Source organism: Salmo salar, chromosome 09 (assembly GCF_965601325.2).
Source record: "Salmo salar chromosome 09, fSalSal1, whole genome shotgun sequence".
Lineage (NCBI taxonomy): Eukaryota > Metazoa > Chordata > Actinopteri > Salmoniformes > Salmonidae > Salmo > Salmo salar.
The window spans coordinates 63520900-63592988 of record NC_138299.1 but is presented as its reverse complement, the minus strand read 5'-3'; the positions used below and the strand labels follow the sequence as shown (position 1 = coordinate 63592988).

General features: G+C 42.7%; 4 protein-coding genes across 5 annotated transcripts; all 4 read right to left on the bottom strand.

The window, feature by feature from the left end:
* Positions 1-10046: 10046 nt before the first annotated feature.
* tmem271 (transmembrane protein 271) lies at positions 10047-11920 on the bottom strand. The gene has a single exon (XM_045723840.2). The coding sequence runs from the start codon at positions 11290-11292 to the stop codon at positions 10495-10497; it is 798 nt and encodes a 265-aa protein (XP_045579796.1). The 5' UTR covers positions 11293-11920; the 3' UTR covers positions 10047-10494.
* Positions 11921-34293: 22373 nt separating this feature from the next.
* On the bottom strand, positions 34294-49315 carry LOC106611536 (protein farnesyltransferase/geranylgeranyltransferase type-1 subunit alpha). The gene is made up of 9 exons (XM_014211829.3): positions 49083-49315; positions 48634-48719; positions 46730-46844; positions 46481-46585; positions 46076-46202; positions 44981-45129; positions 44536-44598; positions 36450-36621; positions 34294-34968 (listed from the first exon to the last, which is right to left on the bottom strand). The coding sequence occupies exons 1-9, from the start codon at positions 49289-49291 to the stop codon at positions 34789-34791; spliced, it is 1206 nt and encodes a 401-aa protein (XP_014067304.1). The 5' UTR covers positions 49292-49315; the 3' UTR covers positions 34294-34788.
* A 4881-nt stretch (positions 49316-54196) lies between these two features.
* On the bottom strand, positions 54197-57862 carry LOC106611535 (glutathione S-transferase P). Of its 2 annotated transcripts, none has more exons than XM_014211827.3 (7): positions 57746-57862; positions 56904-56939; positions 55800-55906; positions 55372-55459; positions 55141-55244; positions 54852-54953; positions 54197-54600 (listed from the first exon to the last, which is right to left on the bottom strand). In XM_014211827.3, coding segments are annotated over exons 1-7 (627 nt in total). In that variant the 5' UTR covers positions 57747-57862; the 3' UTR covers positions 54197-54411. The 2 variants fall into 2 exon arrangements, with proteins under 2 accessions (XP_014067302.1, XP_014067303.1); XM_014211828.3 differs by lacking the exon at positions 57746-57862 and adding an exon at positions 57536-57681.
* Positions 57863-68271: 10409 nt separating this feature from the next.
* On the bottom strand, positions 68272-71442 carry LOC106611534 (glutathione S-transferase P). The gene is made up of 7 exons (XM_014211826.3): positions 71319-71442; positions 71025-71057; positions 70304-70410; positions 69572-69659; positions 69377-69480; positions 68831-68932; positions 68272-68699 (listed from the first exon to the last, which is right to left on the bottom strand). Coding segments are annotated over exons 1-7 (624 nt in total). The 5' UTR covers positions 71320-71442; the 3' UTR covers positions 68272-68510.
* Between the last annotated feature and the right edge of the window lie 647 nt (positions 71443-72089).

Genomic DNA, 72089 nt, shown 5'->3' with positions numbered 1-72089 from the left:
GGAAATGGGAGAGAGGGCTTTTTGGAAAAGCTCTCAACCTTTACATCTTCACAGGCAAAGAGAAAAGCGGTGGGGTGATCACAGGAGGCCATTTCTTAAAACAAGCATCATTTTCCAGCAGCCTTGTCTCTATTACTCATGAACTGAGCTGAGGACATTTCGTGAATACAGCTCAGGGAGCCGGGAACATAAGGCTATGGGGATAAGCTGACAACTAACTTGTGTGGGATACAGGGGGCCCTGTTCACTGTCTTCCCTTGCAGAGAGAACGCATGTATAATTATTGGGAAATTCAGTTTCTTTATGTGTTAGATTGTAAACATTGCTCTGCTTAGAACAAACTGAAAGTGCATTCTTGCAGTGCAAGGAAGAGAATGTTTTTCCTTTATCACGAAACACCGGATTTTACTTATAAGGGTCTCCGATTTTTCCCAGGTTTTAGTTGGTCATGTACACTACATGACCAAAAGTATGTGGACACCTGCCCATCAAACATCTCATTCCAAAATCATGGGCATTAATATGGAATTGGTCCCCCCCTTTGCTGCTATAACAGCCTCCACTCTTCTGGGAAGGCTTCCCACTGGATGTTGGAACATTGCTGCGGTGACTTGCTTCCATTTAGCCACAAGAGCATTAGTAAGGTCGGGCACTGATGTTGGGCGATTAGGCCTGGCTCGCAGTCGGTGTTCCAATTCATCCCTAAGGTGTTCGATGGGGTTGAGGTCAGGGCTATGTGCAGGCCAGTCAAGTTCTTCCAAACCGATCTCGACAAAAGGGCCTTCACTGTTGCCACAAAGTTGGAAGTACAGAATTGTCTAGAATGTTATTGTATGCTGTTGCGTTAAGATTTCCCTTCACTGGAACTAAGGGGCCTAGCCACAAAACATGAAAAACAGCCCCAGACCATTATTCCTCCTCCACCTAACTTTACTGTTGGCACTATGCATTGGGCCAGGTACAGTAGCGCTCTCCTGACATCTGCCAAACCCAGATTTGTCCGTCAGACTGCCAGATGGTGAAACATGATTCATCACTCAAGAGAACCCGTTTCCACTGCTCCAGAGTCTAATGGCGGCAAGCTTTACGTCACTTCTGCCGACGCTTGGCACTACGCATGGTGATCTTAGGCTTGTGTGTGGCTGCTTAGCCATGGAAACCCCTTTCATGAAGCTCCAGAGGAACAGTTCTTGTGCTGACGTTACTTCCAGAGGCAGTTTGGAACTCGGTAGTGAGTAATGTAACTGAGGACAGCCAATTTTTACGCACTGGGCGCTTCAGCACTCGCCAGTCCCATTCTGTGAGCTTGTGTGACCTACCACTTCGCCGATGAACCGTTGTTGCTCCTAGACGTTTCCACTTCAAAATAACAGCACTTACAGTTGACCGGGGCGGCTCTAGCAGGGCAGCAATTTGACGAACTGACTTGTTGGAAGGGTGGCATCCTATGACGGTGCCACGTTGAAAGTCACTGAGCTCTTCAGTAAAGCCATTCTACTGCCAGTGTTTGTCTATGGAGATTGCATGGCTGTGTGCTCGATTTTATACCCCTATCAGCAACGGGTGTGGCTGAAATAACAGAATCCACTAATTTGAAGAGGTGTACAAATACTTTTGTATATACTGTATGGTGTATGTATTTTCTACTCAACTGATCGAATGAGGGAAAGAATAGCCTGCAATCTGTGTTTGATGCAGCCCACAGAATACTCCCCTGCCAAGATGGGAATTGGAGGTTTCTAAAGGCTGCGTGAGTCTGTGAGGTGCTTGTCTTCCTCATATTAAAAGAAGAACAATTTATTCAAAGAAGCATTTCTGTGTCTACAGAACGTATTGAAATTTGCTCATGATAAATTAAATAATGGAAAAGGCCAATAAATGAGGTTTGCTGTGTATTTTCTTTGGCTGACATTTCTGTTCGTCGTCTTATCAGCCAATTGCCAATAATTATTATCAACGTGAAATAGTGGAGGCAATTTGAAAGATAAACACCTTCTGTGGATTTATAGTTTTTGCATTTTTGGTATGAAAATGGCTTGTTTGGAACGTTGACCACACACATCCATGTTGAATTTGGTATATTTGATATAATAAATGAGACAGCATATTATTGCTATAATGCCATATTTCCAGAGAGGTTTGCAGATAAATCCAATCATGGTTTTAAGACACATTCCTAAATTCCGTTTGTCATTACAGCTCATGTTTATACATTTCGGTTTCAACATTTTCTGTCAAAATTCACATTTATGTAGGCACAGTGGAGGTTCAATTGTAATAACATGTGCAGTTATCTTTCTGATATTTTCCAGTGTTCAGGTCCTCAAACAGACAGTGTCAATTCTTGCTGCAACAAAACAAAAACAGTTGGCAGAAACGGGTGGTAATTTTTGTAGTTATTAATAAACCTCCATAAAATACATTTCTTTCACTGTGAAAGGAAATAACAAGGACTACTTTTTCCTCACTCCAGTCTGTAAAGGTCGGCTATTTTAATTCTCACTGAGTGGCCTAGTACATTCTCATGGGTTGTGTTAGATACAATCCAAAACCTCCTTTTTAACTTCTAAATAATGCTAATAAGGTGTAAAAGTTGATAGGGAAGTATACATGTACTGTATTTTAATGAAGACACCAGTTGGAGAGGTGAATACGGAGTGATATAGTTTTCAAGGTCTACCAATGTCCTAATTGCTCCTTATTCCCTACATAGTGCATTACACCCCTTTGGACCCTGGTCAAAAGGAATGCACTACATAGGGAATAGGATGCCATTTGGGTGGGACATAGGCTCACAGTCCTCTGATTTAGATGATCCACTTGGTGGTCGGCGAGAGGCAGTGTAGTAAATCAGCTTCATTACAGTGGAATTGCCCAGAAAGGCTAAGCAATAAAGCCAAATTGAATAAACAGGTTTCATTAAACACTTGATATGCATCAAATGAACGGGCTGTTTTAATGTAACGCGTCTCACTGGGTTTGAAGATTCCACCTGAGATTGATGAGGCTGAAAATAATTTGGTGCAATCTGGGATATTTACAGATGTCATAACCTGTCTTTGCAACCAAAAATGTGTCTGTCAATGTAAGACTTGGTACAGTTCTCCAGCCCAATCCTTCAGTGTAACCTTTTCCTGCAGTCAAATGACCTAGTGGTCACGGGTGGAATGCTATTCATATTTTTCATAATTTCATAATTAATCAACATTATTTCCAAAAACCTGCAGAAAATCTGGTGTTTCTATGTCTAACAGTTTTGTTATATTTCAGTCTTCTCTGTTGTATATAAAGTGTAATATTGGGATGTAAACTCAAAATGTAATACATTTCAACTCTATATCTGCCATGGTACAGGTGTCTTCTTTATTTTAAGCCCATAACCATGTGTCTGATGTTTACCCCCTTTTTCTCCACAATTTTGATCTTGTGTCATCGCTGCAACTACCCAACAGGCTCGGGAGGCGAAGGTCAAGTCATGCGCCCTCAGAAGCATGACCCGCCAAACCTCGCTTCTAAACACCCGCCCGCTTACAACCCAGAAACCAACCGTACTAATGTGTCAGAGGAATTGATGTGTATACTTTTGCTTCAAAGTAGTTTTGTTTAAGACTACTACGAAACACTCTGTGTAACCCTGATTTAGCCCACTGCAGTAAACGGTTAAGTGGTGGGACTGCCATTGGGCTGACACACAAATCCCAGATTGTAGCTTTTTTCAAACAACATTTGAAGAGAGACAAAAGGGCTGTGATTTTCACTTTGCCAGCTCTTTTTTGCTGAGTAGAAAGATTTAGGCCCTGTTTTTCACCCTCCCTTCCATCATTCCTCATTTCCTCTTCCTCCCTGTCAATTGAGTGAGTGCAGTAACCACAGTGCAGGTGTCAGGACCTTGTCTGGGGGCCAGCACTGACAGAGAAACACACAGAAACACTGCAGGAAAAAATACCTGCATCAGACACATTGTTTGCATCACAATACCAGGAGCTACGTTTCCTCTACACCAGGGTTCTGCAACTGGCTTGTCCGCGGCCTCCCAATTTAAAAAAACAAAAAACTAAATTGACATAAAACTGTAAAAAGATCGGCAAATCAGCTTTCAAGTGATTTTAATTTGGAAATGTGTTCCACAGTATTATCACGCATAATATAGAGATATATGTGATTGTATACAAATGTAAGCAAGGTTTGAAGTGATTATGTGTTAGTCATCTGTTTGGGCTTCTTGTGGTCAATTTGCCGTCTATAAATGACGTGTAATTATGTTCCCACCCCCCTGACTATCTGCTCAAGAAAAAAAATCAGCCCGCAAATTAATCTAGTTGATGATCCCTGCTCTACACAGAGGTGGCCAGTCTTATCTAGACGTGGACAGTGGGGATGCAGACATTTGTTCCAGTCGAGCAGTAGGATACACCCGATTTAACAAATCGAAAAGTTTATATTGAAGATTATGATTAGCTGATTAGTTGAATTATATGTGTTACTGCTTGGCTGGAACAAAAACATGCACCCACACCGGCCTTCGCAGAGTTAAATTGCCTACATCAGATTGCCTACCTACGTCATCATTCTAAGTCATCCCCTCCCTGAGCCATCGACTTAACCTCAATACTATAGCCAACTGCGATAACACCACAGTTCCTTATGAATTGCTATTTGAGAGTCAGAAAGAATATGGGTCATCTCTCCTTTCACTGCTTGCAGTCTTCTAAAGTGCATTAGCACTAATAAGACAGAAGCCCACATGATGTAAATCAGTGTAGTTAAAAAGCCTGTGAAACAGTGAGCCTAAAATACACTCCTGTATCACTGCTTTCAAAGACTCTACTGTACGTGATGAGATCACGCATCACATGAAAGTCATATTAGTCAAGACGTGTCAACGCATGTCCAGATACATGTAAATCTTAGTCCCTACCCTCTTTATCTCTCCGACAAATAAGCGATGAAATTTGAATTTACAACTGGGAAATCATTTTAATTAGCCTAATTAACAGCCCTGGGGCATGTGCCTTCTGAAACAGCCCTGGTTGTTATTTTCCTTGTCATTTGAATAATCACTAATTGGATGAGGTGAGCAGGAAAGAAGTGAGAAGATTGCATTAGATTGCAATAGATTACATTAAGCAAATTAAACAGCAGGGATTTTATCAACCAAGGATATCTTTAAAGTCACCTTTAAATTGACATGTTTTGATGTACAATAGACCTTTCAGAAAGACAGGATGCCAAGATGCCATCAATGTAACATTATAGACACGCCTTACATCATAGTGTCCTTGTAATAAAGTATGTCAAATTGCTTATAAACGACTTGCTAGGTTTGATACTGAAAGATCACTACTGAGCACTATATATTGTAACTGCAAGTACACACTGTACATATTTTGTGCTTGCTGATGACATTTCATTAGTATCAAAATAAAGTGTATTGAAGTATAGCTCCTGTAGGCAATAACTATACATGCGAGCATAATCATACAGGTAGCCTATTAGGCGGCAGGTAGCCTAGTGGCTAGAGCGTTGGGCCAGCAATCAAAAGGTTGCTGGATTGAATCACAGAGCTGACCAGTATCCAAAAGGTTCCTGAGCTAGCCAATAACCGAAAGGTTGCTGGATTGAATCCCTGAGCTGACAAAGTAAAAATCTGTCGTTCTGCCCCTGAGCAAGGCAGTTAACCCGCTGTGCGCCGTGAATGTCAATTATGGCAGCCCCCCGCACCTCTCTGATTCAGAGAGAGGTTGGGTTAAATGCGGAAGACACATTTCAATTGAAGGCATTCAGTTGTACAACTGACTAGGTATCCCCTTTCCCTTTATGCAAACTGTTCTGTAAAATATCCAAGGTAAAACAGACAGCAACAAGGCTTGTGGTCCCTAAGCAATTCAAGAAATCAGTTTCTCATTGAGATCTCCGATAGACCACAATGAACTGCAACAACTAGCAGACCCAGCAATATTCTAGGACCATATTTCACCATGGTTCACCAATATTTCACCTTTATGTCTTCGTACACTAAAATGAAAGTTCCCTATTTTCAAAAGCCCCCAATATGGGCACGAGACATGGTCCTTCACATCTTTTTTATCCGGCTCATTTAAAAAAAAAATACAGTATGTAAAAACACCACTGGAGATAAAACTCTCCACTATAACTCAGTCTATGCTTTAGACATTTTGTTTGCCTCCCAGTTGTGCTGTCTATCTGTCAGGATTCAGACAAACATTTCCCCCTGTTGTTACTGGTGTCACTAGTCCATGATTTGGTCGGACCCAAATCATATGTAATTATCTTATTAAGTAATTCATAGCGCTTTATTAGATGTATACTAAATAGATTACTGAAGTATTCAAGAAATGAGTTGTTTTATCTATCAAGTCCAAGCAGGAATGCATGACACAAGATATTTTGATGTGCAACCAAATCCAGTGATTGACATGAATTATGGGTTGACAATTAGACTACAGTTGCTATATTTTATTGTCAAAATAGGACTCCAGAATTTCCTGATTTTTTGTTTTGTTCACTAGAGATGAAACATACATATTTCTGTGCACTAATACCGTAGGCTAATTCATTTGCGGTTCAACACCTGAGGAAGTGGAAACTCAAAAAACATGAACTAGATTTCTAACTCTAAATATATTACCCTTTGCTAGTTTCCATGTATTCTTCCAACAGTAAATGCAATGCCCTAAAAAAACATTGCAGTTGTATACTACTACCCATGAGACCTACAGGCCTATACTCTCTCAATGGCCGATGCAATTATTATACGGAAGAAATGGCAGCAGTTTTATGGGCACCCAACCAATTGTGCTATTATGTGTTTATTTTCGCATTATTTGTAACTTATTTTGTACATAATGTTTCTGCCACCGTATCTTACAGCAAAAAAATAGCTTCTGGATATCAGGACAGCGATCACTCACCTCGGATTAGACAAAGATTTTATCTTCAACAAGGAGGACGCACAAGACATTCTCCAACCACCCCACAGGGCCGACATCCCCGTTATTTGCAAGAGGAAGCGACGCAGGTACAGAGGACAAAGAGCCGGATGCCTGGTCAGGGCCCGGAGAAGGCGAGAGGGGAAGCTGCCATTACCGTTAATACTACTCGCCAACGTGCAATCATTAGACAATAAGTTAGACGAGGTACGATCACGAATATCCTACCAACGGGACATCAAAAACTGTAATATCCTATGTTTCACGGAATCGTGGCTGAATGACGACATGGATATTCAGCTAGCGGGATATACGCTGCACCGGCAAGATAGAACAGCACACTCCGGTAAGACGAGGGGGGGCGGTCTGTGCATATTTGTAAACAACAGCTGGTGTACGAAATCTAAGGAAGTCTCTAGATTTTGCTCGCCTGAAGTACAGTATATTGTGATAAATTGCAGGCCACACTACTTGCCTAGAGAGTTTTCAGCTATACTTTTCGTGGCTGTTTATTTACCACCACAGACAGATGCTGGCACTAAGACTGCACTCAGACAGCTGTATAAGGAAATAAGCAAACAGGAAACCACTCACCCAGAGGCGGCGCTCCTAGTGGCCGGAGACTTTAATGTAGGGAAACTTAAATCAGTTCTACCAAATTTCTATCAACATGTTAAATGTGCAACCAGAGAGAAAACAATTCTAGATCACCTGTACTCCACACACAGAGACGCATACAAAGCTCTCCCTCGCACTCCATTTGGTAAATCCGACCACAACTCTATCCTCCTGATTCCTGCTTACAAGCAAACATTAAAGCAGGAAGCCCCAGTGACTCGGTCTATAAAAAAGTGGTCAGATGAAGCAGATGCTAAACTACAGAACTGTTTTAGTATCACAGAGTGGAATATGTTCCGGGATTCTTCCGATGGCATTGAGGAGTACACCACATCAGTCACTGGCTTCATCAATAAGTGCATCGAGGACGTCGTCCCCACAGTGACTGTACTCACATACCCCAACCAGAAGCCATGGATTACAGGCAACATTCGCACTGAGCTAAAGGGTAGAGCTGCCGCTATCAAGGTGCGGGACTCTAACCTGGAAGCTTACAAGAAATCCTGCTATGCCCTGCGACGAACCATCAAACAGGCAAAGTGTCATTACAGGGCTAAGATTGAATCATACTTCACCGGCTCTGACACTCGTCTTATGTGGCAGGGCTTAAACTATTACAGACTACAAAGGGAAGCACAGCCGCGAGCTGCCCGGTGACACGAGAAAAAAAAAATAAAAAAATCCAGAAAAACGCATGTCAAAAATGTTAGAAATTGGTTTGCATTTTAATGAGGGAAATGGGGGCCGTCCCCAGGTGGTGAGGGTTGGTAGCAACACATCTGCCACGCTGATCCTCAACACTGGAGCTCCCCAGGGGTGCATGCTCAGTCCCCTCCTGTACTCCCTGTTCACCCACGACTGCATGGCCAGGCACGACTCCAACACCATCATTAAGTTTGCAGACGACACAACAGTGGTAGGCCTGATCACCGACAACAACGAGACAGCCTATAGTCTGGAGGTCAGAGACCTGGCCGGGTGGTGCCATAATAACAACCTATCCCTCAACGTAACAAAGACTAAGGAGATGATTGTGGACTACAGGAAAAGGAGGACCGAGCACACCCCCATTCTCATTGACGGGGCTGTAGTGGAGCAGGTTGAGAGCTTCAAGTTCCTTGGCGTCCACATCAACAACAAACTAGAATGGTCCAAACACACCAAGACAGTCGTGAAGAGGGCACGACAAAGCCTATTCCCCCTCAGGAAACTAAAAAGATTTGACATGGGTCCTGAGATCCTCAAAAGGTTTTATAGCTGCAACATCGAGAGAATCCTGACTGGTTGCATCACTGCCTGGTACGGCAATTGCTCGGCCTCTGACCGCAAGGCATTACAGAGGGTAGTGCGTATGGTCCAGTACATCACTGGGGCTAAGCTGCCTGCCATCCTGGACTTCTACACCAGGCAGTGTCAGAGGAAGGCCCTAAAAATTGTCAAAGACCGCAGCCACCCCAGTCATTGACTGTTCTCTCTACTACCGCATGGCAAGCGGTACCAGAGTGCCAAGTCTTGGACAAAAAGGCTTCTCAACAGTTTTTACCTCCAAGCCATAAGACTCCTGAACAGGTAATCAAATGGCTACCCAGACTATTTGCATTGTGTGCCCCCCCAACCACTCTTTTTATGCTGCTGCTACTCTTTGTTTATCATATATGCATAGTCACTTTAACTATACATTCATGTACATACTACCTCAATTGGGCCGAACAACCAGTGCTCCCGCACATTGGCTAACCGGGCTATTTGCATTGTGTCCCGCCACCCGCCAACCCCTCTTTTACGCTACTCTCTGTTCATCATATATGCATAGCCACTTTAACTATATCTACATGTACATACTACCTCAATCAGCCTGACTAACCGGTGTCTGTATGTTGCCTCGCTACTGTATATAGCCTGTCTTTTTAATGTTGTTTTTATTTCTTTACCTACCTATTGTTCACCTATTGTTCACTCTATCAGAACTAATTTTGCATCGGGGGAGAGGAGAGTGTCTCGTTCATCACAGCAGCATGTCCCAGTTCCCTATAAAGTACATTACTTTTGACCAGAGACCTATGGCCCTGGTAAAAAAAAAAGTAGTGCATTATGTAGGGCAATAATGTGCCATTATTCAATGGTTTAGTGGCCATTTAGTGAAGCATGTGGGACAAATGCAGGCTACCCATTAGGTTATACTACAGTGAGAACAAGAGCAATTGGCCCGCTGCTAAGTGAGATAAAAGGTGGAAGGGGAATACATCTAATACATACAACTTTTTCATGACTTCTGTATTGCATGTATATGGTAAAGGGATTTCATTTTAGAGTTTAATGATGTGGGCCTGTCTATGATCTTGTTCTGTCAAGCACTCGCCTAATTTAATGGGCTACACCTGTTGGGTGTGCAAGACTCATTACAGGTCGTAGATGTTAAGAGTGTGAAGGTAAAATTGAGGTTGACTTTTAAATAGAACTTCTAACATCAGGTGAGAGTAAATACACTTTTATTCATATTTTAAAGGAAACAATAACAACAGCAAACTATATGGGCATATGATGTGTATACAATCTGTATTCAAAACACAAATGCTTATTTGATATCTGATCTCGTATGGTAGCATCTAATGGTTTATAGATCTGTTGTAAGTATATTTATTACCATGGAATTTTCACTATTTTGACCGATGGCAATAGGCGAGTTCATTGGCAGTATAATGGTAGATGTGCATATACTGCCAGTGTACCAGATGGAGGCTACCTTTGCTAAGAAAAATACGCATGAAGGCGATACCGTTTTCGGCTGTGAAAGTAAAACTGTTTAGGTAAGAATCTTTCCACGATTGTTTGTCTCAACACTAAATAGGCCGAAGGGGAAAATACAGTGATTGTCATTGCAGAATTTAGAGCCCATGTTGCAACTTTGTTTGTTCTGAGTGAGTTGCTATTTGTTACTTTCGTCTCCAGGGAAAATGTCTTCGTACGCGGGCGGTAGCTCGTTCGGGAGCGGGTAAGAAAAAGGGTAGGAATGGTTGAGCTCGGGATCCGTGGGTGAATAACCAGGGAGCTCGATAGACGGGTGGCCCCTGCATTGTACTTCCACACCTGCCTCGTCGAACACGTGAAATATCCCCAAGTTAATATAGGAAACCGGTTGGAATTCGGACACGGTGAAGTCTTGCTCCTCACTGCAAAGAATATCCCCCGCGCTCTGCCTATGTGATTGCCTCCGTCTGTAAAATTGCGCTGTTTTGTACCTTTTGATGATCACCAAGTTCATAAGCCCAAGAAGGCATTCCAAAGTGCTAAAAATGGTCGAGAGGACTAGACTTTTCTGATAATCCTTCAGTTGGTTGCAGATGGTGGTTAATTCCACAGAGTCTATGTCTAGGCAATAATGGGAATATTTGCGCTCCACAAGAGACACAGTGTCCCCGTCCACCACTGCGCCGGAGAAAGCGGTGAGAACTCCCAACAAAAACACCAGGATACCCATGAGAAAGAAATTCCGACACCCGGGCTTCCCTTTGCAACAAAGCAGCGCAAAGCCCAGCAGCGCCTGCCCTAGTCCGACCAGTATCCCCGAGTAGAAAGCCCCAGCCGCGGTCGACAGGTGAAAATGCACTTTTACTTTGGTGCCCAGCGAGATGCATTTGAATCCGACAACAACTTCGCTCACGGCGCAGACGAAGAGGAGGGTGCTGGACACGATGGTACACAGTCCTTTCCCACTCAACTTCATTATATTCCTCCTCTACCACTCCCGGTCCCTCTCCCTCCTTCATCCTCCTTTGTCCTCCTCGTCAGCCCGTCTCGAAGCACTGTCAGATTGTGACATGATACGCCGGTGACTGCAGTTCAAAACTTGGATCTCCTGAGCTGCGTGCTCTCTCCCGCTTTCCCGCTGCTTCAGGAATGGATTAATTATTGATAGGAAGAGCGCGTTCCTTCTGCGGTAGCGACCCCCGAAATCCAACTGAAAGGTAATGTTCACCCTCATGACCCTGCTCGCCCCCCCATCCACACTGTTATGCAAGCATCCACATCTCCAAACGCGGTTCGAAATGATTATGGAGGACGACTAGCTCAAACCGGTGGTTATTTCCACGTCGTGTGATTGCGATCATACAATGAGTGCTAAACAGCATGCGGCAGTGGAGTGGCGCTAGGAGCGCAGAATAACTATTCCGGGGGAAGACGGAGGGGAGAAGGACGCTTTTAAATTGCTCAGAATCCCACAGGCTTGTGGCACAAAAGCAAATGGCCATACTGGCTGCCCACTCTACACCATTACTCCTTTGGCTAAAGTCATATCCAACCTGACTCGTGAATAATTGGTACCAGACACACAATGGTGTGGTTTTGCTTTGAAAATAAAACAAATAGCCCCATGCTTTTTAGTCTGGGTCCATTTTAATTTCAACCTAGGCACGTAACATCATGTCTGTGATTTAAGGCATTACTGTCCACATAATGTCGTTCAGGCAGGCGCAGGTGTCCAATCATAATCAATTTCTAGACTGACACTGAGATGACGGGATTTGTTTTTGTTAGTGACAAGATTTAGTGCCATATTAGTTCCCATTTGTAGGCACCCAGAGTCTTGGGACAACTTTAGGGTGTTGGGAATTTAGCTGCAAGTTGGTGGAGAGCAACATTAAATTCAAACATTGTACAATTAACCTTGGATCTACTGATTCAAATAAGAAGTTCTTTATCAATGCATGTCAATATTTTATATTTTAGGCCTTCACTACACAGTGTAAAAAACATTAGGAACACCTTCCTAATATTGACTTGCACCCCCCCTTTGCCCTCAGAACAGCCTCAATTCGTCTTCGTCGGGTCGGGGGCATGGACTGACTACAAGGTGTCGAAAGCGTTCAACAGGGATGCTGGCCTATGTTGGTTGGCTCCAATGCTTCCCACAGTTGTGTCAAGTTGGCTTGATATCCTGTGGGTGGTGGACCATTCTTGATACACCAGGGAAACTTTTGAGTGTGAAAAACCCCGCAGCATTGCAGTTCTTGACACACTCAAACCGGTGCGCCTGGCATCTACTACCATACCCTGTTCAAAGGCACGTAAATATTTTGTCTTGCCCATTCACCTTCTGAATGGCACACATACACAATCCATGTCTGAATTGTCTCAAGGGTTAAAACCCCTTCTTTAACCTGTCTTTTTCCTTTCATCAACACTGATTGAAGTGGATTTAACAAGTGACATCAATAAGGGATCATAGCGTTCAGCTGGATTCACCTGGTCAGTCTGTCATGGAAAGAGAATGTGTTCCTAATGTTTGTACACAGCTGTGGAAATTGATAACGAAATGAATCGCCTAGACATATAAAACAGGGTTTTAGAGACTGAGATTATATTCTGTGTATTAGATCTTCTTGTAAAAGTAGAAAAAGGGATATTGTCAGCGGTCTGAGTGACAGTTTACTATACATTTTTCTGCACCTGTAATCCTGCATCTGAAAAGACTATCTAGAATTCAGACTAGAGAGCATCCCCACCTTTATCTACTCACTGGAAGTAAAACCATGTGGAGGTTGACAATAGTTTCTCCAAAAGGCACAGATTCATTTAGAACAATCAAAGTGTTTCCTTTCACATAATACATAGACAACCAAGGCACTCATCTCCACCATTGAAACCCTCCATTATCCCCTGCTAAACAAGTAATAACTGCAATTAACTACTTATCCCAACATCTGATTGATTTGCTATCTTAAAGAGAATACACCTGAACACTATCCAAACTGGGTAGTGTGTGTGTGTTTGTGTGTGTTAAACACACATATGCAGAGTTGAAGTTAGATATACAGTCGTGGCCAAAAGTTGAGAATGACACAAATATTAATTTTCAAAGTTTGCTGCCTCAGTTTGTATGATGGCAATTTGCATATACTCCAGAATGTTATGAAGAATGATCAGATGAATTGCAATTAATTGCAAAGTCCCTCTTTACCATGCAAATGAACTGAATCCCTAAAAAAAAAAACATTTCCACTGCATTTCAGCCCAGTCACAAAAGGACCAGCTGACATCATGTCAGTGATTCTCTCGTTAACACAGGTGTGAGTGTTGACGAGGACAAGGCTGGAGATCACTCTGTCATGCTGATTGAGTTTGAATAACAGACTGGAAGCTTCAAAAGGAGGGTGGTGCTTGGAATCATTGTTTTTTCTCATTCAACCATGGTTACCTGCAAGGAAACATGTGCTGTCATCATTCTTTGCACAAAAAGGCAAGGATATTGCTGCCAGTAAGATTGCACCTAAATCAACCATTTATCGGATCATCAAGAACTTCAAGGAGAGCGGTTCAATTGTTGTGAAGAAGGCTTCAGGGCGCCCAAGAAAGTCCAGCAAGCGCCAGGACCGTCTCCTAAAGTTGATTCAGCTGCAGGATCGGGGCACCACCAGTACAGAGCTTGCTCAGGAATGGCAGCAGGCAGGTGTGAGTGCATCTGCACGCACAGTGAGGCGAAGACTTTTGGAGGATGCCCTGGTGTCAAGAAGGGCAGCAAAGAAGCCACTTCTCTCTAGGAAAAACATTAGGGACAGACTGATTTTCTGCAAAAGGTACAGGGATTGGACTGCTGAGGACTGGGGTAAAGTCATTTTCTCTGATGAATCCCCTTTCCGATTGTTTGGGGCATCTGGGGAAAAAAGCTTGTCCAGAGAAGACAAGGTGAGCGCTACCATCAGTCCTGTGTCATGCCAACAGTAAAGCATCCTGAGACCATTCATGTGTGGGGTTGCTTCTCAGTCAAGGGAGTGGGCTTACTCACAATTTTGCCTAAGAACACAGCCATGAATAAAGAATGGTACCAACATATCCACCGAGAGCAACTTCTCCCAACCATCCAGGAACCGTTTGGTGACGAACAATGCCTTTTCCAGCATGATGGAGCACCTTGCCATAAGGCAAAAGTAATAACTAAGTGGCTCGGGGAACAAAACATCGATATTTTGGGTCCATGGCCAGGAAACTCCCCAGACCTTAATCCCATTGAGAACTTGTGGTCAATCCTCAAGAGGCGGGTGGACAAACAAAAACCCACAAATTCTGACAAACTCCAAGCATTGATTATGCAAGAATGGGCTGCCATCAGTCAGGATGTGGCCCAGAAGTTAATTGACAGCATGCCAGGGCGGATTGCAGAGGTCTTGAAAAAGAAGGGTCAACACTGCAAATATTGACTCTTTGCATCAACTTCATGTAATTGTCAATAAAAGCCTTTGACACTCATGAAATGCTTGTAATTATACTTCAGTATTCCATAGTAACATCTGACAAAAATATCTAAAGACACTGAAGCAGCAAACTTTGATTTGTTATTTTTGTTGGTCGTTTCAGTTTCCCATCACCACACTTTCTCTGAAGTTAGTACCTTCACACACAGTAATACAATAAGGCCATTAATGTCTTTGGAGCCGAGAGGCCCAAAGTGTATTGCCTGAGCTATCCATGGTGCTGAAAGGCCTATCTCTTGCATGGGCTGCAAATGGTATGTTCTGCACTGGCCATGGTGCTGAAACACCTCTAATTTGAACTCTACAACTGTATGTTTTGAGTTGTCAATGGTACTGAAACATACAGTCGTGGCCAAAAGTTTTGAGAATGGCACAAATATACACTGCTCAAAAAAATAAAGGGAACACTAAAATAACACATCCTAGATCTGAATGAATGAAATAATCTTATTAAATACTTTTTTCTTTACATAGTTGAATGTGCTGACAACAAAATCACACAAAAATAATCAATGGAAATCCAATTTATCAACCCATGGAGGTCTGGATTTGGAGTCACACTCAAAATTAAAGTGGAAAACCACACTACAGGCTGATCCAACTTTGATGTAATGTCCTTAAAACAAGTCAAAATGAGGCTCAGTAGTGTGTGTGGCCTCCACGTGCCTGTATGACCTCCCTACAATGCCTGGGCATGCTCCTGATGAGGTGGTGGATGGTCTCCTGAGGGATCTCCTCCCAGACCTGGACTAAAGCATTCGCCAACTCCTGGACAGTCTGTGGTACATTGTGGCGTTGGTGGATGGAGCGAGACATGATGTCCCAGATGTGCTCAATTGGATTCAGGTCTGGGGAACGGGCGGGCCAGTCCATAACATCAATGCCTTCCACTTGCAGGAACTGCTGACACACTCCAGCCACATGAGGTCTAGCATTGTCTTGCATTAGGAGAAACCCAGGGCCAACCGCACCAGCATATGGTCTCACAAGGGGTCTGAGGATCTCATCTCGGTACCTAATGGCAGTCAGGCTACCTCTGGCGAGCACATGGAGGGCTGTGCGGCCCCCCAAAGAAATGCCACCCCACACCATGACTGACCCACCGCCAAACCGGTCATGCTGGAGGATGTTGCAGGCAGCAGAACGTTCTCCATGGCGTCTCCAGACTCTGTCACGTCTGTCACATGTGCTCAGTGTGAACCTGCTTTCATCTGTGAAGAGCACAGGGCGCCAGTGGCGAATTTGCCAATCTTGGTGTTCTCTGGCAAATGCCAAACATCCTGCACGGTGTTGGGCTGTAAGCACAACCCCCACCTGTGGACGTCGGGCCCTCATACCACCCTCATGGAGTCTGTTTCTGACCGTTTGAGCAGACACATACACATTTGTGGCCTGCTGGAGGTCATTTTGCAGGGCTCTGGCAGTGCTCCTCCTGTTCCTCCTTGCACAAAGGCGGAGGTAGCGGTCCTGCTGCTGGATTGTTGCCTTCCTACGGCCTCCTCCACGTCTCCTGATGTACTGGCCTGTCTCCTGGTAGCGCCTCCATGCTCTGGACACTACGCTGACAGACACAGCAAACCTTCTTGCCACAGCTCGCATTGATGTGCCATCCTGGATGAGCTGCACTACCTGAGCCACTTGTGTGGGTTGTAGACTCCGTCTTATGCTACCACTAGAGTGAAAGCACCGCCAGCATTCAAAAGTGACCAAAACATCAGCCAGGAAGCATAGGAACTGAGAAGTGGTCTGTGGTTACCACCTGCAGAACCACTCCTTTATTGGGGGTGTCTTGCTAATTGCCTATAATTTCCACCTGTTGTCTATTCCATTTGCACAACAGCATGTGAAATTTATTGTCAATCAGTGTTGCTTCCTAAGTGGACAGTTTGATTTCACAGAAGTGTGATTGACTTGGAGTTACATTGTGTTGTTTAAGTGTTCCCTTTATTTTTTTGAGCAGTGTACATTTTTACAGTGGTTTTCAACCAAACACCTTTCATAAACTGGTGGCTTTTAGAAGAAGGTATCATAATAGCTGTTTCTAAGAGCCACCTGTTTATAATACATTATGGATGCATATCACCACATGGTGCAAGTATAAGACGTGCTATAAGCATTCATATCATTGATAGCTATTTTTAACACCCTTTGTAATTGTCTAAAGTCTACATTTCAATACTTAAAGGATTACTCACCTGGACATACACATTATAAAGCATAAGCATTCATAAAATTGACTGACAGCAGAAATATGGTCATATGCATTATAAAATATTACATAAGCAAAGCTCATGACTAAATGCTTAAATGCTTATGTGTTTATAATGCCTTACAAACCAGGTGGTTCATAGAAAGTGCTACCACAGGGGATAACTTAATTATACCATGGTTATGAATCCCTTCACACTGTTCTCATATAGCCAGCTTCGATATTATGCACATGCTTAGGTGTGTGTGCATGCCTTCCAGCATACATATGCATGAGCAAGATAATGCTTATGTATTTATTTTTTACTTGTACATGTGTTGATGCGAGACGTCTGTACGTGTCCTGTTTGACTGTGATGCCAGCTTTTTTGTTCATGCTTGCTTACTAGGTAAAATACAAATAAACGCACCTCAAGGACAGATGAGATTTCTATTTGTTTATACATTTTTTTCTCCCTTCATGTGTTTTCATCAACCCCACCGCTGCTCTGGTTGCCATGGCGTCAGGCAGCCATGGCGAGTGAGAGACAACGAAAAGCAAAGTTTCCCATTAAGGGCCCGATTCCGACTTATGAAATGAAGCCTTTCTTACACGTGCCTTTCCTACGCACTTCTCAGTAGTTGGTATTCAGACTAACCTTATGAAGGTCCTTAGCGGGCTTTGCAGGCGTTGTGTTATTTTCATATTTTTATTTGCGCTCGCTGAATAAATGTACACTGCTCAAAAAAATAAAGTGAACACTTAAACCACACAGTGTAACTCCAAGTCAATCACACTACAACCCACACAAGTGGCTCAGGTAGTGCAGCTCATCCAGGATGGCACATCAATGCAAGTTGTGGCAAGAAGGTTTGCTGTGTCTGTCAGCGTAGTGTCCAGAGCATGGTGGCACTACCAGGAGACAGGCCAGTACATCAGGAGACGTGGAGGAGGCCGTAGGAGGGTAACAACCCAGCAGCAGGACCGCTACCTCCGCCTTTGTGCAAGGAGGAGCAGGAGAAGCACTGCCAGAGCCCTGCAAAATGACCTCCAGCAGGCCACAAATGTGCATGTGTCACCACAGACTGTCCAGGAGTTGGCGGATGCTTTAGTCCAGGTCTGGGAGGAGACCCCTCAGGAGACCATCCGCCACCTCATCAGGAGCATGCCCAGGCATTGTAGGGAGGTCATACAGGCACGTGGAGGCCACACACACTACTGAGCCTCATTTTGACTTGTTTTAAGGACATTACATCAAAGTTGGATCAGCCTGTAGTGTGGTTTTCCACTTTAATTTTGAGCGTGACTCCAAATCCAGACCTCAATGGGTTGATAAATTGGATTTCCATTGATTATTTTTGTGTGATTTTGTTGTCAGCACATTCAACTATGTAAAGAAAAAAGTATTTAATAAGATTATTTCATTCATTCAGATCTAGGATGTGTTATTTTAGTGTTCCCTTTATTCTTTTGAGCAGTGTAACTCAACTATCTTGCTGGCCAACAGATTTTCTCGTGGAGATTTACATCAATAGAGTTTTCAGTATATTTATCTTAAGCTCTCCCTTTAAATACGGTGTACCTTTAATTAGAATTTTGTCGACAGGCTAGAATACATAGAGAGAACGGGTTCAGAAAGAGAGCCATCTAAATATATGCATATTTGTCTCTGTTTCAACACCAACTGGTAGATAGCAAGTACTCTGATCTTGTAGATTATTTAGGCACATTTTTGGGTTAGGAAATTATGTATGAATCATAAAAAAAAACTGTTTTGGCGAGCCTTTACGCAAAAGAATATATTGATGAGTCAAACATACAGTGGTTTGATGTTGGAAGATTAGTGTACATATAATTATAATATGGAGGATAGTTTACAATAGTCGGCTATACCCTCCTCTATTGCCTGTACTAACCATGGAGCTGTGTGATGACACAGCCAAGTATTGAGCCATGCGTCGGTTTCAAACTGCTATGCCTTGGACTGTGCTTCGCTCCATAACAATTGAATTAGTCTACATTAGGGCTGTTGCGGTGACCATATTACCGGCAGTCATGAGTCATGACTGCAGTAAAATTCCACGTAACTGTTGAGTCATGGTAATCTCCTTTCACGCACGCTGGACATGCGTTAGTAGGACCCAACTCTGTAGTACTGTCAGGTCACTAAAGGCCTGGTACTCAGCGCTCTATTGTCCCTCTAACCACTCTGACATCAATGAAAATCCAATCCAAGTCACATTGAACACCTATCATGAAAACAGTACCATGCTTTTAAAACTCACCTCACTGTGATCGATCAATTTGAAGAAAGAAGTTCAACAACAGGTTGAAACAGTGTAAAACATGGTTGTTGTGGATGTTGTTTCAAAGCCTAACACAATGAAATGGACCACACTTTCTAAAGTGATGATTCATTCAAAACACTGATTTGCATTTAGCATTTTGGAACTTGTACATACCAATAGTCCTATATATGAGCCCCAAAAATCAGAATTAAAATAATGATTGTGTCTTTATACAACACATAGCCTACCGCATATTACACATGGCAGAAAATATGTCTTTGGTAAATAATTGGTCTAGCTTACACTCCAACATTAAACAATTTGTATTAATGGCCTTTGGGTGTGGACTGTAGTATTATGCATACTGGATGGACTGGTTACCTTATGCTACGCTCCAAACTTTCTATCCATGAGTCAGAGAGAACATATACTGCTCAAAAAAATAAAGGGAACACTTAAACAACACAATGTAACTCCAAGTCAATCACACTTCTGTGAACTCAAACTGTCCACTTAGGAAGCAACACTGATTGACAATACATTTCACATGCTCTTGTGCAAATGGAATAGACAACAGGTGGAAATTATAGGCAATAAGCAAGACACCCCCAATAAAGGAGTGGTTCTGCAGGTGGTAACCACAGACCACTTCTCAGTTCCTATGCTTCCTGGCTGATGTTTTGGTCACTTTTGAATGCTGGCGGTGCTTTCACTCTAGTGGTAGCATGAGACGGAGTCTACAACCCACACAAGTGGCTCAGGTAGTGCAGCTCATCCAGGATGGCACATCAATGCGAGCTGTGGCAAGAAGGTTTGCTGTGGCTGTCAGCGTAGTGTCCAGAGCATGGAGGCGCTACCAGGAGACAGGCCAGTACATCAGGAGACGTGGAGGAGGCCGTAGGAGGGCAGCAACCCAACAATTAGCAGCAGGACTGCTACCTCCGCCTTTGTGCAAGGAGGAGCAGGAGGAGCACTGCCAGAGCCCTGCAAAATGACCTCCAGCAGGCCACAAATGCTCAAACGGTCAGAAACAGACTCCATGAGGGTGGTATGAGGGCCCGACGTCCACAGGTGGGGGTTGTGCTTACAGCCCAACACCGTGCAGGACGTTTGGCATTTGCCAGAGAACACCAAGATTGGCAAATTCGCCACTGGCGCCCTGTGCTCTTCACAGATGAAAGCAGGTTCACACTGAGCACATGTGACAGACGTGACAGAGTCTGGAGACGCCGTGGAGAACGTTCTGCTGCCTGCAACATCCTCCAGCATGACCGGTTTGGCGGTGGGTCAGTCATGGTGTGGGGTGGCATTTCTTTGGGGGGCCGCACAGCCCTCCATGTGCTCGCCAGAGGTAGCCTGACTGCCATTAGGTACCGAGATGAGATCCTCAGACCCCTTGTGAGACCATATGCTGGTGCGGTTGGCCCTGGGTTCCTCCTAATGCAAGACAATGCTAGACCTCATGTGGCTGGAGTGTGTCAGCAGTTCCTGCAAGAGGAAGGCATTGATGCTATGGACTGGCCCGCCCGTTCCCCAGACCTGAATCCAATTGAGCACATCTGGGACATCATGTCTCGCTCCATCCACCAACGCCACATTGCACCACAGACTGTCCAGGAGTTGGTGGATGCTTTAGTCCAGGTCTGGGAGGAGATCCCTCAGGAGACCATCTGCCACCTCATCAGGAGCATGCCCAGGCATTGTAGGGAGGTCATACAGGCACGTGAAGGCCACACACACTACTGAGCCTCATTTTGACTTGTTTTAAGGACATTACATCAAAGTTGGATCAGCCTGTAGTGTGGTTTTCCACTTTAATTTTGAGTGTGACTCCAAATCCAGACCTCCATGGGTTGATAAATTATTTTTGTGTGATTTTGTTGTCAGCACATTCAACTATGTAAAGATAAAAGTATTTAATAACATTATTTCATTCATTCAGCTCTAGGATGTGTTATTTTAGTGTTCCCTTTCTTTTTTTGAGCAGTGTATATAGGCCTAGCCCTAGGCAATGCTGTTGGTTCATTGATTGTGCAGGGGATGCTTACAGAGTTAGCCTACAATTATAGTGAATTTCAATTTGATTTTGAATTGCCTAGTAATAGGAATTATTTCTATTTTCATCATGAATAGGCTGACACGTTACCTTTAACTACAGAATGTTTCACCATCATGCGTTTCCATCTCCTCCAATCTCTCCTTCATTCCTTTCTCCAGCGTGCAGAGAGAGGGGCTGTCAACAGTTTAATGTAATATGTTCCGTTGTGAAAACAAGTTACTATTGATGTTCCCAAACAGATTTCTGCACGGTGTTGGGCTGTAAGCACAACACCGTGTGCTTTCTGCCTCTGTAGTGCCTGGCAGAAACATTATGTACAAAATAAGTTACAAATAACGTCTGCCATTTCTTCCGGCGCATTTTGTTACCAGCACTGGTATCAGGCTGTATTAACTAGCTATGTTTGCTCTGACTCAGTACATTTATTAGCTAGCTAGCTAACTAGTGATTAGCATTAGTGGCTAACATGATTTAACATAAACTTGCTAAGAAAAGACAAACTAGCTGTTTTCAGATGTAAGGGGCACAAACTAATAGTGTAATTATAGAACTCTGTGTGGCTCAGTTGGTAGATAGAGCATGGCACTTGCAATGCCAGGGATGAAGGTTCGATTCCCAAGGGTGACCGGTACGATAAGAGCATCTGCTAAATGACAAAAAAATACAAAATGATTTAGATTAAGAAGAAAAGTGCAAACAACATTGTTGCATTGGCCATTTAGACTAGGTGGCGGGGCTAGGACTCTGTGGAAAGTGGCACGGAGAGGGATGACTTAAGTAGTGGTGTAAACTATAAAAATGGAAGTTACACATGGCATTTAACATTCAAATACTGTTATAGACGATAAAGTAAAATCCCAAACTGGTCTGTGCATCAATACCGGTATATAGTAAAATACGGTATACCGCCTAAGTGAAAAGCTGACGATAGTTGTTTTCCAGAAATGGGATCTTAGAAGTGATCAGGGAAAATAGGGAGGAGCAACACTGTCAACAGCATGGATACTGCTGAATCTAAACCATCTGAGAGCAGGATAGGGAGAAATTCCTGTTTGTCTGTATGACATGAAATACACCAGCAGACAACCCAAGCCTAATGAGGGCAGCAAACATATATGTGTGTGTGAGAGAGAAACAAAGGGTAGCCTACCTTTGCAAAGTAATTCAGCACAATAGCTAACATGCTTTAACAAGGAGCACTGAGACATTATTAGAGAATAGCTATGTTTCAAGTGAAGGCTACAGCAACAATTGTCACTTCAGGATAAAGCTCAGAGAACCTGTTCATTTCACCCAATCAGTTAGCAGCAGCAATGTGCCCAGACCATTTCACACAAAAATGTTCGGGCACTTTTCAATCAGATCCACATTAGCCGACATCCGCATAGCAGTTGTTTTGGTGTTGTCGGAAGTGGAACAGAGTTAGAGCTGTCAAATCCACAAAAAGCTTCAGGCTTTATACCTAAAGCGGACATTGCCATTGGCTGCACGGAGTTGCATTAACAGAAATCTCACGAAGCCTTGTTTACAAGTTTGAACACTGGAATGTGCGATGTAATCTACAGCTCAATTAAGATGATAGAAATCCTCATTCTTGTGTGTAATGATATTTCAATTTGAGCGAAATTATTTCTATATAGCCTACACTTTCTCTTTCTGAATTTCTAACAGGAGTGGCGGGTGAGGCTTCTTGACAATGATCGCAAGAGCAGCTTCTCACCGATTTGAAGGCTCCAATGCAGTTCCACCTCCTACACCGCCAAAAGCTATGCGGGTGTCTGCTATGGCTGGTTAAATCCTAATCTGATTGAATCTAGGCCTTACACTATCATTTGACCGTGACACAAATTGTATTTTTTGTGATTCCTCCCCTCGGACCTTCTTCTCCAATGCAAGGAGAGAGGATGCAAGGAATCTAGAAAAAAAGATGAATGGAGAAAGAGAAAACATATTCCATCTTTGGAAAGAAGCAAGAGTTCAAACAAAGGCTCTAAGTAAGAGACAGCTACCTGTTAGCAGTGTGCTTGGTTTGTTGCTCAAGGTTTCTTGGCTATTGATCTAATTACCACCTAGTGTGATGGACTCCTACTGAGATGAATCAACATGTTCCAATAAAATATTAAAAAAAATACAGCTATGTGATGTTAGGTAGTGTGCGTGTGTGTGTGTGTGTGTCTACCCGTGCAAAGCAATTCAGTACAATCTTTGGTCGTTTTTCCTCTTGTTACTTGATAGCCTCAAGGGGCAGTATACATCAGTAGGTCTCTAACCGTTGAAAGATGCTAGAGACCCAGTCCATTAGACACTGCCACTAACAAGTCAAAGGCCATAGACTTAGGACTCACTACAGGTTTTCAGTACATTGGATGGAAGTTTCCCATCTTTGTTGAATAAACTACTCCGACAATGGCATCATGATACAGATCTAACAGGATAAAAATCCTAAACTGAATGCTCTCCCGCTTCAAATAAGTGTGAGTCGAATCTAGACAGGCACAGGCCTATGTGAGACATTTAGGCGAGGAGGCCTCTCCCTCCATCAGTCCTCTCATCCCCAGCCGGGCCATAGATTGTTTACCTGTGCCGTGACAAGGTGAGGGGGGAGGGGGTTTCTATTTGTCACTTCCAAACTCATTGCCCTTCTCCCTCATACCACAATAATGAGGGCTGAGTGAACCAAGTTTTACCTGGCGTTGCTAAGCAACCATCCTCTTTTTCTCGCTCTCTGTGAATTTTTCCCAAAACGAGGACAAATGCAATGTAGCGTGTGATGCCTTGATGGTGCTCAATGACAATGATGGTGCATGCGAACAAGGGAAATGTGGACATCAATGGACATGTACAGCAGAGGAGGTTGGTGGGATGAGCTATAGGAAGGTGGGCTCATTGTAATGGCTGGAATGGAGTTAATGGAATGGGGTCAAACATGTAGTTTCCATGTGTTTGATACTGTTCCATTGATTCAATTCCAGCCTTTACAATGAGCCTTCTGATGTACAGTACTCTATATCAGCAAAGTCTTCATACCTCACCAATACGGAGCATGATTTTCCACATTGGTAATGAAATTACTTTAAACCGCAACTGCACCTAGAAACCAACTTCTCATTTAGAAAACTTGATATGAGTCAGAAACGTTTAATCTACTGTAAAAATTGAACGCAAAGTGTAAATGGGATAATTTTGGTCATGAAGTCAGTCTCGTCAAAAACAGAGTTTTGTTAGACTGCATCACAATGTAAATGAAGGTTGTTGGTTTCAACCCTGCCCGCATACCCACTGCCGGCAGCACACAAGTAATCATACATTGGAGTTCAGCTGCACCAATCGATATGCCCATGGTAAATTTGGGTTGACTTTGGATATCCCTATGGGGCTAGTTAGGGACCATTGGTAAATTACACAATGTACATGGGACAATCTGTAAAAATTGCAATAGCTCCAACTTTCAATTACTTAAAACCACAAATCAACTATAAATTCTAGAAATTAATGAACAAATAATGAAAAATGTTTATTGAAAACAAAAAAAGGTGTGCAACCTGAAAATATAGTCTCATTACATTGTGTAATTTATTGACGGTCCCTAACTAGCCCCGGCGGCTATCCAAAGTCAACCAACTTTGCCACAGTCACACACCAGCCAGCTGTAGCTGATTGGCAACAAATGATTTGGCTAACTCTTCCCACCTGCGAACACACACACAAGAGACACCTACATCAAACCACACCCCAAAACCAACTGAAGTTTAAATTCAGTCATGGCCACTAGCATTAATGAACCAAATCTAAAATGAGGCAAAAGTGCAGTCACCATTTGATGTCAGGCACTGCACAGAACATTTCTCTCCTCACAGTTCAGCTGACTGCGGTTGAAGTGTTGACACTACACTAAATGCTATATTTGTGGAACAATGTGCTCCAAAGACAGATGTTGCACCCTTCAAAAGGAAACAGGATAGCCCAATACCTGTGAAAGAATGCAAAAGCCTATACATGCATGCATGCACACTACCTAACATCACATAGCTGTATTTTTGGAATATTTTATTGGAACATTTTATTGGAACATGTTGATTCATCTCAGTAGGAGTCCATCACACTAGGTGATAATTAGATCAATAGCCAAGCACACTGCTAACAGGTAGCTGTCTCCTACTAAGAGCCTTTGTTTGGAATCCAGAAAAGAGCCGTTAAATTCTACAACCACGTAAAAGGTAGCGATTTCCAAACCTTCCATAACAAAGCCATTACCTACAGAGAGATGAACCTGGAGAAGAGTTGCCTAAGCAAGCTGGTCCTGGGGCTCTGTTCACAAACACACCCCACAGAGCCCCAGGACAACAACACAATTTGACCCAACCAAATCATGAGAAAACAAAAAGATAATTCTTTCCAAAGTATTAACAAAAAACAGAGCAAACTAGAATACTATTTGGCCCTAAACAGAGAGTACACAGTGGCAGAATACCTGACCACTGTGACTATGTACAGACTCAGTGAGCATAGCCTTGCTAATGAGAAAGGCCGCCATAGTCTGTCTTCTCTTGAGAGCCAGGTCTGCCTATGTGCACACTGCCCACAAAATGAGGTGGAAACTGAGCTGCACTTCCTAACCTCCTGCCCAATGTATGACCATATTAGAGACACATATTTCCCTCAGATTACACAACGCCACAAAGAATTCGAAAACAAACCCGATAAACTCCCATATCTACTGGGTGAAATACCACAGTGTGCCATCACAGCAGCAAGAGTTGTGACCTGTTGCCACAAGAAAAGGTCAACCAGTGAAGAACAAACACCATTGTAAATACAACCCATATTTATGCTTATTTATTTTCCCTTTTGTATTTTAACCATTTGTACATCATTACAACACTGTATATAGACATAATGACACTTGTAAAGTCTTTATTATTTTGGAACTTCTGTGAGTGGAATGTTTACTGTTCACTTTTGTATATTATCTACCTCACTTGCTTTGGCAATGTTAACATGTTTCCCATGCCAATAAAGCCCCTTGAATTGAAATAATTACGCTAGAAAAATCATGAAATTAAATAATGAGCATATCAGCTAAAGAGGATCTGATTGAAAAGTGCCCTAACATTTTTGTGTGAAATGGAACTGGGACGATTGATGCTGCTAACTGATTGGGTGACAACTGTTGATGAAGCTGTCACTTAAAAGTTGTCACTTGAAGCATATCTTCTCTAATGTCTCAGGGCTCCTTGTTACAGCATGTTAGCTATTGTCATAGTGGATGGTGTGTTTGGTTGGAGTCCAGAGTCAGTCCTCCCTTTTTCTGTACCTCCCTTTTTCTGTACAAGCATCTTATATCACACAGCCCTGTGTATGTGTGTGGGAGCGTGCGCGTAAGACCAACCTCTGGTCTTGTGCGTCATTGTTCCTTGACGGGCTCAGCATCTGATTCATTATGGATAGCTGTAGGGGAAGTGGATCTGTCAGTATTTTCCCACTCACCTCCTCCAATGCCGTTCTACCCTATTTGTTTTCATGTGCTTGGCATTTCCCTCAATAACTTATGAAGATCACAGTCACAGGGCTGAGCTTGCTTGCTGAGCTTGCTTGCTGAGCTTGCCTGCTGAGCTTGCCTGCTGAGCTTGCCTGCTGAGCTTGCCGATAAATTAAGTCAAACTCAGGAATTCAAAAGTAGCAACACTGTCTAATAAAATAAAACTTTTACAACAGAATACTTTTAATTTCCCCCTTTTCCTAATTTAGCCACATTGAAAACAATGTCAATTTGATGCTGGCAATGCTCAATTGATGGCGATTGATGCTCAATTGATGGCGACACAAACCCTGAAATGCATGGATCTCATCTTGTAAAAACAGTGCTTTATAATGTGATGTGTTCCATTAATGTGAAGCTAATTATGTCAAAATATGTGGAAAATTTGTTGTATTGTATTTTCAAATTGCATTTCTGTTTGCTAAGCATTGTCTTTAATTGTCAGTTCTTTTGTACATTTCTCAAGTTCACACAATGGGAGGCTGTCTGGATGTTCATGGGGTTGTGGCTGTAGACTAGAAACTTCTTTACACCATGCGATAATGGGAGTTTTGTGATCTGATCAAAATGATCGGGTGTCAATGTGGGCAGCAGCCTCTCTGAGTTAGTGATTGCTGTTTAGCAGTCTGATGGCCTTGAGATTGATAAACAACTATCTCTCGGTCTCAGCTTTGATGCACCTGTACTGACCTCGCCTTCTGGATGATAGCGATGTGAACAGGCAGTGGCTCGGGTGGTCTTTTTGGCCTTCATTGTGACATCGGGTGCTGTAGGTGTCATGGAGGGCAGGTAGTTTGCCCCCGGTGATGCGTTGTGCAGACCGCACCACCCTCTGGAGAGCCTTGCCGTTGAGTGCGGTGCAGTTATCGTACCAGGCTGTGATACAGCCCGACAGGATGCTCTCGATTTTGCATCTGTAAAAGTTTGTCAGGGTTGAAGAGGCGCTGTTGCGCCTTCACCACACTGTCTGTGTGGGTGGACCATTTCAGTTTGTCAGTGATGTGTACGCCCAGGAACTTAAAACTTCCCACCTTCTCCACTGCTGACCCCTCGATGTGGATAGGGGGGTGCTCCCTCTGCTGTTTCCTGAAGTCCACGAGCATCTCCTTTGTTTTGCTGACGTTGAGTGAGAGGTTGTTTTCCTGACACCAAACAACGAGTGTCCTCACCTCCTCCCTGTAGGCTGTCTCGTTGTTGTTGGTGATCAAGCCCACTACTCTTGTGTCGTCTACAAACTTGATGATTGAGTTGGAGGCGTGCATGGCCAAGCAGTCATGGGTGAACAGGGAGTACAGGGGAGGGCTGAGCACACCCCCTTGTGGGGCCCCAGTGTTGAGGATCAGTGAAGTGGAGATGGTGTTTCCTAACTTCACCACCTGGGGGCGGCCCGTCAAAAAGTCCAGGACCAAGTTGCATAGGGAGGGGTTGAGACCCAGGGCCTCCAGCTTGATGATGAGCTTGGAGGGTACTATGGTGTTGAATGCTGAGCTGTAGTCAATGAACAGCATTCTTACATAGGTATGCCTCTTATCCAGATGGGACAGGGCAGTGTGCAGTGCAATGGTGATTGCTTCATCTGTGGACCTGTTGGGGCAATATGCAAACTGAAGTGGGTCTAGGGTGGCCGGTAAGGTGGCGGTGATATGATCCTTGACTAGCCTCTAAAAGCACTTCATGATGACAGAAGTGAGTGCTACGGGGCGGTAGTCATTTAGTTCAGTTATCTTTGCCTTCTTGGATACAGGAACTATGGTAGCCATCTTGAAGCATCTGGGGGCAACAGACTGGGATAAGGAGCGATTAAATATGTCCGTAAACACACCAGCCAGCTGGTCTGCGCATGCTCTGAGGACACGGCTAAAGATGCCGTCTGGGCCAGCAGCCTTGCGAGGGTTAACATGTTTAAATGTTTTACTTACGTCAGCCACTGAGAAGGAGGGGGGCGCAGACTTTGTTAGCGAGCCGCGACGGTGGCATTGTATTATCCTCAAAGCGGGCAAAGAAGGTGTTTAGTTTGTCTGAAAGTGTGACGTCGGTATCCGTGACGTGGCTGTTTTTGTAGTCCATGATTTCCTGTAGACCTTGCCACATACGTCTCGTGTCTGAGCAGTTACATTGCGACTCCAACTTGTGCCTGTACCGGCATTTTGCTTGTTTGATTGCCTTGCGGAGGGAATAACTACACTGTTTATATTCAGCCATATTTCCAGACCTCTTTCCATGGTTAAATGCGGTGGTTCGCGCTTTCAGTTTTTCACGAATGCCGCCATCCATCCACAGTTTCTGGTTAGGGTAGATTTTAATAGTCACAGTGGTTACAACATCGCCAATGCATATTTATAAAACCCACTCACCGAGTCAGGGTATAGATCAATATCGTTCTCTGAGGCTGATTGGAACATATTCCAGTCCGCGTGATCAAAACAATCTTGGAGCGTGGCTTCCTATTGGTCAGTCCAGCATTGAATGGTTCTCGTCACTGGTACATCCTGTTTGAGTTTCTGCCTATAAGCCAGCATGAGCAAGATGGCGTCGTGGTCGGATTTTCCAAAGGGAGGGCTTTGTATGCATCTCGGAAGTTAGAGTAGCAGCGGTCAAGAGTATTAGCCCTACGTGTCGTGCAGTCAATATGCTGATCAAATTTAGGTAACATTGATCTCAAATTTGCTTTGTTAAAATCCCCAGCTACAATAAATGCAGCCTGCGGGTATATAGTTTCCAGTTTACATAAAGTCGAGTGAAGTTCCTAGAGGGCCGTCTTGGTGTTCGCTTGAGGGGGGGGATGTACACAGCTGTGACTATAACTGAGGAGAATTCTCTTGGTAGGTAGAATGGCCGGCATTTGATTGTAAGGAATTCTAGGTGGGTGAGCATAAGGACTTGAGTTCCTGTGTGTTATTAAGATCGCACCATGAGTTGTTAATCATAAAGCATACACCCCCCACCCTTCCTCTTCCCAGAGAGGTGTTTATCTCTGTCGGCGCGATGCATGGAGAAGCCCAGTGGCTGGACCGATTCCGGCAACATATCCCGAGAGAGCCATGTTTTTGTGAAACAAAGAATGTTAGTCTCTCTGGAAGGCAACCCTTGCTCAAATTTCATCTACCTTGTTGTCAAGAGACTGGACATTGGCGAGTAGTGTATTCAGGAGCGGTGAGCCCGTTTACGGAGCCTGAGCAGAAGACCGCTTCTTCTGCGTCGCCGTTGTTTTCGGTCAGCTGTTGGGATTAGATCCATTGTCCTGGGTGGTGGTCCAAAGAGAGGATCTGCTTCGGGAAAGTCGTATTCCTGGTCGTAATGTTGGTAAGTTGACGTTGTTCTTATATCCAATAGTTCTTCCTGGCTGTATGTAATAAGACTTAAGATTTCCTGGGGTAAAAATGTAAGAAATAATACATAAAAAAATAAAATACTGCAGTTTCTTAAGAACGCGAAGCGAGGCCACCATCTCTGTCGGCGTCATCTTATTCCCAGCTATTAGGTCAATTAGACAGGTAGACCTTTAACTGAAGGTGGCTTTGGGGTAACTCCTTGCCTTGCCACAATAATGGCTATGAGTTAATAGTTTGGCATTATTGAGTCCTGCAACTATCAAAATCAAAACATACAAAGAGAGTAGAAGAATTGTGAAAGCAGCTGTGGCTTTGGGGTTAAGGCCTAAATTCAATTAGATCAAGCGTTTGCCAATATCTGACACCTGCATAGCTGGTGTTTTGGCTGTGTCTGAGGTGTAACTGTTAAAAATGTGACAGAGCAACTGCTTGTGTGGTCATTGTCACGAAGCCACACCCGTCCTACTCGCACTAGAAGTTCAGAATGAGAAAGTGTAGGCAATATAGCACTAATGACACTTAAATTGAAAATCATGAAAACAAAATAAATCGGATTTCCATCAGCCTAATTGAGGTGTAAAGTACATCTCACATTCCAGGGTTTGAACTTGTAAACAAGGCTCCATGGGATTTATTTTAACGTGACTCCGTGCAGCCAATGGCAATGTCCACTTTAGGTATAATGCCGGTGTGGTGATACTGATGATTTGTCGCCACAAATGGTTTGCAGGTTAGGATTATTAACATGGCAGGTTAGGATAATTAACATCAGATTAGGTGAATTAACGTGGCAGGTTAGGAGAATGAGGCTAAGGTTAGGAAAAGGGTTAGGATTAGATTTAGCTACAATGCAACAAGTGTCAACAACCGTTTTCCTAGACGCGAAATGTAAACAAACCGTCTGTGGCGAATCATCAGTATCATAACACCGGGAGCCAGTTGTGGACTTGACAGCCCTACCCAGTTCCACTTCCGACACAGTCAAACCAACCGCTATGCGGGTGTCGGCTAGCGCAGATCTGATACAATCTAGCCCTAAGTACCTATCTTGCAACATAGTTCAACTTCGGAACTATGAACCGTTGTGATAATGGAGAAAAACAAATGAACAGTTTGTGGGTTGACTTGTTTGGAATAAGTAAGAACTAAGATTACTCATGGTGGCGATAGATTATTTTATACTCTTCATATACTCTAATTAAATCATTTTAAAGTGGCTATAGGACCAAAATTCTCCATCAATTAGCCATAACATGACTAATTATAAGCAATTTCAACCGCAGGCAAAATAACCCGCTGGTATATTAAGAGTAGTCTGAATGCTGAGCAGTCATAGTCCTGATGAGGCTGTGGAACATGCCTTCTCGTCTGATCCTCTCTCATGCTGTAACAGATCGTCTGAATCGAGGAAGGGAAGCAGAGTGAGAGAGGGTAGAAGGAGGGGGGATAGAAAGAGAGACAGATTGAGAAAGGCAGAGAGTTCAAGATGCCAGAGCCTACAACCTGAATCCATTAGGGAGAGAAGAGAGATGGGAGAGGTATAAAGATGCCCTGCTGTGAATCCCAAAGTGTCTGGAGGTGAGTGTGAAGGAGTGAGATAGACAGAGGAGAAGGACCATGTAATGGAGTTGTCAGCACCAGAGCCAATCCCTCCTAGGCTTCCCTGAACACATGGGAGACAGACATGGCGCTAATAGCCATGGCTGCCACCTCTCCTGTGACATCTTGTTATACCAATGGAAATTATCAGGACCGCTTTGGGTGGGAGACTTGGTCATGTAGCAGGGAGGAAGGGTGCTGTGTGTGTTAGCTTAAAGATGGGAGGGGCTAAACAGAAAATTACATTCCATTCATCCTCTGTCTTACAGTATAATGGGTCGCTAGTCCATTGTAAATTGTCTTAGAGAGCCATGTCTGAGAACAATTGGGATTACCAGTTATGCATTTCGATCACTGCAAGGCGCCAGGCCTGAGACGTTTGCAGTATGTTTGTTTAGCTTGGGTTAAGACTGACTGTTTAATATCATTGCAAATTGACCTCTCGCAGTTTACTCTGTAGAAAGTTAGTACATTAGAGTGAGTCACGGTTGAAGTAGAGAATGTTACTGGAGTATTTGGACGATTCCATGTGTCTCAGTTCAAATGTCCTCTCCCACAGAAACACTTCTCAATAAACACAAACTTAACGATCTCGGTTCACACAGGGACCGATTCAGACTTAGGCAATGTATGCCTTTTCTACACGCCTTTCTTACGCTCTTCTCAGTAGTTGGTGTTCAGACATTATGCAGGTGCGTAACGGGCTTTGGTCCCCTTGCGCGTGCTGAATAAACGTAATTAAATCTGCTGAAAACCGTCCCACTTGCTGACCAACAGATTTTCTCGTGGAGTTGTCATTCATTATTAGGGTTTTCAGTACATTTATCAAAAGCTATCCCTTTAAATTTGGTATAACTTTAATTTTCAGACTCACTAGAATATATGGAGAGAACAGTTCAGAATATTAGGGATCAATGAAGGAAAGCCATATAAATACACACATATTTATCTCCTTTTCAGCACCAATTGGTATATTACAAAAATAGAAGGGGTCTGAATACTTTTGCAATTCACTGTATGTGGATGCGTGTGGCATTCCCGACAACTTTGAGAAACGAGGCTCTATTCAATCTTCATCATAGAACTTCAGCTTTACAGTGGGATTGAAGTTTAAAGGCAATGTTCCTGCTTTAGCGGAGACTGCATTCACGGTAAATACTGCATATGTCGGCTCAATCGGAAATTACCTTTTCATTTCTATCGTGGAATCTGTAAGCAGCTTTACAGATTGAATATTGCCCTTAGTTGCGCCTGCTGGTCACACGCATATGTAATCTCTCATTGGCTAGAATGGTCCCACCTGATCTCGTCTGCCTTCAATCATTGGGAACATTTATTTACATTGTTAGAGCATTCACTCAACTATCTTGTCAATATAGATAATATGCCTATAATCTTGCTAATAAGCGTGGCGTGTGCTAATGAATGCCAGGTTGTCTGGCTGAGTCCCTGGACAGTCCGGCATTTATGAGATCTGATTACATTCTGCCCTATTATTTATGCTCCTTAAATACTGATGTGACTGGGAGGAATTACAGAGAATCAGCACAACTGATGTGGGTAACATTTTGATTAAATCCAATAGGTATGGTTATAATCCATTGTACTGTAAGACTTGTCGTATGTACCCTAAGTCTTCATGATTTCATAATGATCATGACTGAATACGTTTTTTTTTCTTCAGTCTGTTGAAAAATGTCTGCATTGAAATCCATACCAATTTGCAATACAGGAATACTTTTCATGAAAGTTCATGTTGCACTTACAGCACTGTAAAAGCCCTACATTGTTATGGAACCATATGCAGTTATCCATTTCAAAAAGGTCAACCCTTCATATCTTGTAATGACTTGACTTTCCATAGCGGGCCCAGTGAAAAAGTCCCATGACGGGTACTCCCACTCTCAGCTATCCAATGACGATCCAACGGTCCTTTTATAGCTTTTGGAGCTGCAGAGATGGATGCAATGGCTCCAGAATCAATTAACAAGAAAGCCTGGAAGCTAACCTCATGCTGCTCCATTTAATTGTGATTTGACTCTTTTAGCCCAGTGATTTAAGATGATACGCTTTTGTTCCTCCAAATCTATCAGCTATAAATTACAGTCGATGCAAAGTAAAAAATAATTTTGTTTCGCAATACGGGGCCAATTTAATTTGGGGAAGACATTGCGATTGAGTCATGCTTTTGATGTGTAATTTCCAAATGACCAAAAACAATCCCTGGTTAATGTATTTTAGCTCAGCGGCTAACTGCTAATACGGTGAAATGGTTGTTCAGTGAGCGGATGTGCTTTATTCATCTCGCTCGTTAGTGGGAGCGAATCCAGATGAGACAATTACTGGCTGAACTCAAACGCACAGGCCCATTATGCCAAGTAGAGTGAACGAAAATGACTGAAAAGTAGGTACGTTAGAATGAGGCACGTGTGTTGGAATCGAGAGAGAGAAAAAAAGACAAGGGTAAAACTTCCAGTTTAGAATAATCATAATTAGTTCTAGCGTACAAAAGACTCTGTAGCCTAGAGCAATGCCGAGTCTGGTTATACAGTGTTTTGGCAACATCATCAATATGAATCTACACAGAGATTTGTTAATGGCTTAACGGCTTCTTAGCTACAGCGTTCCTGTGTACTGCACAGCAGAACAAATCCAAAACAAGCCTAATTTCACAGTAATGACTCGTTACCACACACTCACGTAATCAACATCCAATCTAGCTCAACTATGGCTATAAACTTGAATACATGACAATGACAGCAGCTGTCCATACTTGAAAATCCAGGGATGATCCAACCCTATGCCATAACACTTATCTGGAGTGATTTACCTCTTTTACAGTAAGCTACAAGTGTTTATTTTGTTACTTATCTCCTTTTTTTATGTGGTAATGCTATTGCCAAACAAACTTGGGCTGGTTAAAAGCGGTTGCTCCCTCGACTCCCATTGAGTTCTATGTCTTCCCTCAGCTACTGCAGGGTGTCTCCTGATGAACGGAGCCTGAGGCTGATCCTGGGTCAATTCCTGGGGCGCTGGTGGTGGTAGAGGGGTCACTGGAGCCGTATTTAGTCTGCAGGGAGCGGCCCACGTAGCTCCAGTACTCCCTCCGGATGGTGTCCTTCTCATGGGCCAGGAGATCACAGAGCTGGGGAGAGAGACAGAGGGTTAGGGATATAGCAGGATTAAAGGTGCAAGGGATGAGAGATGGACAAGAGATCTATTTAAAACAAAGCAGAAAGATTAAAGGAATAATTGATATTGTAATGCTATGTGGGGTGAAACCAGATAATGTTCACTTTAATGCAAAAAAGAAAAAAAAGAAAGCCAAATCAAAATGTTTCTTTTTGCATAGTCTTGCAACCCAAGGGATTGGAACTTTGGGCTGATTTGCTAACACTTGCTTGTTCGCAAATCAAATGATCTGGTCATGATTTCTATTCTATTACCACAGCTAACATTGCTATTGTAGAAGTACTGGTAGTCAAGTTGTTGGCTAGGGGCTACTCTACACACATTTTACACTTCTCACAGATGCACTAGCGTTGAAACAGTTAATAAAGAGGAAAACTAAGAGAATCTCATTTTCAACAACCAATTGAATGAAATCCATTCCTGCTGCATGCATTTCTGAGTAGCGGAGACTCAAATATGCATCAGAGCTCCTGTAGTGCCTTTTCTGACAGACAATGCCCATGTTGATGATTATAAGCATAGACACGTTTTAAATTTTGTGTTATTTTTTTACAGTTGAAAACAGCAGCTAATTTTTTTTATAAAACACTTCCCAAGAAACCTAATTAACTCCGACAGACAGCCAAGCATTTAGTTGCCAAAAATAGAGGCAACATACGATCTGTCACTCAAACTGCCAGGGAGATTGTCATTGGAGACTTGGAATAACATGCAAGAGATCCGGTGCGATAGGATAAAGTGTTTTCAAATCCGACTTGTTGAATAATTCCGACTGATTTTCCTTGTTGCTCAGCCTTGAACTCTTTGTGCGAGGGCTGCTCTACACTGATTGACTCTCAGTCAATGTTTTACACTCGAGGTATACAAAGGAAGGAGACGTCTCAGCTATGGTAGAAGACACAATTTCCATTCTCTGCACATTGTTGCCAAGTTCTTCAGCATCTACACCAGTTTCCCAGTGCATTCCTGGGGGATCTCCAAGATGAGATGTGTACATTTCTGTTTGTGCCCGAGCACTAGCACATTTGTTTCAACTCATCAAAGCTTGGTGTTTAGTTTAATCAAGTGTGTTACTGCTGGGCTAAAATTTAAAAAAATGTGCACTCCCTTTGCGTCCTCCAGGAAATGACTTTCAGCTGAGACTTTCAAAGTCTAAAGACTTTCAGCTGAGTGCACAATCCCACTTCTGCCACCATCTGTCTCTAAATGAGTTTAAAGTAGTATAATCCCAACTCTAGAGTAATACCAAATAAGATAGTGCCTATTTTCCCATACATCTGGTCCATGTGCTGAACTATCCTTTGAAGTAGGAGAAGTCCCCATGTTGAACTCTTCTTTTAAATCAGATAGGTCCCCATGCTGAATTATCCCTTTAAGTCAAGTAGGACGGACAATGTGCTAAACTAGGCCAGATAGGTCCCTAGTGCTGCTCACCTCCAGGGCCTTACTGAGGACTTCCTCCTGGTGTTCCAAGGTGTTCTCCAGGAAGTCCTCGTAGATGTCCACCAAGAAGCCCAACAAGTAGGGCGAGCAGTGGGTCTCCTTAAGCTCCAGGATCTGCTCCAGGAGACCCGGGTGGGATGACAGGCCCAGGTCCTGTAGAATCCTGGGGGTGGGGGAAAAGAGGGGTGTGAAAAGCTTTGACCAACTCTGCAAAAGCAGTATCCCTATCCAGAGCTCCTAAACCATGGGTCGGGAACCAGCTGGTCAAGCTGCATGTGGCTCGTCAACCTCCCCTTGCGCCTCCCTACAGTAGGCCTATGTTATCTGGCTATATGCTCCATGCCATAGGCTGTAGACTTGTTAATTTAGCTGACAATAAATGTTTAAGTCCAGTGCCATTATTTTATAGTAAGAAGAATAGAATTTAACTTAGCTGAATAAAATAGAACGTTTTTCTCCCATTATGGATCCGCATATGAAGTGCCAATGTTGAGCATAAAAGTAATTATTTGAAACAAGTCCTATATGCTATTTTTAGAGTTTTGGCAACTTTAGTTAAGAATGATATAAACCTTAGAACGTCTTAGAAATCAAAACATATGGGCTGAATGGTATGACTATAGGCTATTGATGATTTGAGAAAGTAGCAAAAAAAGCTTGCGCTCTGTTCCTTGCCTCAGGCTGCACAGCTCTTCTCTCATCAAGCGATCATATTTTCACCCGCCATCAGACTACTCTCAATTTAATCTTGTCTTTACTAATATGTAAAACATTTTTTTTTTTTTTAATCGATTTAGAAGAATGGGCCATTATTAAATGGGCAGGAATAGGGGCAGGGGAAATGCATGTCATTTGTACGCACTCGAATAGCGAAGGGAGGCCGTGCGCTTTCATGCGGGACCGTTTTGTAGGCTACCTCGGTTTTATAGCGGAGCATGTATGTGCTTTAGAAATAAATATAAGCACACTCATTTTACGCCACTGCCATCAACCACGGTTCGAGGTGCATTGTCTCGCTGCCAGACAGGTGATATTCAGCCCAAACTCTGTATACTATGGGCTCTCTAAACTTGTTCCTGCATCCACCTATTGCTTCATTTTGGAAACCAAACATAATCTGTTCGGTAACATTTTTTCGCAACTAAACATATTTCACTAAACAGTTGACAAGCCCGACTGTGCGCTCGCGAAAGGAATCAAGGAGAGAGGAGATGGAAACGCATGGTGGTGAGATTCTGTATATCTAAAGGTAATGTCACCCAGTTAATTTAAAATATAAAAACACTCCCTATTAGTGGGCTATTCAAAATCAAATTCACTAACTGTAGGCTAACTGTCAGCTGCCCTGCACAATCAGTGAGCCAACAGCATCGCCTAGGGCTTTACGTTCTCTCCCAGACTCATGGATAGACATGTTGGCGCATAGCATTAAGTCCACTATGTATAATAATACAGTTCAAAGGCGATTACTCGAATGTGTTAAATTTTGGAGTGTAGGCTAGACCAGTGGTTCCCAAACTTTTTATAGTCGCGTACCCCCTCTAGCACCAGGGTCGGCGCACTATCAAATGTTGTTTTTTGCCATCATTGTAAGCCTGCCACACACACACACACACACACACACACACACACACACACACACACACACACACACACACACACACACACACACACACACACGTATTAAACATAAGAATGAGTGTGAGTTTGTCACTTCCCACGAGCCGGGTTGTGACAAAGAGCTCTTATAGGACCTGGGCACAAATAATAATAATCAATAACTTTGCTCTTTATTTAACCATCTTACATATAAAACCTTATTTGTTCATCAAAAATTGTAACTCACCACAGGTTAATGCGAAGGGTGTGCTTGAAAGGATGCACATAACTCTGCAATGTTGGGTTGTATTGGAGAGTCTCAGTCTTAAAAATAATTTTCCACACTAATGTGCCTGTATTTAGGTTTCATGCTAGCGAGGGCCGAGAATCCACACTGACATAGGTACGTGGTTGCAAAGGGCATCAGTGTTTAAACAGCGCGATTTGCCAAGGCCAGAAACTCTTGAGCGCAGCCCAATCCAGAAATCTGGCAGTGGCTTCTGATTAAATTACATTTTTACAGAACCGCTTGTTGCAATTTCGATGAGACTCTCTTGTTCAGATATCGGTAAGTGGACTGGAGGCAGGTCCTTGTTAATGTAGGCAGAGAAGTGCTCCAACTTCTTAAATCAATGCCTCAATTTTGTCCCGCACATTGAATATAGTTGCAGAGTCCCTGTAATACTAGATTCAGATCATTCAGGTGAGAAAAAACGTCACCCAGATAGGCCAGTCGTGTGAGAAACTCGTCATCATGCAAGTGGTCAGACAAGTGAAAATGATGGTCAGTAAAGAAAACTTTAAGCTCACCTCTCAATTTAAAAAAAAGTCTATACTTTGCCCCTTGATAACCAGCGCACCATATCGTTGCATAGTGCAGAAAATACACGAGTTCAGGGGCCTTGCTTTAACAAAGTTTACAGTGAAAATGGTTGTGTCAAAAACATCTTTCAAGCTGTCATGCATTCCCTTGGCAGCATAAATGTAACGGACATATATATACCAGGAGCTGTGCCAGGCCCGCCACGTCCGTTGACTCATCCAGCTGTAACGCATACAATTCACTGGCTTGTATGCGAAGCAGTAATTGTTTCAAAACATCTCCTGGCCATGTCACTGATGCGTTGTGAAACAGTGTTGTTTGATGAAGGCATTGTCTGTAGTTTTTTGGGCCTTTTCCCCCAGCCATATCTGTGGCAGCAGGAAGAATGAAGTCCTCCACAATAGTATTGGGCTTGCCAGTCCTAGCCACGGTAGCTCACCATATAAGACGCTTCTAGCCCCTTCTTATTCAATGGTCTCTGTTGCTTTTATACAGTGGGGGGAAAAAGTATTTGATCCCCTGCTGATTTTGTACGTTTGCCCACTTACAAAGAAATGATCAGTCTATAATTGTAATGGTAGGTTTATATGAACAGTGAGAGACAGAATAACAACAACAAAAATCAAGAAAAACACATGTCAAAAATGTTATAAATTGATTTGCATTTTAATGAGGGGAAATAAGTATTTGACCCCTCTGCAAAACATGACTTAGTACTTGGTGGCAAAACCCTTGTTGGCAATCAGAGGTCAGACGTTTCTTGTAGTTGGCCACCAGGTTTGCATACATCTCAGGAGGGATTTTGTCCCACTCCTCTTTGCAGATCTTCAAGTCATTAAGGTTTCGAGGCTGACGTTTGGCAACTCGAACCTTCAGCTCCCTCCACAGATTTTCTATGGGATTAAGGTCTGGAGACTGGCTAGGCCACTCCAGGACCTTAATGTGCTTCTTCTTGAGCCACTCCTTTGTTGCCTTGGCTGTGTGTTTGTCATTGTCATGCTGGAATACCCATCCACAACCCATTTTCAATGCCCTGGCTGAGGGAAGGAGGTTCTCACCCAAGATTTGACAGCACATGGCCCCGTCAAATGATGCGGTGAAGTTGTCCTGTCCCCTTAGCAGAAAAACACCCCCAAAGCATAATGTTTCCACCTCCATGTTTGACGGTGGGGATGGTGTTCTTGGGGTCATAGGCAGCATTCCTCCTCCTCCAAACACGGCGAGTTGAGTTCATGCCAAAGAGCTCCATTTTGGTCTCATCTGACCACAACACTTTCACCCAGTTGTCCTCTGAATCATACAGATGTTCATTGGCAAACTTCAGACGGGCATGTATATGAATTCTTGAGCAGGTGGACCTTGCGGGCGCTGCAGGATTTCAGTCCTTGACGGCGTAGTGTGTTACCAATTGTTTTCTTGGTGACTATGGTCCCAGCTGCCTTGAGATCATTGACAAGATCCTTCCGTGTAGTTCTGGGCTGATTCCTCACCGTTCTCATGATCATTGCAACTCCACGAGGTGAGATCTTGCATGGAGCCCCAGGCCGAGGGATATTGACAGTTCTTTTGTGTTTCTTCCATTTGCGAATAATCGCACCAAATGTTGTCACCTTCTCACCAAGCTGCTTGGCGATGGTCTTGTTGCCCATTCCAGCCTTGTGTAGGTCTACGCTCTTGGCCATGGTGGGGAGTTTGGAATCTGATTGATTGATTGCTTCTGTGGACAGGTGTCTTTTATACAGGTAACAAACTGAGATTAGGAGCACTCCCTTTAAGAGTGTGCTCCTAATCTCAACTCGTTACCTGTACCTGGGAGCCAGAAATCTTTCTGATTGAGAGGGGGTCAAATACTTATTTCCCTCATTAAAATGCAAATCAATTTATAACATTTTTGACATGCGTTTTTCTCGATATTTTTGTTGTTATTCTGTCTCTCACTGTTCAAATAAACCTAACATTAAAATTATAGACTGATCATTTCTTTGTCAGTGGGCAAACATACAAAATCAGCAGGGGATCAAATACCTTTTTCCCCCACTTTACATGTCGTACTACTCAAAATTCGTCTTAATTCTCGCTCAAAAAACTACCGTGGCTTATTTTTCAAACTGGCATGTTTTGTTTCTAAATGTCTGCGCAAGAGTGAAGGTTTCATCGAGTTGTGAGATAGTGTGTTATGTGCAAAAGTACTGAGGAAAGGCACTACTCCCAATATAAGTGAACCCCAAATCAATGTAGTGATCATATTTGCGCCTCTTCGATGGTCCAACGTCAAGTTTTTTTGTTCGGTGCTTTCCCGGGTCAGTTGGCAGTAGCTCTTCGGCTGCATCAGATTCACAACTGTCAGTGTTCATGCTAGCTGGGCTAACAACAAATGTAGAATTACTGATGCTAGCATTGGATGTGCTCGTTGAAGCAGAACAACTTGTGTCATCTACAGGTGCATGTGTAGTACTGCTGGTAGTAGCAGTACTACCAGTAGAGCTGGTATGTGTCTCTATGGATGCAGGCCTTACTTTTTTTAACCATTTATCAATTTTTCAAGCAAACGGAATGAGCAGCAGCTAAGTTTGGCTACATACGGACCGTTAGTGAAATTCTAGCGAGAGAGTAATGGTTAATGTGATTGGATGTTAATTATTTGACTAGGCTACCTGTATTTGACATTGTGTTATTTTGCTTAACACTAGATGGTTTCATTTTATTTTTGGCAGTGAAACGAGGCTACTCAGGCGAGGAAAAATCTCACCCAAATGTATAGCCCCGTCGGAAAATATAAATGGACTGTTTGAGATGTATTTTTGTTTTAAATGTGAATCACATTTTTATTTGGCGTACCCCCGACGGCACTGCGCGTAACCCAGTTTGGGAATACCTGGGCTAGACCAATTCTAGCCCAAAGACATCTTAAATCCGTTTTGCTTGATGTTTTCTCCCATGCATAATATGCATTCGGCTGTGTATTGTATAAAAGCACAATCATAATTTGAATTCAGGTTTTTCTTTTGGCCTGGGCTCATTTGCCTATACATAAGCTCGAATATGTATATGGGTGTTTTGAATGAATCATCACCTTAGAAAGCACCGTCCATTTCGTTGTGTTAGGCTTTGAAACAACATCCACAACAACAACCATGTTTGACACTGTTTCAACTTCTTTCTTCAAATTGATCATCACAATGATGTGATTTTTTTTTTTTTAAGTACTATAGGCTTACTACTGCTTTGATGATAAGTGTTTGATGCGATTTCCGATTGCATTTGCATTGATGTCAGAGTGGTTAGGGGAACAAGTCAATTAGCGACCTGATGTTAGTTAGCAAGTTGTGGATTTTTACTGTGGTCATGACTCATGATGTGGGCAGTAATACGTCACTGCAACAGCCCCATCTGAGATGGGCAACGTTACAATATCCAGGACAATACATGTTAAAACCTTATCTTTCTTTTCATTTTTCTGTTTTTGAAATGTACAAAACATAACCTGTTGCAGGTTAAGTTTCTGTTGCTGAAAGTGTCGCAGACTAGGCTTTTCAATGGGCTAATTTCTAAAAGTTAAGAAAAAACACTTTAGTTAGCAGTATAATAAATATTGATTACAATCAATCCGTTTGTATTACAATACATGTATCTGTGTATCATTATAGAATTTCTTGTGGGGCTTGATATGGGCCTTTCAATTAATCACCGCAGCATTTTTTCTCAAAGTAGCTATCAGCAAAGTCAGTGCTAGTGGGTTGGTGGGGGGAGTCAAGCCTTCACTTAAGTCTTTTTTTTGGAGGGGGGTGCAGTGGGATTATTTAAAATACACTTTGAAGAGGTAGGGTTTCAGACTTTTTTGGAAGATGGTCCTAGATTCAGGGGGAAGCTGGTTCCACTATTGGAGTGTCAGGACAGCGAAGAGCTTCGACTGTGCTGAGCGGGAAGGCCAAGAGACCCAAGGTGGCAGAACGGAGTACTCGGTAGGGATCGACATTGGTAACTGGGATCACTTCACATAGGCCTATGCACAATTCACTACATAGGCATCTCGGTCACAGACAAAGTATGTTAACAATTCAGTGGCATGACAGAAAATTCTCTCTTCTGTCCTAGAGCCTAAGCTATTTTCCTATCCAGTCCCAATCCCACTGAAACCCCAAATCCTGACTTTTGTCTTGCATGAAAATTCCTAACTTTCTTCTGTAATCCATAGGTTACATTATCAAAGCACATCTCTCGCCGATGCATGTCGAAATAGAGGTCTAACATTTCTCCCACTTCTCGTACTTGCTGCCCATATGAGAGCTTCGGTAGAGAATGTGTGATCAACATACGGTACGAGCGTAGATATGGATATTTTTTTCAACAGAGTTGGTCCCAGTTAAGATACCTTGATATTTAAACTACTTCCATTCGTCATCTGACCGTTATTCAAGAACTGATCTGCTATCTGTATAAACATCTCGATTTAGCCAAAATATAGGAGATATTCTGTCATTCGTTGAACGAGGTTATCTATCAAGCTTAGAAACTTTGGTCATTTGACTTTTGTTTGACTGCCGTTAAAGTATGTATGATTCAACAACGCTGTGTCGAGATGGCTTACTGCTGAAATGCCTTGAATTGAGGAACATGATAACGCTCTGAATTTATGAACCGTCTGTTTGGCAATTCACATCATTGCTGATTAAACAGTTACTCTATCATTACTAAATATCAGTTTAATTTGCTATGAAATCTTCACATAGTGGCGCAGCCAAGCCAACAAGGTGGCGCAGCACCCATCTATTTGGGGAGAACCCTGGCATAGTGGCCATATCTTGGTTTTAAACACTTTAAATGGGCACTTCCGATTTTTTGCAATATTTCCAGGTATTGAAACTTGGTAGATTTTGGAGAAAATAATCATCCCTATTACACAGGTTGGGGTGTAGGTTTTGAGCATAGCCTGAAGGTAGGAAGGGGCAGTTCCTCTTGCTGCGCCATAGGCAAGTACCATGATGTTGTAGTGGATGCGAGCGTCAACTGGAAGCCATTGGAGTGTGCGTTCTGGATCAGTTGCAGGGGTTTGATCGCACAAGCGGGGTGCCCAGCCAACAGCCAGTTGCAGTAGTCCAGACGGGAGATGACAAGTGCCTGGATTAGGACCTGCGCCACTTCCTGTGTGAAGTAGGGTCATACTCCACGGATGTTGTGTAGAGCATGAACCTGCAGGAGCGAGTCCTTGCTTTGAGATTTGCAGAGAATGACAGGGTGTTGTCCAGGCTGTTATCACTCCTGTAGCATATTTACTGTATGTTCACGAGATTGATTCTCTACACCTTCACCAGATAGCCGCTGTGTCCACTGCTCTGTGAACCTGAACGTCACATTTCATGATAATTTGATCTGACTGCTATCCGTGGTGCTGAATATCAGATATTGCCGCTATTGGCTTGAAAAGGCTCAAATTTCTAGTGCGGCTCTCTCAACACTTTTTTTTGTGTGGAGAAAAAAAAGGCTCTTCCAATCAAAGGTTGCAGCCCCCTGTCCTAAACTAAAAAAACATGGTGACTTCTGCCATCTGCTGGTGGAGGATAGAAACTGCAAGGCAAGTGTGTTATTACCCATAACGTTGTACTCAGAAAGTAAGTAGGATTTAATTCCCTACTGAATGAATCCTATGACGCTTACCCTTTTAAATAGTTCCACACACTTTCGTTGTGGGGAGCCTTCTTAATCTGTTTGAGACTGTACCTTAAAAAAGACAAAGGAGAACACATTTATCACATATTTGTTTGATATAGCACACTGGAAATCTTTGCCCAATCCAGAAACAAGACCTACCCCATTTTCAAAAACAATCCCTTACCCACGGATATCCAAAAGGGTTTGATAGGTTTAATGTCGGTTAAACTCCTACCAAGCCTATCAGAGGGCAAGGTGGAGTTATAACCATGCTGCGCATACCCATCTCATCCTTTCAGATATATGGAGCGGGTAGGGGCTTGGAGGATGAAGTGCCAAGTGGGTAGCGGCTAGGAGGTTGTTTCTGGACCAAGCCTTTCCCATTTTCAGTTTCTGGGGCAGTTTGTGGGGCTGACATGAGATACGGCTTGTAAGGAGAGCAGGTACGTACTGCACTTCTCTGTTGAGTATGGCTGGGTCTGAGTAGCCCGTCGTGTGGGAGATGATGTAGTGCCTCTGGTTCCATGCAGAGTTGTTCCTCACATCTTCCTCCAATAACTGCTCCACATACTCCAGCTCACTGTCCCAGAGCTTGTACTCCTAGAAAATAAGACACTTTAGTACTGACACACACAAACTAACTTAGTACAGGCACACTGTCCCACAGCTTGTACTTCTGGAGTACACTTATTTAGTACTGACAGAAACACATCATTGTCCTTGCTATTGTGTATTCCAATGGCATGTGTCCATTCAGATTTGTGATTAATATTCACTGCACATAAAGGATTTTCTTGTTCAGATATCACCATTCATTCTGACATCCTATTTTTGATCCACCCGCTACTAGATACTTTCCAAGACAATACATCGATTCAATCACACAACTGTATTAAAATAAAACTGCACAGTCATATAATCAATGCAGCCCATTTCAGAGAGCTATAGAGTCTATTCGGTGGCAGAATTCAAATGGGACTTCATTTACACAGACCTGCAAAAATAAATTGGTAATCAACGTCGTTTGGTTTCATGCATCAAACCAGTTGCCGTGATAAGTTGTTGTTGTGTACTCTCCTCAAACAATAGCATGGTATTTTTTCACTGTAATAGCTACTTTAAATTGGACAGTGCAGTTAGATTAACAATAAGTTAAGCTTTCTGCCCATATAAGACATGTCTGTGTCCTGGAAAGTTTGCTGTTACTTACAACATCCTGCTAATCACATTAGCGCACGTTAGCTCAACCGTCCCGGTATAGGGACACCGATACCGTAGAGGTTAAGAACAAATTCTTATTTACAATGACGGCTTAACCAGAGACACTCTGCACAACAACACTTCTTGCTCAAGAAGCACCGTCAATACCATTGACCCAGAAAAGCCAAGGTGCAAGCAAAGGTTCAGCTAGGTCCAGGACAACGATTTTAAGTCTCAGGGCAGGAGATGTCACTTGCACGATGGTCGCTACTAGCACACACACACAGAAAACTAGCTAACAATTCACCATCGGTTACAAACGCAGCCTGGTTGTTGAGGCTCATACCTTGATGACCCACTGTCTGTGCTGCCAGGCATGGTAGTTCTTAGCGTCCTGACTTAGGATCTCTGCAATGAACTCCAGTTCCTCCGAGGGGTCGTTCAGCCACTCCACCACCATTCGTCTATGGTGCCTAGGATATGGAGCAGACGGTTAAGTCTTTGTAGAACCGAAGAAGAAAAATAAGAACTTTATTGTCCAACTTGCAGAGAACGGAAATGTGTCTTTATGCTCACAACCCAATGTTGGAGACAAAAGAGGCCGATGTTGTCATCCAGTCACATTTGATAATTTCTTTAAAAAGTAAAATACACAATATTTTACATAAATTAGGTTCTTAAAGGACCATAGAGTTTAGTCTGCTTCATCGAAAATCAACTATGGTCGTGACACTGGATTGGCAGAGCTCACCAGACTTGGTAGTTTTTGGGCTGGTCCTCGATGATGGCTGTGATATACCTCATCTCCGCTCTCAGGTCCTTCTCCAGGGCCTGCAGTAACACTCGCCGGTAGTGCCTTCACATACACAAAATGGAGAGAGGAAAAGTTCACCCTTTCTGAATGATCTTGCACATTTCCTTTTCGAAGGAGGGGAAAATAAGAAAAAAAAGTATTGGTTTTCTACTGTTATGTTCATAAATCATAATAACACCTGCTTACCATACAGTGTAATTTGCAGCATTCAGTTCAATGGCTTCAGCTGTCAGCAAGAGTGCCCGGTCACTTTTTTCATCATTCTTCAGTAACGCTCGGAAATAGTCATACACGTCTGTGACTATTTGAGACAAATGTAACATGTTTGGTTACGTGTGAAATGTAGAGTGAAATAATTTTTCATGAATCATAAATCTACTTAAAGTGACTTCAGAATAACAGTTGAAGTCTACATAAACGAGTTTTAATGACTCCAACTGAAGTGTTTCAAACACTCCACAAATTTCTTGTTAACAAACTATAGTTTTGGCAAGTCGGTTAGGACATCTACTTCGTGCATGACAAGTCATTTTTCCAACAATTGTTTACAGACAGATTATTTCACTGTATCACAATTCGTGGGTCAGAAGTTTACATACACTAAGTTGAGTTTGCCGTTAAACAGCCTGAAATTGCAGAAAATTATGTCATGGCTTTAGAAGCTTCTGATAGGCTAATTGACATCATTTGAGTCAATTGGAGGTGTACCTGTGGATGTATTTCAAGGCCTACCTTCAAACTCAGTGCCTCTGCTTGACATCATGGGAAAATCAAAAGTAATCAGCCAAGACCTCAGAAAAAAAATAGTAGCCCTCCACAAGTCTGGTTCATCCTTGGGAGCAATTTCCAAACGCCTGAAGGTACCACGTTAATCTGTACAAACAATAGTATGCAAGTATAAACGCCACGGGACCGCGCAGCCGTCATACCACTCAGGAAGGAGACGCGTTCTGTTTCCAAGAGATTAACTTACTTTGGTGCGAAAAGTGCAAATCAATCCCAGAACAGCAGCAAAGGACCTTGTGAAGATGCTGGAGGAAACAGGTACAAACGTATCTATATCCACAGTAAAACGAGTCCTATATCGACATAACCTGAAAGGCCGCTCAGCAAGGAAGAAGCCACTGCTCCAAAACCACCATAAAAAAGCATGAATACGGTTTGCAACTGCACATGGGGTCAAATATCAGACTTTTTGGAGAAATGTCCTCTGGTCTGATGAAACAAAAATAGAAATGTTTAGCCATAATGACCATTGTTATGTTTGGAGGGAAAAGGGGGACGCTTGAAAGCTGAAGAACACCATCCCAACCGTGAAGCACAGGGGTGGCAGCATCATGTTGTGGGGGTGCTTTGCTGCAGGAAGGACTGGTGCACTTCACAAAATGGATGGCATCAAGAGGGGAAAAAATGATGTGGATATATTGAAGCAACATTTCAAGACATCGGTCAGGAAGTTAAAGCTTGATCGCAAATGGATCTACCAAATGGACAATGACCCCAAGCATAGTTCCAAAGTTGTGGCAAAATGCCTTAAGGGCAACAAAGTCAAGGTATTGGAGTGGCCATCACATAGCCCTGACCTCAATCCTACAGAAAATGTGTGGGCAGAACTGAAATAGCATGTGCGAGCAAAGAGGCCTACAAACCTGACTCAGTTACACCAGCTCTGTCAGGAGGAATGGGCCAAAATTCACAAAACGTATTGTGGGAAGCTTGTGGAAGGCTACCCAAAATGTTTGACCCAAGTTAAACAATTTAAAGGCAATGCTACCAAATACTAATTGAGTGCATGTAAACTTCTGACCTACTGGGAATGTGATTAAAGAAATAAAAGCTGAAATAAATCAATCACTCTATTCTGACATTTGACATTCTTAAAATAAAGTGATCCTAACTGACCTAAAACAAGGAATTTTTACTAGGATTAAATGTCAGGGATTGTGAAAAACTTAGTTTAAATGTATTTGGCTAAGATGTATGTAAACTTCTGACTTCAACTGTATTTGGTAGGCTAAATGCATGACATTGACAACATAAAACAATATGGATGTCTGGTTTTAAATGATATGCCAAGTTTAATTTCTTACACTTGTCAGAGTAGGCAATCTTCACAACAGGATTGGGACCATCATCTTGAGGAACAGGCTCTAAATCAGCCCATTCTTTCCTGTCTCTGTAGATGAGGGCGAGAGAGGGAAGGTGAAGATAGACAGTGAATGGGGTAACTGTTCAGTCTCGGCCAATGCGCCTACCTCAATTGACGTGAATTTCAGGTATCACTTTTAAATAAATTAAACATAGAAAACAATAATACCTAGCTAATTGTAAGCTTACTATGAAGTATAGATCAAGGCGAGCAATAGCTAACGTTAATTAGCGAACTAACTCACACCGGCTAGGGATGTGGTGGTGGGGAATTGACGTATTGCTACACAGAGAAGAATCTTTGACTTCACAGACTCGTCATACTCGTCTCAGATACTGGTTCAGCTAGCTACGCTACTTAACGCTAGCCTAACTAGCTAGCTTAGCCTACCTGTAAAACACATAACGGAACGGGTCTTCATAGCCAATCTCCTCTTCGACCTCTTCCTCGCTCCTCTCCTCCTGAAATTCTGAGGATACATTTGAAGTTTCTTCAATACCTGACATTCTGTAATAAACTGGTATTTCGGTTGCAAGCGGAATAAGAGCTGCCTTATTTGTAAGGTCGGACGTCTGTGCTATTGCACTCATGGACGTCATTTCCTGTTTTGTGCAACTCTGTTAATCGTTTTACAAGGAGCAGTGTACTGGAGCACGTATGGTCCGCGTAGGGGTTGATAAAAATATAAAGGAACGTTTTTAAAACGTGTTTATGTCCGCAATCTGTCACCTCATTCTCGAAAAAAAAATAGTCCTAAAAATTGATGAATATGTGTGTGTTTCGTTAGTATGCACACAGGTTTACCAACGAGAGTATTACATTTGGCACGAACATGTATTTTATTCCCTACACTGGATTCATTGTTTTGGATCTTTAGAGAGATTCGTACACCGTTTTGAGTTTAAGAATTTTAGCAAGAATTTATCCTATAAATGCCAAAAACCGAGTAAAAGCCAGTTTCAGGTTGGGAAATTCGACGGATATTCGCGCTTTCAAACCTCAATTGCTTTCAAACCACTTGAGCCACAGACTCCAAATAAGTGTCATGATGTTGGAAGAATGTTGCGCAACATTGCACCGGTCTGATTTTCACGATTTGGACATTAATTAATTTTCAAAAGGTAATAAACGTGGAAATGTGAGCAGCATTTTGTATGCCTAGTTGAATTAGTTAGGGAGCTTAAACTAAGTAGAAACATTTTTTTACATTCGAATTTTAATAGTTCCTTGGTCATGTGACCTACTGACTTCAAACAAGGTTCAGAATGTACACTCAGTGGGCCTACACATTGCACATCCTTTAGTTTATCCGTTTTCATCTTACACGTTTTTACAATAATTTTTCAAATTTCTCATTTCAATAGCTCCTTGGTCATGTGACCTACTGGACTCAAACAAGGTTCAGAATGTCGACTGACTACCCTTCTATAGCGCACACCCTTTTGTTCGTCCATTTTCATCCCACACGATATAACATACATTTTCAATGTTTCTAATTTAATAGCTCCTTGGTAATTTGACCTACTGACCTCAAACAAGGTTCAGAATGTACACTCAGTGGGCCTACACATTGCACACCCTTTAGTTTGTCCATTTTCATCCCACACGATTTTACATGAATTTTGTAAACTTTAGAATTTCAATAGCTCCTTGGTCATGTGACCTACTGACCTCAAACTACTTTCAGAATGTCCACGGAATGGCGAAGACAATGTGTCCAGTGAGGTAACGAGAGGGGCCCAAGCCCTGGAAAGGGGCCCAAGCCTTGGAAAGCGTTGCAGTTCCGGCGGCGTCCGGTGACCTCTCACTGGCCCTTGAAAATCCGGGGGAGGGTGTAAATCTCAAGCCGGGCCGTACCCATATCCGCAGCAAGTCTCCAAGGTGAACAGGCTCTCGGATGTTATAACAATGTAGGTAAGGGAAGTTGGCAAGTCAGATCCGGAACTTTGGGATGAGGATTGGCTCTAAGGGCTGGGTTGGGGTGCAAAGGTCAGGATGCGAAGTGGGGCTGGGCTCAAGCTGCAGCTGGGGGAGCAGTCGCCACCGTTGGAAGTTCGTTGTGCGGCCCATCTCACGGTCTCTCGTGCGTGGTCTCGCAATGAGCTGCGTGCCAGTGTTTGTCCAAGTCGTGTCTGGCGGGCCGGTGGAGGGTTGGGTCCGGCGGTTGGCGGCCGCAACTCTGGACGCGCACCAGGCCCTTCTTGCGGATCTCCCCAGCTATGGCGCTCGCCCGCCCTGTTTGCGCGGGGTCACTTTGGACGGCACCTACAGCTGACTTCGAACTGGTAGGATCAGGGGAATCCGACTGTTTAATTAAAACAAAGCATCGTGAAGCCCCAATGTGGGTGTTGACGCGATGTGATTTCTGCCCATTGCTTTGAATGTCAAAGTGAAAAAATTAAATGAAGCGCGGGTAAACTGCAGGAGAAACTATGACCTTAAGGAGTCCTTTGCCCAGGACATTGGTGATCCATGCTTCGCGAATTAGTGCAAAGTCGAATACGGGCGACTGCTTGCAGGTGGCCCTAACATAGCAACAAACTGGAGCAAAAGGTGCCTTCAGGTCGAACGAAACCCTGGTCCGGCTGAGAGTGACTACCTCGAATAGGTTAAGACAGGGGAGGTAAGGAAAGACAGCAAAGTCAGATCCATAACTTTGGGATAAATAGTACCATAGCCCTTGGAGGGCTCTTCCTACCCCTACTCTGTGTGTCACCTGTTTGAGGGAGTCTCTCCAACAGCTAGGAGGCAAACTGTTTCTAGTACACAGGGTGTAAGGGAGATAACGAGGTAGCCCTCTAGCAGGACTCCGATCCTTGTCATCTGTTTTCAGGTGTCGCTAATGATGCAATCCAAACGGGAGTTACCTGCAGATGGTGACGGCTGTTGATCATTTACGGATGGCAGCAGTCGATCCTGGAATATGGTGCTTTCGGTCAAGCATGAAAATGTGTGTGCGGTTCCACCAGACTCAATGATTTGCTGCGGGGCTCTTGTAAATGAATCCTGACCTTGACAGGAAGGCAATCTGAGAATGATGGCTTGAACACATCCCTGGCTTTAGCTGGGAGGGGGGAGTTAAGTCCTGGGAGACAGCTGATGAAAGTGTAGTACTGGCATCAGTCTGATCACAGAGCGGCTGTGGTGAAACGTTTAAACACGCGTCCCCGTATACTTAGCTAACTCTAAACCACAAAGGTTTGAATCAAATGCTGGCTTTGGCTGGACCCGCTAACAGTGGAGCACTAAGTGGAGATGGAATGTGCTTAACGGTTATGGATACTGCCAGGTCTCAGGTCTGCCTGGATGTGGGACTCTACACATTCTATGTGGGGGCTCTCCTCCACGCTCCTTGGAGCATGTAGTGGAGATGGCATGTGCCTTACCATTAGCTGACACTACCAGGCCTCAGGCTTGCCTTAGTGCGGGACACCACACATTGTAGGTGGGGAGGTCTCCTCTATGCTCACTGGACTCGAGGCGGAGACTTAACCCATTGAACCCGCAGTGATAGGGAATTGCATGGATCTGGCTCATGCCCTATGAAGTGAAGAGAGGTATCTCCAGCTTGTCTGGGGAGGGAGGCCTATATCTGATGTGGGTAGTACCATCCACACCTATTGATTTGCTGCGTACCTCAGAAAACGGACGGAAGAAGCCTAGGTTCCCACTGGGCACGGATCACTGAATGTCAACTTCATGAAATTCAAAGGAGCGTACCCATCTGTAGTAATCCTGCTCAGTACGAGAGGAACCGCAGGTTCAGACATTTGGTGTATGTGCTTGGCTGAGGAGCCAATGGTGCGAAGCTACCACCTGTGGAATAGCCCTAAACGTAACGATACTGTAGCGCTGCGGATCTTCAGTTGGCCCGGCATAGCCTGCTTCTTTTGGCAGGTGACTAGAGCCGTTCATGACGGGGTTGGGGTGCAGCCGGATGAGTTGCCGCCCCTCCTGATGCGCACCGCATGTTTGTGGGGAACCTGGTGCTAATTCACTCGTAGACGGGTGAATGGGTCAAGGTTGAGGGTCAAGGTTTCGTACGTAAGAGCAGCTCTCACACTGCGAATAATTGAAAGTCAGCCGTCGATCCAAGTTTTTGGTCGGGGACGGACTGCGTCTTCCTCCACCACCATCCTTCTTTACTAACGGGTTACCAGGTGCACGCAGAAGGGCCAGAGGCCAGACACAGAGTGTGAGAGCTCAGGCAGGCGGATAGAAGGCGTAAGACATTGACATTGGGCTCTGGATAGGTAAGGGACTAGGTAGTGGACGCCCATCCGCCCGGGCCCGTTCTCTGGTGGGACTTTGAGTCAGGTTGGGACTCGCTGTGGAAGTTAAAGGATTACCAGGTGCACGAGGAGGCCTCCCCCAAGGCGGGGGGCACTCAGTCTGAGCAGGGGCGGCCGGACTGGGGGGCTTGGGGCAGCACTCAGGCTGTGGAGGTTGGAGTAGGGACTTAGTCTCCGAGCAGAAAAAAAGTGGGCAGGTCACCAGGTGCAGAATCTGTTTTGGGTTACCAGGTGCATATGGTTCCTGATAGCGGGACTATAGATGTTTTAGTAATTCCAGGGAGTAAGCTATACTAAGGCGAAGGGAGAGGGGTGTTGACTGGGTAGGTGCGGAGGCCTGGAGGTCTGTAGTTCCAGGGAGTAAGCTATACTCTCAGGCCCAGGGAAAGGGCAGGCAGGCGGGCAGTCAGTCAGAGATCACTGGGGGCCTGCCTGCCTGGAGGCCAGGAAGCCCCCAGGAAGAAGGCCCAAGTGAATAGGTATGAGAGTGACACTATCCTTCCGGGGGCCAGAGCAGGCAAATTAATGTAAAATGAAAATGGACAGACGAAAGGGTGTGCAATGTGTAGGTCCACTGAGTGTACATTCTGAACCTTGTTTGAGGTCAATAGGTCACATGACCAAGGACCTACTGAAATTCTAAAGTTTACACAATTTATGTAAAATCGTGTGAGATGAAAATGGACAAACTAAAGGGTGTGCAATATAGAAGGGTAGACAGTAGACTTCCTGAACCTTGTTTGAGTCCAGTAGGTGCTATTGAAATTCAAAACAATGAAAAACAGAAAAAAATCTAGTAAAATCACCTGAGATTAAAATTGACTAAAATTGGATTAAAATATATTGCTAGTGCGTAGATGCTCTGAAAGTAGTTTGAGAGTTGTAGGTCACATGACCAAGGAGCTATTGAAATTAGAAACATTGAAAAACATTTAAAATGAAAGTAAAATTGTGTGAGATGCAAATGGACAAACAAAAGGGTGTGCAATATGTAGGCCCACTGAGTGTACATTATGAACCTTGTTAAAAGGTGTGGGGGTGCTAATGAATTAAAAAATTGCCCCCTACTGACCATCTTCTGTATGTACTGTACCAATTCTTCTTCATGGCTTGTCATTATAATGGCAATTGCCATAATATTCACAGAACTGCAAAGAAGTGATAAATGTACTATAGAACCTGTAAACGTCTACTAAATTTCAAGTTCAAAAGTGCTTTTCAAAAATACCTTTATTTTTTGAACACATGACAATTACAATTTATCATGTCAAACAAAAGTCATTAGTATCTAACAATTGTACATACAGTTAACAAGCTTATCGTAGGCTAATGTGTAAGTTGGACATACAAAAAAAAATGGCTATTATCCATGATCATTCAGGTTACAGTATAAGGGATGGAATTTAGCCTCCTTTGTTCAGCAGAATTTACTGTTTGCCATTGCCATTAATTGGCAGTTTCTTGTAGGCGTCAGAGTCTAGGAAGGCCTTGATTTTGGGACGGGCAGACATCTTCTCGACAAAACTCTTCAGGGAGGGGAAGGTATCCAGGCAACTGGAGCAGAGCACCAGGTGGTTGAGCAGGACTTCAAACAGACTATAGTCAGCAAAGGAAGGCTACGTAGAATAGGGATCATAGAAATAGAATCTCGCATTATGAACTTCAATGGGGATGCCTGCTCTATTCGTTCTAGTTTTGTGATAGGTAACCGACAGTACTGTGATTACAAGAGAACCAAACCATTTAGTTAATGCATTTTGGTAAATATTATTTTTTTTGGACCACAACTAATGATTGCGGTATGTACTATGTTAGAACTCCATTTATTCAAGAACCCTATTTTTGGGTGCATTGCAGGTTCGGTTACCTTGTCGTCAACAAGAAAACCAGTCTTGTTTTTGGCCATCACAGCTTCAAACTTGTCAAGGTGGTTAGGGAGGTCTTTGATGTATGCGTCTTTACCAGTATCCTATGAAAAGAGAAAGTGATTCATCATAATGCTTCATAAATGTTTACCCATTAAGCTGCATACATTTTTAAAAAAACGTTTTGTGTCTCTACACACTGAAACAAATGTTTACTGCACAGTACAGGTAAAACGTTTTATGAACTGTACCCTACCCTTAGTCCGAATTTCAGCTTTCATGAATACTTACGTATTCCTGGTAAATCATTTTTGCATATTTAAGACGAAGGTCCTCAACGCCATCACACATCATGTCAATGAGGGCAGCCTCCTTGCCATCTTTCCCATAGGCATCTGTGTGTGTGTCCGAGTTAAGCATGAAATGTTAATTATACTTTCACCTATATTTGATAGATTATAAAGGATAAATAGAGTGAGAAAAACATTGTAAATATATGACATAACGATTGAGATCAATTACCATGATTGCGGCCCAAGTGCCTCAGAATGGCATTTGACTGGTACAGGGCAAATCCTCCATCTTCTAACTTGGGCAACTGACCAAATACCTAAAACCCCAAAATGGAAGTGTTATTTATTATAGATTTTAACAACTAATGGGGACATGGGGGTTTACATTTGTTGTAGCTGAATCAAATCTACATTGATGATAACAGAAGATACAGGTAAATAATGGAACACAAAGCTCATGAGGTAAAATCTCTCTACTTAAATAAGAATAATGGAAAGCACAGGCAGAGATTGTAGAAACAAACAGTGTATACTAAACAAACCGATCATCCTTCAAAAGCACATCCCAGCTGTTATCATTAGACCATCATTGGCTAAACTGAACAGGTTGACAAATTAACAAGATGGTAACAAAGGAATGATCCATTCCCCACTCACACAAGTGGCTTTCAGATCTCCCTTCATCCAGTCCGCAAAGTCCACCACGATCTCCTTCCATTCCAGTCCCTGGTCGGCCATCATGATTCTCATAGCGCCACAGCGCCCTGTGGTAAACAAGGGTCTCTGTTAGCACAGGTCAACCAAAACAGATCTCAATCATAAGACACTTTGTCACAGATCTAACAAGTCATACATAGCACTAGTGTTGGGCAAATACATATGTTTTCAGACTAGATAATTATTTATACATACAACCTTTCTTGATTATTCAAGTCAAAACCTTTCATGGGTTCAAGTCAATGAACCCTTAGTCCCATGACACAATTGTTCACCAGTGCACTCCACATTAATCTGGGTCACATGCTCCTGACAGAAAGCCAGCCCTTCTCATTGCTCAAGCACCATGAATAATGTAAACAAATAGGAGTACTTTGGAAACAAAACTGTTGAAGTTTATGAACAGTGATCATGGGGGCCAGCTGAGCCAAACTATACTCCACGTATTTCCTGTGATAACAATCAAAAAAGTATGGGTGAGGCTAAACTGCCACTGTGGGTGAAATCCAGGTCATATCTTGTTTAAAACCAATAGAAACACAATATTGAGTATTGAGTCAAGCTGCTAGCAGTAGGCTATTGCAGCATTTCCCAAACTCTGTCCTCAGGACCCCTTAGAGTGAATGTTTTGGTTTTTGCCCTAATACTACACAGCTGATTCAAATGACCAAAGCTTCAAGATTAGTTGATGATTTGAATCAGCTGTATAGTGCTAGGGCAAAAACTAAAACACACAATTTGGGAAACCCTGGGCTATTGGGTAATGAATGACAGATAAGGTCTTTGGATATGACACTTAAATGCAAAGTTCATTAATATGCGCAGTAGCATTTGCAAGGCTTTTGTCTTCGACTTCAAACAATCTTACTCCATCACAATATAACATTTATGGCTGTCAAATTGAAGGAAAGATTTAGTCATAAATTATCAATATGAAAAGCTTATAACAGGGAATGCACTCTCCATTAGTAGGCTATTATTACTTGAAAACAATAGCCAGGCTCTATCATGTGATGTTGAATAGGATTAACTGACTCAACATACCTCGGACTCCAAAGTAGGTGATTGTGTAGGGACCCACTGGGGAGAGGAGATACAACACACGTCAACTAAAATGTATATTTTCAATCAATGTAGTTTAATTAGTCTGATTTATTCCATGGATTCAGACAAGTCTGTGTCCCGTTGATATTTCAACTAATTACATAGCTGATTTTAGTACATTTAGTATGGTATAGTATCAAGTGCTATTTGCATGTAAAAATGCCATGCAACATTACATATTGCTTGACATAGTTTTGTTGCCAAACAAATCTGTCAAATGTGACCAGTCTGTGGTTCTTTTTTTGCATATCAAGTATCCGGGTCCTTTCTGGTCTAGTAAAGTTCACCCACACCACTGTTATGCAAGGAACCTAAACATCTTTGGCCACTGTCTGACAACACATCTCAACCAACTAAAATATAGACATGCCCGAATACAAAGTTTTAATCTGCACGTGAAAACATTGCACCTTCAGCTAGCTAGAATATAATGAATTAAAAACGTCAACCATGCGTAACTGGGGTAGAAGGGCAATCGGTTGTGCCGTTACATAAGAACCCTCCGTTTAAACCAAGAAAATAGCCTAACTTCCGGCTAACTACAGTGCTTTTCGGTCGTATTTTGCGTTTACCGTCGACAATCAAGTTGCAAAAACGATTAATCCTCGATAGCTAGGCTATTTCAAATTAGTTTAATTAAATGACACAATGAGTGCACGACCGACTAAAGGACAGACGTCTGTCTGTGTGCTAGTATGAGGTGTAAATCCTAATTTAGATTAGCTATTGCAAATCGCTTTATAATGTTTAAAAGGCATTACTGTCTATAACTGGTTACTTACTTTTACGATGTAAGAGTCGTGATGGTCCTGACAGTAACTATGGAACTCTGTGTGGGTCAAAAAGCACGTGGTGAAAACGCAATATTCCCAATGCTACTCGTGTAGAGTAATACCCTGACTACACCGCTCGCGTCGCGTGCGCCACATTCCATCTGGTTATTTTTTTACAATGCCTTCCTCACCATCTTAAATAAGCTTGCCACATTGAAGAAATTTAGAACCAGGAACAGATATAGCCCTTGGTTCTCTCCAGACCTGACTGCCCTTAACAACACAAAAACATCCTGTGGCGTTCTGCATTAGCATCGAACAGCCCCCGCGATATGCAACTTTTCAGGGAAGTTAGAAACCAATATACACAGGCAGTTAGAAAAGCCAAGGCTAGCTTTTTCAAGCTGAAATTTTCTGGGACACTGTAAAGTCCATAGAGAATAAGAACACCTCTTCCCAGCTGCCCACTGCACTGAGGATAAGAAACTCTGTCACCTCCGATAAATCCACTATAATTGAGAATTTCAATAAGCATTTTTCTACGGCTGGTCATGCTTTCCACCTGGCTACCCCTACCTGGCTACCCCAGCTGGCTACCCCAGCACTGCACCCCCCACAGCTACTCACCCAAGCCTTCCCCATTTCTCCTTCTCCCAAATCCAGTCAGCTGATGTTCTGAAAGAGCTGCAAAATCTGGACCCCTACAAATCAGCCGGGCTAGACAATCTAGACCCTTTCTTTGTAAAATTATCTGCCGAAATTGTTGCAACCCCTATTACTAGCCTGTTCAACCTCTCTGTCGTGTCGTCTGAGATTCCAAAAGATTGGAAAGCAGCTGCGGTCATCCCACTCTTCAAAGGAGGGGACACTCTTGACCCAAACTGCTACAGACCTATATCTATTCTACCCTGCCTTTCTAAGGTCTTCGAAAGCCAAGTCAACAAACAGATTACCGACCATTTCAAATCCCACCGCACCTTCTCCGCTATGCAATCTGGTTTCAGAGCCGGTCATAGGTGCACCTCAGCCACGCTCAAGGTCCTAAACGATATTGTACCCGCCATCGATAAGAAACAATACTGTGCTGCCGTATTCATTGACCTGGCCAAGGCTTTCGACTCTGTCAATCACCAGATCCTCATTGGCAGACTCAATAGCCTTGGTTTCTCAAATGATTGCCTCGCCTGGTTCACCAACTACTTCTCTGATAGAGTTCAATGTGTCAAATCGGATGGCCTGTTGTCCGGGCCTCTGGCAGGCTCTATGGGGGTGACACAGGGTTCAATTATTGGGCCAACTCTTTTCTCTGTATACATCAATGATGTCGCTCTTGCTGCTGGTGAGTCTCTGATCCACCTCTACGCAGACGACACCATTCTGTATACTTCTGGCCCTTCTTTGGACACAGTGTTAATAACCCTCCAGACAAGCTTCAATGCCATACAACTCTCCTTCCGTGGCCTCCAACTGCTCTTAAATACAAGTAAAACTAAATGCATGCTCTTCAACCGATCACTGCCCGCACCTGCCCGCCCGTCCAGCCTCACTACTCTGGACGGTTCTGACTTAGAATATGTGGACAACTACAAATACCTAGGTGTCTGGTTAGACTGTAAGCTCTCCTTCCAGACTCACATCAAACATCTCCAATCCAAAGTTAAATCTAGAATTGGCTTCCTATTTCGCAACAAAGCATCCTTCACTCATGCTGCCAAACTTACCCTCGTAAAACTGACCATCTTTCCGATACTCGACTTCGGCGATGTCATTTACAAAATAGCCTCCAATACCCTACTCAATAAACTGGATGCAGTCTATCACAGTGCCATCTGTTTTGTCACCAAAGCCCCATATACTACCCACCACTGCGACCTGTACGCTCTCGTTGGCTGGCCCTCGCTTCATACTCGTCGCCAAACCCACTGGCTCCAGGTCATCTACAAGACCCTGCTAGGTAAAGTCCCCCCTTATGTCAGCTCACTGGTCACCATAGCAGCACTCACCTGTAGCACGCACTCCAGCAGGTATATCTCTCCTTCCGCTTTATTTTCACACAATTGTGTCTTGCAGAAGGGAACCATGAAGAGGAGCTTGGAGTGGGCAAGGGGGAGGCTGATAAAGCAGCAGGGAAGACCTGATTCATCAAGTATCACAGTTAATTCTGGTGATTCTCACATGGTTGGCATGCACAACACTGCAAGGTATGCAACATTAAGTCTAATCAAATATCCAATGTTATTAAAACATGTATTCCAATCTACGGTCGAGCAACGTTTAATGTTAGTTATGTGTTCATGTTACGAACTACAAACAATCTATAGTTCTTGGAGTCAATGAATCAATTGAAAGTGACGACAATTAGAAATGATTTTAAAACAACTGTGCCAGTAAAGATGACAAAAAAAGGGAATCTGTTCTTATGGTCCTGTTTGAATTTTTTCAGACACTTCAATCAGAATCTCTTAATGTTTGACGTCAGGCAATACCTCTTTAGTCACCGTAGGACATAGAGCCGCTGGTTGGCATTTTTGACAGCAGTGTCTGTCTGGGTGTACCAAGACAAATTCACTGGACCAATTCCAGTTTGCCTGTTGTCCCAACAAATTTGTCAAATGTGCATTTTACATACTTCACAGTGCGTTTTCTTTGATAGCTCTGCTTTCAACACCATCCTGACCCACAAACTGGTTAGCATACTCAGGCCTCTGTGTGAAAACCCTGTAATAACAAATTATATTTTTTACATTATCACAAGAATGTGTATCCCCAGAATGGACCCAACACCTAAACATGCTGACGTCACTACCATGGTACACCTGATCACCAGTGATCATGGGTAAATGGAGGAGCTCTGGGGTCTGACATAATGGTGATAGGACAACAGTCTCAGCGTAAGCAAAACAAAGTAGATGGTGAGACTTAATGACCATTCTCCCACCAGTGCTTCTCCACTACCCTCATCAACTTGCTGCACCACAACCTATGTACCAACTACAGTGTTTGTTTCTATTGCCACTACACATGTAAATGAAATGTTGTCCATATTTACTGTAAGGTTTATTTATGGTAACATTGCACATATTGTAAAATTATAGTCGTTTTTCATACATGACTTAACTACTTTGCATAATGCTCAGTTCACCGCCTAAGAAATCATACATTAATTAAAATATTAAAGCTGCATTATGTATTACTGTGTCCAATTGATTCTGATTGGTTGTAATGTTTTTGAAAACTTTCACTTCACAACTTCTTTTGCTGATGGTCGATCCTGTCGGAAACTTTCATAATATCAAACCTTTTGGGACACATAACCAATTAACATTGGCTGCAGTATTCTGAACTTTACTAGGTAGTCATGTAATAAACATTTTGGATAATTCCCCTTAAATTAATTCAATTTTTATTTGTCACATGCGCCAAATACAACAGTGGTAGACCTTACAGTGAAATGCTTACTTACAAGTCCTTAACCAACAATCCAGTTAAGAAAAATACCTTAAAGAAATAAAAGTATAATTAAATAACAAGTTATTAAAGAGCAGCAGTAAAATAACAATAGTGAGGCTATATACAGGGCGTACCTGAACAGAGTCAATGTGCGGGGGGCACCAGTTAGTCGAGGTAATATGTACATGTAGGTAGAGATATTAAAGTGACTATGCATAGAGAGTAGCAGCAGCGTGAAAGAGGAGGGTGGTTGCAATGCAAATAGTCTGGGTAGCCATTTGATGAAATGTTCAGTAGTCTTATGGCTTGGGGGTAGAAGCTGTTTAGAAGCCTCTTGGACGCAGACTTGGCGCTCCGGTACCACTTGCCGTGCGGTAGCAGAGAAAACAGTCTATGACTAGGGTGGCTGTCTTTGACAATGACACCAAATGTTGGTGACTGTAGAATTCCACTCTCCATTTTCTCCCTGAAGGCTGCGTAAGTTGGGTAGATTTTCTCCCGGGAAGAACCTGGCAGCCTCCTTCTCTTGTTTGTGTTAGAACTGTAGCTGTGGCTCCGCTGGGAATCCCAGCCTAGGAATGGCCGAAGCCCCCGAAGTGAAAATGAGAACCTTCTCCAGGGTTAAAGAGTATGCGTTCCCCTCTGAAAAAAGAAGGGGGGGTCATTAAAGTCCATAAGTAACACTTATTGGAGAACACGATACTCTAAGTGAAAGTAGTTTGGGATTTAATTGATCTATTACGTTCTTAGGAGGCCCATGAAAGAATAAGGTTATAACATGCTGTCCCACAGTTGTGAGAGTGATTCGGTGATATATTTTACTGATGTGGGCCGTGTTACTTCAATGATCATGGTTTTGCATCTAACCTTCCACCTCCAGAAGTCAGTCCCTCCAGAAACATACGACTCTGCTCTCTATTGGTCTTTGATTAGTACCAGGTGGGGAGCGCTCTGCTTTGAAGAGAGAAGATTTGTCTTTGGCCAAAAGAGGCTTCTCAAGGTAGAGGAAAACCTCTCTGAAGAGGCTTGAGGGTCTATTCATGTAAGGCAGGAGACCTAGACACTCCAAACACTCTTTTAATTTATAAAGCAAAAAAAGTCACATGATGAATTTGCCCTGAAGAATTTAACTCAGCTTATGAGATTCCTTAGATATATGGAAACTCACTGCTCTAGAGCATCCCGTAGCCTGCTTTCTAAGTAGAACTTCGTGGCTGACTCCACCAGGGCATCCCTCTCCTCCTATGTACGAATGTATCATATTGAACCCAACATGACCAGTTGTTTGGAGGCCTCCATGACCGCTTCCTGTGCCTCGTCAATGGTTTGTGCTAACTGGATCTTAGATAGTTCAATAACAGTGTTTTGGGACAAGTTAGCAAAACAATTACCTGATTATCACTACCCTTAAAAAAGATTGACTGCCAACAAAAGGAAACCAAATCCATGTGGAAAAGTATTCATGAACAACTACAATCTGACATGTCAGAATATAACTGTGCATGTAGTGTCTGGAAAAAAGAATAACAATGGCCAGGGATGAGGTAATGTATATCATCATAGTAATTTTAAAGTCCTGTCTTGATTTGTAGTTTATAGCATTACTCCCAAGCACAACTGACCTTAGACAATGTTTGACTGTCGATCAGGACACATGTAGAATATCTGCCATCTGAGACACACTGAAAGCACAGGACATCAGAAACCTCAGTTGCTCTTGAGTGATGGCATAACAAAGTACACTTCTAGCTCCTCTAAAATTCTGAGGAGCCCAGTAACCGGAACTGGCTGTTACAATAATACAACACTGTGTTTAGGCTTCTTAATGTATTGTGACACCGCCCACCCCCCCTCATTCCAAAAACACTTTTAAATGATAGTAACTGTCACACATTGTGGCCCGGTAATCTTTTTTTAACATTGGATTTTAAATCCAAGACATGAATAGAAATGTTAACCAAGAACAAATACAATGGGCAGCAGGAGAACGAAGAGTGAAAAAAAATCAGCGGCCTATCATACAATACTGTTTGATTGCTCAACAGTAAGCCCAACCACACCCACTACAATGCTGCTTACCTTGATGTCAGCCAGAGGTATGAATCTCCTGAATGAACTGAGATACTTGATCAATTAGATCATCTGCTGAAGCAACATTTATCAGCCTAGCCCACTCAAGGCTTCTCTGCATGGTTTCCATTCTGCAAGATGACAGTTTTGTGAAAATGATCTTTCACACAATTCAACACCTTAAGTGGTAGGTTCTTTTTCACAAGAATTGCTACACCTTTACTTCTAGATGTAAATTATGAGAAAAACACTTGACCAAACCCCCCCTTGTTGCAATTTCAGATGCTCCGTATTGTCCAAATGAGTTTCTTGCAACAGAGCAATATCAATATTTTATTTTTTCAAAAAAAGACAGTACCTTCTTCCTTTTAATGGGGTTATGGCTCTCTCTAATGATCCATTTACATACACACAGTCTGTTACCTGCCATTGCACTTTGACCAACCAATATCCAGACTGAATTCTACTGCAAAGATGGGGTGGTACATTTTCACATGTGTTGAACTCTCCTCAATCTCACCGAGCATAAACAAACAATATGAACCCTGAACCCGAACTATACTAAACCCGAAAATTAAACATGTAAAGATCCAAAAGGGGGTTTTCCCACTAGCTAACAGCTAACATCCAATGTAGACTCTTAAGTCCGCATAGCCACTCTATAGCCTCATCCTTTATATATATGGAAATTAAAATCAATAAAAGAAGATTGAGGCTCTTCCACCTAAAACCAGGCCTGGGCACCAATATAGATTCACACATATCTCAGTCTGAGCTATAGTGGCAGTTACTTTAGCAAGAAAAATAATAAAGATAGGAATATTACTGAACAGGAGCACTTGAGAACTCACATCACTGCTTCATGATCAGATTCAAATAAAAAAGTGATCCAATGCTGTGGTGCAGCTTAAAGTTATTTACCCGAGAGAGTCAATAAACGCAGCAGCCTCTTCAGGTGTGTAGAGTTTTTTTAGGCGATCCGTTGACCATAATCTTCAATATGGAGGGGTACAGCAGCGCGTAGTAGTCCATCTTTATTCTCTTGAATAAAGAGAATAAGGCGTTCGATGAGGTTCACCTCATCGAACGCCTTGCGTCTTCGTACAACTGCTGTGGAATAATCATTGAAGAATGAGACCCATGGACCTTGACGTTGACTACCGTAAAGAACCGATGCGTCTGGCCGCATCCATGACGCGCTGCTTATCAGTGAAGTTGTGGAACTTTATAACCACTGGTCGTGGGCGCTGGTTGGGACCGGGTATCAGTGCTTGAGAGCGATGGGTTCTATCCAGCTTCACATGACCAGCTTTAGTGTCCATTTGTAGGTAGCCAGGGATCCATTCCTCAAAAATGTTTACTGAACGTGTCCCTTCAGAATTTTCTGGGAGTCCCACAACACGGATATTGCATCTGCGTCCTCGATTATCCATGTCGTCAATGTGCTCCGCCATTTCATGCACCTGTTTCTCAAGTGCCTTTATCTTAGTGTCCATTGATGTAGTTGAAGTTTCCACAGTAGCAATTCTTCTTTCTGCTTTATCCACACGCTTGACAACCCTCTGTAGTTCTTCTGAATGGCCTGCTATTGCTTCTAAGACCATTACTATCTTAACATCGATCACTTTAGTAATGTTATCCGTCATCCTTTGAATCACCAGGTCCATTGTGCCTGGATCCGCAATGGTGTTAGCTTCGCTAACGTTAGCTAGCTCCTCCTGCACATCTACAGAGGTGGTGGTTTTGGTCGAGTTCTTAGTAGTTCTGCTGGGCATGCTGTCGGAAATTCTAGAGAAATACTCATTGTAGGATAGCTTATTTAGCAAATTCTACCACTTTTTCAAGCTAGAAAATTTATATAAAAAGAGAAATTAAAGAACGCCACAGTAGTTTGCTGAAACACAGTGTTCTCCCTACGGCGCCATTTTGTCCCTCCCGAATCAACCTTGTTAACGTGGACTGAAGGGCATCAAGTCCAGGATTATTGAAGAGCAGAAGCCAAGTGCAGTCATTTAGGGATTGTTTGCAGTGGATAAGCAAGTTCTTTCTCAGAATATGGTGTTGTTGCTTTAAACTGACTGTACACCGATTAATGAAATCTGTTTGAAAGGAGGAGCTAGGGAAATTGGTTAGTAAAATGTGTATATTAAAGAACGCAATAAGTTATCGTGTGTAGGTGTATATTTAGCAGCTGTAGGCGTTAATTTGACTCTGCATGACCGCTTGCAGCCGTTTATTTAGCACATTGGACCACCTGCAAGAACATTTGCACGTGCTTATTTGACGTATGTAGGTGTTAACTTAGTGCGTGAAGACGTTAACTTAACACGTGAACACGTTAACTTTGCACCTGCACCTGCTTACTTTACATGCGTAGTGTTAAAAAGATTGCGTTTTGACCTCCTGGTTTATGACCCAAACGGCGTTCCATAGCTTTCTGAAAAGTCATACTGATTTACCATCACTGAAGTTACGCTGTTGCCTTGAATGAGTTGCAAAGCTTCTTTGTTTCCAACAATAGGCTTCTAATCTTGTTATATCAATCATGCAAAGTCTCAGGTGTGACTTTCAAGTCTATAGTCACGTTCTTATCGTCTGCAAGTCAATTGCTTATTTACAATGGTGGAAAAAGTACCCAATTGTTACTCTAGAAAATCACTAAATTAAAAACTTAATTCACCCACTAAAATACTACTTGAGTAAAAGTCTAAAAGTATTTTGTTTTAAATGTACCTAAATATCAAAAGTAAATGTAAATGTTAAAATATACTTAAGTATCAAAAGTAAAATTATAAATAATTTCAAATTCCTTATATTAAGATTTGTTTTTTAAATATACGGATAGCCAGGGGCACATGTCAACACTCAGACATCATTTACAACTGTAACTCAAAGCATTTGTGTTTAGTGAGTCCGCCAGATCAGAGGCAGTAGGGATGACCAGGGTTGAGGATTATTTCTGTCTGTAATAAACCCCTTTTGTGGGGAAAAACTCATTCTGATTGGCTGGGCCTAGCTTCCAAGTGGGTGGGCCTGTGCCCTCCAAGGCCCTGTGCACTTGCCCAGTCATGTGAAATCCATAGGTTAGGGCCTAATGAATTTATTTCAATTGACTGATTTCCTTTTATGAACTGTAACTCAGTAAAATCTTTCAAATTATTGCATGTTGCATTAATATTTTTGTTCAGTGCACTTAACTGTAATATTAACCTAGGTCTATTCTTTGGAAAAATATAGGCTCAATGACTTGAGGCAAGATGTGTGATTTTTATGTTTGTCTCTGGAAGGTTCTTTGTGTAAATATGGGGTAACTCAAATGTGAGTACTATACATCTACAGACAACTATTATGGTAATTTCTATGACTTGGCAAAATCTCATGATCTGCATAAAGACATCTGTGGCCAGCCAGTGCATACCAGAAAATCTGTTTATCATTCTGAGTCACCCTGTCTACACTCAGAAAAAAGGGTTCCAAAAGGGTTCTTCTACTGTCGCCGTAGGAGAATCCTTTTTGTTTCTAGGTCAAACCCGATTTTGGTTTCAGGTAGAACCATTTCGGGTTCCATGTAGAACCCTCTGTGGAAAGCATATCTCCTCATGTGAGCATTTAAAAACGCCTTCTTTAAGGTGTGGTCCATGAACATGCTACAGTTTAACTGTCCATGAATTCCATGCATACCTGGAATTAGGCCAAACCACAGAATATTGGGAAATTGAGAGCAAACAAATGTAGAGAGGCAAAAAGTTGACATTTCCTAAGCCCAATGAGTCTCTTTCAATTATACTGAACAAAAACATAAACGCAACATCAAACAATTTCTATTATTTTACTGAGTTACATATAAGGAAATCAGTCAATTGAAATAAATTCATTAGGCCCTAATCTATGGATTTGACATGACTAAGCAGGGGCTCAGCAATGCGTGGGCCTAGGAAGGCAAAAGCCCACCCACTTGGGAGCCAGGCCCAGTCAATCAGAATGACTTTTTCCCCACAAAAGGGCTTTATTACAGACAGAAATACTTCTCAGTTTCATCAGCTGTCCGGGTGGCTGGTCTCAGACGATCCTGCAGGTGAAAAAGCTGGATGTGGAGGTCCTGGGCTGGCGTGGATACACATCGTATGCGGTTGTGAGGCCAGTTGGATGTACTGCCAAATCCTCTAAAATGACATTAGAGGTGGTTTATGGTAGAGAAATTAACATTACATTCTCTGTTAATAGCTCTGTTGGACATTCCTGCAGTCAGCATGCCAATGCCACACTCCCTCAAAACGTAAGAAATCTGTGGCATTGTGTTGTGTGACAAAACTGCACATTTTATAGTGGCCTCTTATTGTCCCCAGCACAAGGTGCACCTGTGTAATGATCATGCTGTTTAATCAGCTTCTTGATATGCCACACCTGTCAGGTGGATGGATTATCTTGGCAAAGGTATTATGCTCAGTAACAGGGATGTAAACAAATGTGTGCACAACATTTGAGAGATATATGCTTTTTGTGTGTATGGAACATTTCTGGGATCTTTTATTTCAGCTCATGAAATATGGGACAACACTTTGCATGTTGCGTTTGTATTTTTGTTCAGTATAAATGCTCGCTATATATGACTGCAAATACCAAACCTGATCCTCCTTCCCTATACATTGTCCCCTCACACTCTTTCTTAACTTGACACCTGACAACAACCATGACTTGCACATTTGGCTCTTCACTGTATGTAAGTTGAGCTGCTGTTTGTAATAGAATACTTGAGACAATGTTTTAGTCAATTGTTTCTACAAGTGTCAATAAGATCCACTATCACTTATTCTAAAAGGAAAATATTAGATGTAAAATATTTAAGCAATGAAGCCCAGGAGGGCATGGTATATTGGATATATTGTCAGAAGGTGGCTGGGAGAAGGTGGCTGGAAAACTACCTAGCCATTACAATATATCTGATAGACCACAGCCTCAGGGGTATTATATCTGCCAATATTTTCGACACACAAAACAATAGCGAAAATTCGATGTATATGCAAATGTACTTTATTAAACAATAACATCATTTTTAACACTCCTCGCTGCAAGCGGGTAGCACTGATACCAGGCACAAACAGACAGAGACCTACTCCACCAAGACACACAGTACTCAATATACAGCCAAATTACAACTCAACGTGATCCATTCTGGTTGAATGTATACATATTGTGGCATTTTAGATATGATTTAATACTGAGGTACGATAAGAGGACTAGGGCCATAAGGACTTTAGGCTCTATTTCCAGGAATGATGGGTCTGTTCTTGAAGTCGTCGCTATGAAGGTAAGCATGCAGGTTGGGTCGGGCACACAGCCTCTTCAGGTAGCTCTGGAGGGAGGGGAAGGCATCCAGGCAGGGGGGGCTGAGGACTTGGTGGTGGATCAGCAGGAGCACCAGGGCGTAGTCGGCTAAGGAGATCTGCCAGAGAGAGGAAGAGAGCATGAGAAGTCCAGGTCCAAAACAACCCCTAACCCCTTACCTCTACCCCCATGTACAGTATATGCCAGTTGACGTCTTTGATGATAATGAGAAAACATAAATAAATGTACCTTGTCGCCAACCAGAAAGCTTCCTTTATTGCTGGACAGGGTTTTCTCGAAGGGCTTGAGATCTGTTGGCAGTGCCTTAAGGTACCTTTCTTTACCGGAGTCCTGGGGAACCAAATATCATTATTAATCATTTTGGGACTCAATCTAATCAAACTTGCATTGCAGTTACAGTAGGTAAGTGGCAATTCTTCCTACAGTCAATACTATACTACTACTATACTATGATATACATATAGTATATTCATTTGATCACTGTTGTCGCAGAGAATTTTCCTGCTCTGCAGGAAATTATAAGTGCCCTAGTAGTAACATAAACAGTTATCTGTCTCTCACTAGATCTCTCACGTAAACAAATGCCTACTGTAGCCTAACAAAACACATTTCTGTAAAAACGTTTTTGAGAATAATCAAATCCTCCTACTGCAGGATTATTTTACTACTGTGACAAAACTGGTCAAACTAAGATCCAGCAACAGATCTGTATTATGAGGGAGACGATGGGTTTAGATCAAATTGGTTACATTTACCCTACATTTGAACACTTACATCTTTCTCGAACATCAGTTTTATGTATTTGTTTAGGAGATCTTGAATGGCTTCATCCATCATGTCAATGAGAGCAGCCTCCCTCTGGTCTTTGCCATAAAGTCCTGGAGCAGAGAATTGATCAAGACATATTGGGTGAGTCAATATGAATTTCATTATGTTGCAAGCAGGATTTTCTGTTTGTTCTCCATTTACCAAGTTTCCGTGCGAGATGTCTCCTTATTGCATTGGTCTGGTACAAAGTGAGGTCACCGTCTTGAAATATAGGGAGCTGACCAAACAACTGTGAACAAAAAGCAAAGGAAAAATGATCAACAATTCACTTCTAATCCTCTGTCAAAAAACATAATTGTGATTTGTCATGTCCTGAATCACTTAGCATCTAAACGTCATGATTCAAATTCATGATTCTGAGATGATGTTTTGGTAACACCTCCTATGAATACCCTCTTCATAATGCATTATAAGTGCATGAACAACACCTTGTGAGCTATGCATAAGGCACAGAGTGTGCTTTTTATAAAGACAGTATTTGTGGTAGGTATGTTTTCTATTGATATGTTTATCAAGTTCCGTTTGGCTGATCTTGCATCCAACCTCCCCCTATAGAACTTGTTAGGGGCTCTCTCCGTCTCTGTAAGGCCCACATGGGTAATGTTGCTTAGAAGCTCGGGTTACCAGTGTCATGTTTGCTCAGTTGCTATCTAAACCGCCTTTTTAGAAGAACATTGTCGACGGTGTTTCAGTAAACATTCAGCCAAGAATACTCATTTATTCACTTTTTTAAAGTACTTTTTTTTTTTTCCGAAGGTTACTCCCTCCCCACCAACCCCTGAATTAACTAAGACATTTTTGTCTGCATGTAAAAGTGATGTGAAATGCAATAACATAACTTGACTATGGTACACTGGTTACCGGGTTACTCACACAGCTGGCTTTGAGAGTGCCCTCCTTCCACATCTCCATGGTGATGACCTTCTCATCAAACTCTGCCCCTTGGTCTTTGAGCATCACCCGGATGACCTCAGCACGACCTGTTATAGCACAGACCATAGAGATCCTATTCAAATATATTGTATTCTAATTCTAAATTCTACAGCACAGGAAAAAGGATTGGCCTTTTCACACTGCATCGTTCTTAGCCCTGAGCTAAGGTGCAGTGTGAGCGCGCCTAATCTCTACCAAATGAAACCCTAGTAGTGCCTGACAAAATGTCTGGTTCTTACAACAAGGTTATAAAGAAAGTTAAGGGCAAAATGCAATTTACTGTTTAATAAGCAAACTCTATATCAATAATAGTTTCTGTGTTTAAAAGAAAAGGTTAAAAGGTCCAATGTAGCCATTTTTATCTCAATAGCAAATCATTTCTGGGTAACAATTAAGTACCTTACCGTGATTGTTTTAAATTAAAATGATAAAATTATCTATATAAAAAAACACAGGTAAATCACGTTTTTAACTCCATAAAAAGTCTACTTCAATAGCCAAGTTTGGCATGAAAATTCCATAAGGTGTTGGCAAGAGAGCAGAAACAGACTGACAACCAGGGTAAATGTTGGCTACAGTATTTTGCACTTCAATAGCTGTCCATTCTAAAAACTGAAAAGTTCAACATTGATGGAACATTGATCAGGTCAACATACAATACCTCGGACTGGAAAATATGTGAGTGTGAGAGACACTAAAGAGAAAACAAAAAACAATAATTATTAGTACGAAAGACAGAAAATTAAAGGCTCTGCACACTACAGTTAGTTCTCTGAAGTGTGCAGTACAAAGTCAATGTTCTTTATTGTCAGTTTCCTACTTCAGAATATCCAGCAGCACTTGCAGAAATAAATTGAATGTACATGTTTTCTACCCTTTTTATACAAATCAACCATAGTCCATAACTAAACAGGCAAGAAGAGCAGATTAAAGGTTTTGCTGTGCATTCACTTACTCTCTGCTATCAGCTGTGGTTTGTAGAGCAAAGTAGTGTGTTAACGCAAAATGCAATACCTACTCTCCTCTGTGTATTGGCCTTATATACACCTTTGTTGGTTTTGCAATATGACTTGCACGTTCAAGTTTTAAAAATGGGAGGAGAGTGGGTTATGTATTAGAATTAAAGGTGTTCCCCCAGCCAATGAACCAGTTAGACCTGCCAGAAAGCAGAAAGTCAACTGTTTTGGCTGAGTCATGATGATATATACTGAACAGTGTTTGTTCCATGTTCCATGAGCTGAAATAAAAGATCCCAGAAATGTTCCATGTGGACAAAAAGTTTATTTTGCTAAAATGTTTTGCACAAGTTTGTTTACATCCCTGTTAGTGAGCATTTATCCTTGGTCAAGATAATCCATCCACCTGACAGGTGTGGCATATCAAGAAACTGATTAAACAGTATGAGCATTACACAGATGCACCTTGTGCTGGGGACAATAAAAGGCCACTCTAAAATGTGCAGTTTTGTCACACAACACAATGCCACAGAAGTCTCAAGTGTTGAGGGAGTGTGGCAATTGGCATGCTGACTCCAGGAATATCCACCAGAGCTGTTGCCAGAGAATGTAATGTTCATTTCTCTACCATAAACATATTTTTTCAGAATTTGACAGTACATCCAACTGGACTCACAACCGCAAACAATGTGTAAACACGCCAGCCCAGGAACTCCCCATCTGGCTTCTTCACCTGTGGGATCATCTGAGGCCAGCCAACCTGACAACTG

Coding starts and splice junctions, on each gene's coding strand:
- tmem271 (XM_045723840.2), bottom strand. CDS start 11,292: ATGAAGTTGAGTGGGAAAGGACTGTGTACCATCGTGTCCAGCACCCTC.
- LOC106611536 (XM_014211829.3), bottom strand. CDS start 49,291: ATGACGTCCATGAGTGCAATAGCACAGACGTCCGACCTTACAAATAAG. Junction 46,586..46,729: donor GCTGCAAATTACACTGTATG/GTAAGCAGGTGT, acceptor GTGTATGTGAAG/GCACTACCGGCGAGTGTTAC. Junction 36,622..44,535: donor GTGTGGAACTATTTAAAAGG/GTAAGCGTCATA, acceptor CCCCACCCCCAG/GATTCTACAGGACCTGGGCC.
- LOC106611535 (XM_014211827.3), bottom strand. Junction 55,460..55,799: donor GAGATCTGAAAGCCACTTGT/GTGAGTGGGGAA, acceptor TTGGGGTTTTAG/GTATTTGGTCAGTTGCCCAA. Junction 55,245..55,371: donor GCACTTGGGCCGCAATCATG/GTAATTGATCTC, acceptor ACACACACACAG/ATGCCTATGGGAAAGATGGC.
- LOC106611534 (XM_014211826.3), bottom strand. Junction 69,481..69,571: donor ACATCTCGCACGGAAACTTG/GTAAATGGAGAA, acceptor TCTCTGCTCCAG/GACTTTATGGCAAAGACCAG. Junction 68,933..69,376: donor AACTGATGTTCGAGAAAGAT/GTAAGTGTTCAA, acceptor TTGGTTCCCCAG/GACTCCGGTAAAGAAAGGTA.